General features: G+C 35.3%; 5 protein-coding genes across 6 annotated transcripts; all 5 read left to right on the top strand.

Moving 5' to 3' along the window:
* Positions 1-1056: 1056 nt before the first annotated feature.
* On the top strand, positions 1057-2524 carry LOC132722355 (uncharacterized). The gene is made up of 3 exons (XM_060706852.1): positions 1057-1243; positions 1491-1668; positions 2000-2524. Exons 1-3 carry the CDS (start codon positions 1195-1197, stop codon positions 2076-2078), a joined length of 306 nt encoding a protein of 101 aa, XP_060562835.1. The 5' UTR covers positions 1057-1194; the 3' UTR covers positions 2079-2524.
* A 3612-nt stretch (positions 2525-6136) lies between these two features.
* Positions 6137-16350, top strand: LOC132722356 (NXPE family member 3-like). Its single transcript, XM_060706853.1, has 2 exons — positions 6137-6266; positions 14367-16350. Exon 2 carries the CDS (start codon positions 14397-14399, stop codon positions 16053-16055), a length of 1659 nt encoding a protein of 552 aa, XP_060562836.1. The 5' UTR covers positions 6137-6266; positions 14367-14396; the 3' UTR covers positions 16056-16350.
* Positions 16351-24654: 8304 nt separating this feature from the next.
* On the top strand, positions 24655-26317 carry LOC132722357 (NXPE family member 3-like). The gene has a single exon (XM_060706854.1). It carries the CDS (start codon positions 24762-24764, stop codon positions 26034-26036), a length of 1275 nt encoding a protein of 424 aa, XP_060562837.1. The 5' UTR covers positions 24655-24761; the 3' UTR covers positions 26037-26317.
* A 14286-nt stretch (positions 26318-40603) lies between these two features.
* Positions 40604-42509, top strand: LOC132722358 (tomoregulin-2-like). The gene is made up of 3 exons (XM_060706855.1): positions 40604-40827; positions 41466-41622; positions 41786-42509. The coding sequence occupies exons 1-3, from the start codon at positions 40776-40778 to the stop codon at positions 41907-41909; spliced, it is 333 nt and encodes a 110-aa protein (XP_060562838.1). The 5' UTR covers positions 40604-40775; the 3' UTR covers positions 41910-42509.
* Positions 42510-46367: 3858 nt separating this feature from the next.
* LOC132722363 (uncharacterized) lies at positions 46368-49290 on the top strand. 2 transcript variants are annotated; one of them, XM_060706859.1, is made up of 3 exons: positions 46368-46558; positions 47699-47870; positions 48970-49290. In XM_060706859.1, the coding sequence occupies exons 1-3, from the start codon at positions 46510-46512 to the stop codon at positions 49058-49060; spliced, it is 312 nt and encodes a 103-aa protein (XP_060562842.1). In that variant the 5' UTR covers positions 46368-46509; the 3' UTR covers positions 49061-49290. The 2 variants fall into 2 exon arrangements, 1 of the variants encoding a protein (XP_060562842.1); XR_009624601.1 differs by lacking the exon at positions 46368-46558 and adding an exon at positions 47415-47432.
* The last annotated feature ends 22799 nt before the right edge of the window (positions 49291-72089 follow it).

Genomic DNA, 72089 nt, shown 5'->3' on the forward strand with positions numbered 1-72089 from the left:
ATTTGTGCTCTTGCGACGGTAAGTGATGTCGTAATATATTATTTCATTAACCATAAATGTATATAATGAAATAGATAATATAATTATACAGTCTTTTAGAAGATCTAGTTTCAACAAGATAAGAACAGTTATAAATGCACTGGCCTTGCATTGACGTCATTCAGGTCAACAGCTTGAACCTTGCGATATCAACTAGTCGCCACTTTAACAGGTTCCCACATACAAGGCTGCACACATCGTTGAGTCAACTGTAACTATCAATATTCAACACGATATAAATTGACAATGCATGGTGCAAGGCTGTAATTTTCAGTATCCATAAATAACAACACCATATAATCTAACAATATGTATCAATAGATGTCCAATTTCAATCTCTTATTTTAGACAAATTAGAGACACTTCTGAATCAAAATAATAAATAATATTTGACTGTTGTATTAACAATGAAAATATACCAAACGGGGTTTATTTGTTCTTTTGTCTAATTGTATAATGCTTGTTCCAGTTTAGTATAATTTACTTCCAATGGGATGAAGCATGTAAAATTGATTAATCATGCTTTCTTATTTTGACTAGAATTAAAGGAGACATCGGATTATTCAGGTGAGTCCCAATATTTTCCAATAACATATGCATTTATCTCTTGTGTTACGTGGTCATACAGAATTAAATGTTATCAAATCAAGGAATATAACTGTACCTAAGAATGAAAGACAATCTGCTTTGGAAATAAAAACATCGTTTCAGTACAGAGTTCCTTTAAAAAGGCCTACAAGCTATTTTCATCTTGTTGGTCTTATTTATCTACAGTGGCTCGGCTGTTTGCAATTTTACAAATGGCCTTTTCTATATATGAAAATAAACTTAAAAAGGTGACCAATTTTCAAAGGGTCTCAGGCTTCCAACATATAAGTAGGTTATGATCGTCATAGTAAGGTAACCTTTGGGGTCATTGACGGTTATACACTGGCATTGACGTCATCGTGACGTCAATGGGATAACGCCGTGGATCTTTTTGGACTCTGTCTTGTAGATAAAAAGCGCTGTCAATTTAAATTGAAGACATATCTAAAACTGTAACTGAAGTGTTCTCAACTACTATCATATCTAATATAATTATTTAGACACATTCCTATAAAGAACCAAGTCAATTAAGTTTCGCATCAGTTTGTATAAAAGAGATATATAAAAATGGAAAAAACAATGATTCATTATGGAGTCGTGCTTATTTTTATCGCAGGTAAATTTCTTTCCTTTAATATAGATGGACCATTATGATAAAACCATATTTGACAAGAGTTTTTATGTTATCATGCATTAAATATATCTTTATTCTCAATTCTAAAATCATGCAAATCACGCTGCAAATTTAGAAATGCTCAATCTTTTTTAATGTCAATCAATTCTACCGATGCTGACTGTGATAAATTCTTACAGTTCAACTCATATTTTTCTTATCTACAATGTTGGTCTATTGTATTTTTCAGGATGTTTTTGTCTACCGAGCAAGAGAATGTTTCTTGATGTAAACTGTGATAAAGTATTTGATTGTGACTCTAAGAACAACGAGACGGACTCAGCTGATAAACTTATTTGTGCAACAGACGGACACACATACGATAGTAAATGTCATCTTGATCAAGAAAACCAGCATCGATACTGTATGTAAGTTGATTTTTTTACCTCTGGTTTTTTCCTTTCTCTTTATGATTGAAGTATTGAGTAATATTACATATCTCTAAATCAAGATTATTTTTGTTTGTTGTTATTCCTAAATTGCAACAAATAGTGTTACTTTTTAATGAAATCAAACAGAATTTTTTTTGTTTAAAGAAAAATTTATAGCATCTAAACTCATTGCAAGCTTCGCATGAATCGTAATATTGATAAATTTCACAGATTGAACGCATTATGTTTTATAATTTTTTAAACATATGCATGTGTATACATGCTTAAATCTGAAATAAAGCTATATCTCCTTCATGTTTTGTTTCAGACTTGGTGACTTTAACCCAGTAGCAGTAGTTCATAAAGGGAACTGTACAGATCTAGAGGAAAGTGACATGCTGTGGTAGAATGAAACAAACTAACTTTTGAGCGTTGAACAAACTTGAAAATATATTGAACAAAAAGAATGTCTGAGTGAGCGTTAAATTGTGAAAGAGGCTGAAAATGACTGAATTAATCGACTATGACATTGAAAGAGACTTGTTTGTGTAATGTACATCGTGCACGACAAAAATCAAAGACAAATAAAAACCTGATATATACATTTAAATCTTTTTATGATCTTTGGGTGGACATTCAAATTGCAATTGAGTTCTGTGATTTGAATGATTTAAATGATAACTAAATAAATTGTTTGAAAAAATGAATTATGTATATTAAATAAGATCCAGTAAGTTTTAAGATAAACAAATAAGACAAAATGTTATTAAAATTGTCTCTGCCAAATTACTGAAACTATGCTTAATTATGATAATTGTAAATATGAAGGTATAATAAAATAATACAAAATGTACAGGCGTGATTTTTTTATTTTCCTTATTGTTACATATATATCTTGACATTTGTATTTGCTGATGAGGCTGTGCGGATTTACCACCCCTTCCGGTTAAGGAGTTGCCTTTAAGGGTTGGGTCATAAAAAATGCAGCCACCGTTTTTCCTTGCGTGGTTACAAGACGTCTAAGACAAGACGTTTTTACATTTTGTATATGTGCCATTTCATTCTGGTAAATAACGGTCAGTTTTAGTTTTATAGGACATTGGAATTAATATCTGGATTATTTATTTGATCCTGATTATTTTTGACAGTAAACAAGATACCTGGTGTTGCTTTGAAGATCGCAACACTCCAGGTTAGACAGAATCATGTTTACCGTCTCTGCTCCTTTTGACCTAAATGCTGGTAGTGCAACATAAAACCAAAGAAATAAACAAATCTTTTTATATCAAAAGTCGCCCTTCACGGTTGATATTAATATTAAGAGGTATCACATGAAATATGTCTCGACAATTTTGACCATAGATTATGCTAGTTTGTTTTACAGATCCTATCCATACGTTTAAAATAGAAATATCTCCTGATATCTCCTTTAGAAGTATTTAGAAGAATTCTTGAACCCCTTTGAGATTTGCTGATTTTCCCTAGATAGTGACAAAGTATTCAAATTATGTATGAAGATTCAGAGGGACAAAGCTTCATGTATGTCAACATAATGTGTGCTTTTAAAAAGATAGCTTTAGTTCTTTAAATCGAGTTAGAGATTTACTTACAAACCCACGTGTAATACGATCGTTCCAGAAATACTTTGATGTCGGAACTCTGATGTCAATCTTAGAAAATATTTGTAACTGACTTTGTGTTCAGACATCGTCAATCGTATACGTATAAACAAGTGAATAGTTAATGAAACGCTTTGTATGATATTGTCAATTGTGTAGCAGTTGATATGATTGGGTAGAAGTAGCTTTCAGCACCATCACAAGCAAAAGCAACACAGACTTTGAGAATTTCTTTGGTAATGAGGCACATGATATTATTATCACTATTATTATTATTATTATTATTATTATTATTATTATTATTATTATTATTATTATTATTATTATTATTATCATCATTATTATTATTGTTATTATTATTATTATTATTATTATTATTATTATTATTATTATTATTATTATTGATGTTTTCTTTTTCTTTTCGACAAATCTCCTTAGTAAATATGGTTAAATCTTCTACATAAACATTGATCAATCTCCAACATGAAGACTGATCAATCTCTTACAAATACATTGATCAATCTTCTACATGAACATTGTCCAACTTCTACATAAACATTGATCAATCTACTACACAAATATTGATTAAAATCCTTCATGAACATTGATTAATCTTCAGCATGAACATGTGTCCAACTTAAACATAAATATTGATCAATCTCCTACATAAACATTGGTCAATCTTCTACACAAATGTTGATTTATCTCCAACGTGAGCATTAATTAATCTTCCGAATGGACATTTTTCAATCGAATACATCAATATTGGTCAATCTTTTACATTTATCTCCTATATAAACATTGGTCAGTATTCTACATAAATATTGATTTATCAACTTTGATTAATCTTCTACATGGACATTGGTTAATTCTACATAACTATTGGTCAACCTTCTACATAAACATTGATAAGTCTCCTATATAAATACTGATTTATCTCTAACATGAACATTGATCAATCGCCTAATTGAATATTGGTAAATCCTCTACATAAACATTGATTTATCTACAATATGGACATGATTCCAAATCTAAATAAGGAACAGCAGAATTAGTATTTATATATAATAACATTATGTTTGGTCAGAAAACTAGAACGATTATTTCTTTTATAAATCTGCTTGAAAATTGCACAAATCAATCATCAAAATCAAAGAAGAAAGCATACGCATCGACATATTTCTATTTTTATTGGTGTACTCAAAAAATTAAATTCAAATCTTTTCTGATTGCTTTACATGACTCGTTTTGTTCAAAATACCGGTTGAAAAAGTTTTCGCGGTATCAGAATTTTGAGGATGCGCGCGCATGGTATGACCCCCTTGTATATATGGCATGTATGTTAGCTGTTAGGGCGATATTGTTATTCCTGTAAAACAGCCTTTTCAAGCGTTACCTTTCCTTGGTCTCTTTCGTCGCGGATCAGTTAGTGCAATAAGTTGACGACAATTTATGGTCTGATGTATTGGTTCGGACAATTGTGCATTCAAAGACACAAGAGTGAGTATGTTTACAATCAAACGGAGGTAAATGCAGTGTTTGTTAATGTGTAAAGTAGTTAATACTTATTTCCCCTTTTAGATAAAAATAAAGAAAAATATTATACAGGATAGCTACAATGTTTATAAAACTAAAATTGAACATTAAGAATAGTATTTTCAAGTTTAAATTTATAACATATACCACTCTTTTAACATGTTTAATTCACATGGAAGTAAATGCGTTATGAGACAGCATCGACACACGCGGCTATAAATCAGATTTCTAAATTTTTTGATGTTCTTTCTCTTCAGTACTAAAGGAAAAACAAATTTTTACTTTATAGAGTTACATATACAATACAGTTCTTACAAAAAGTACAGAAATCATTACATGTACATCAATGTATGGCTGACAAACATATGAATACATGTATAATTATATTAATGTAACAAATATTGAATAAACACATAATTGATGAACAATATAAATAAGATAAATAATTATTTAACATAAACTTAAGTTCACTACTGTTTACATGTTCCAGTTTCTATTATTTACATAATCAAGCTCACTATTGTTTACATGTATTAGTTCACTATTGTTTACATGTTTCAATTCACTTTTGTTTATGCTTAAGGTCACTATTGTTTACATGTTTTCAGTTAATTATTGTTTGCATGTTTCAGTTCACTATTTTTTTTTTACATATTTTAGCTCACTTTTGATTACATGTTACATGTCACGTGTTTTTCATGTGTCAGTTAACTGTTTAAGTTCTCTCTTGTATACGTGTTTCAATTGCTTTACTGCTTCCGATCAACATATTGTTTCCAATAACTGCTACCAAAGGGTGGCTGAAAGCACGCCCTGAAATGAATGATGCTTCATTCGTGTCACTCTTTAAAAAAAGTGAACTTTTATTTAATCTTATACCAATAAAAACAACCCTTCAACTAAAATTCAGAAAATTTGAAGTGGCTTCTTTTTTCTCAGTATAACGCTTTGAATAATTTATAAAATTCAATGATTTATAGTAAATTCTCGTTCTATAAAAATGCATGTACATAGTATTTATATAAGCGTTTTCATGTACATTGTCAAAATTTACATCTCAGATTCATTGTCCTTTTTAAATATATTTTTCTTCTGACTGGAACAATAGAATATTTTATTACAAGGCTATAGTTTTTTTTAATTCACAATTTGTCAACCCACTAACACATCTTCCTTGACAACTGACAACCATTGGATTGACAACCTAAAAATAGAAATTATAAAGGTAAAACGCATCAGGTTTAATACTAACATATAATACACGTACACGGCTGTCGTAAATCTTTCGTATATGAAATAAAAAAACACATTTTCTGCTTTGCGTCCGTGCAATTGTCATAAAGCGTGCAAAGCAAAGTCAAGAGTGTAACGGTAACTTATAATACTACTTTATAAATGCATGTGCGTGCCTGTCTTATGGATACAAGTTTTAGATGCTAAGTAAGTATTTATTATTTTTATTTTTATGTTTTATTACGGAATTACTAACACAGTATTGGTTTTATTAGCATAGGCACGTGGTTCAGGGTAAGTCGAACCTTTGGACTTTTTCGTATTACCAAGTCAAATTATGTCCCCAGAGTATACATATCTATTTTTCCACAACAATTATTGATAGCAATTAATTTTTTTTTAAATAAACATAATAATTGAAAGAGCGATATATTTGCTATTTAATTCAGGCGTTTATACATGTTTGCCCTAAAATACTTTTTTCTCATCAACTTGAAAAAAAGCGGAAGACTCAAAATTATCTGATTATATGCTGCCGACAAATATCTCGTTTAAAAAGCATCATAACTTGGTAAAAAAAAATTGTTAAATTGCATATACAAACAAAAATGTTGAACAGAAATTGATTTAAATAATTTTACCATCAAAAATGTTCCTTGAGAACCATACAGAAGTTTAAAATAGTATGTCTTAAAGAAATTCACTGAGGTCCAAAAGCCTAAAAAATTAAATTTGAATTTCTTTCATATAGATGAACTGGAACACTTAGAACAGACATATATGCAATAGATCGGTCGTATTTGTTTTGCAAACCCGAGTGTAGAGTTTAGGCATCCTGAGCATGCGTAGTATTGTCGCACTAGCTGTTCAAAACTATCAGCATGAACAGCGTTCTTGTTTCAGCGTTCCACAAAATGGACGCCGCACTTCTTTTTTGCAGTATTTTGAAGAATCATCTGATAGTCCAGTCATTCTAGCTCAAAATACAGCCAAACCTCAAACAAATTGCAACAGAAAATTTTCTGAGTGTTTTGAAACCCCAGACCTATATTGTATAACATATCAAAAGTCTTTCACATTGATTTCCGCCATTTTCTGACGTCACGTTCTTGCTCACTCCTCGACAAATGGAGAGTAGGTTCTTGACACGCGAGAGTTACGTTCCCGGTGTTAGTTTTGCCCTAGTGTTGCGACTCGACACTGGGGTTTGCAAAACAAATACGACTGATAAGTAAAAAATATACTCAGAATTAAATTAAAAATCGAGTTGTTGTAATATTCCTAGCCCTATTTACGTGAAGAAGCTTTGCAAGTTTGTGTCGCTTTTCACAATTAGAATAGTCATTCTTGAACAAAGAATGAAGAATAATGTCAAATTTAAAACACGAGTTATTAAAATGAAGTATTTAAGATAGCTCGTTACTTTCCTACTGAAATTTGACAACATCTCAGATCTTGATGATTTTTGGTTACAAACATGTAAATATGTAGGCTTTACTTCAGCTGCATTATTCTGTGAAATTAGGGCAAAATGTTAACATTTAGTAAGATAGGATAAAAAGGATGTTGAAAAACAGCCCCTTAGTTGTAGCATGTTCGAATCCCAAATTACTCAGAAAATGATAATAGACTTAAAACTTCATAAAAACGGAGTTTCTATCATTACTCGTGAAGAAAAAATATCTTTTATCACCGTAAGCACAAAATATAGATCAGGCTTAAGGGTGCTCGGTAATATACTTAAGGACAATGAAAACGCACGGTCGGGATAATTGCATTTTAACAAGGAAAATATATTTCTTTTAAATATTTTTTCACAGTTTCATAAAACCGAATGCATTTCGGTCATTTAGATACCAAAGTTATGAAAAATGATTGCATTTTAATGAAGTTATTGCATGATAAAGACAGTACCCGAAAAATCAAAAGTAACACTTTGGGCTAATTGTGATAAGATCACAACAAAAAACAGATTTAATCAATTCATGGTTACTTTATGAAATGAAATCATTTATTTTTTTAAACTGATAATTATTAACTTGTTTTTCACACCTTTCTAGAAATGTTAGACACAAATGAGCAAATAATTTTTTTTTTTTTTATGAAAATGAATATTAAACTTTGCCAATGTTCAGTTTCAGAAATCGTAAAAGCTCACATTGAAATTGCATAAACACTTTTCCTCTATTAAAGGTGCTTAATTTCAAACAATACTGAAGATTTGCTAGCAAATTGTATGCAATGGTTATACAAAGAATTAACCGCTGGGTAGATTTAGGACGGATTCAGTCTGGTCTATCTTTCAATCAAATTTTGTATTATCAAAGCGCCAACCATTTTGGTGTCCATCGCTCTACAATATCTCGGCTTCACCAGCGTTTTCGCACTAAACTACAGGCCGAATGGCGTCAGATTCCACAGGCGACTATCCGCACCGTAAGGTCTATGAGGCGACGATGTACATCTGTAAGAGACGCTGATGGAGGACATTGTCGTTTATAAAGATCCCGACGGTGACATTACGAATAGACATTTATGAGTGACTTTGTTTTGGATTTTCATTTCGGTTTTTGCCTTTGTTAAGTTTGCATTACTGTGATGAAAAAGTGTGATTTTGGGATTTTCACCTAAGGTTCTTCGATTTACTGGTGTACATTTGATTTTAAACATTTTGAATTATTTTCAGTTGTTAAGTTTGCTTTTTGTATTGAAGTTATGATATATATCTAATTGAGTCGTTAGTGTTTTGTTTTCATGTAATAAAATGCATATAGTGCGGGCGTGCGTTTTCATTGTCCTTAAGTATACAATTCATTCCAAGATGTGGTAATTTCCCAAATCACGGGGGTGATGTTTTGGACACACCAGAACCCACGACGGAAAGAATATCTAAATGAAGACTGCATAGAAATCCAAAACAAAATAAATAATATAGAGGAGAGTCAGGAGGGTAGAATCACATTTCGATTTTCTTAAAAAAAGGATTGAATTTTAAATAAATGTTTAAAAAAATGAAAACTTACCCTGCGATTGACCTATTTTTACAGTCACATCTGGTGTTATGCTTCACATCTGGTGCAGCGGAAATTCTCATATAATTTTTACCGATGCTCATTTTTGAGATAAATATGGGGTTCCACCCCCGTGTAAATGCTCTCTCCATGCTATCCCCATCCGTATCTTTTTGGTTTACCTCTTAATCAATCTTCTTAATTGGTCAATACCAACAGTTATAACATTTACACATATTCCAGTGAAAACAGTGTGTAAATATTGCAAGGGATCCATTCGGATGGAATTGTTTTGGAGGGAAATCTGATGTTTCATGCATTATAAATGCAGGTGTGATATTGCTTTGAAAATTGTACATCATATCTTTAATAAGTGTCGTGGTGTCAAATACATGCATCTTTTGCATTTTTGTTGAAAGCTATTTTATATAATTGTTTACATGTAACCGTCATATAGTTCAAAATTTTACCGTCAACTAACTCAACATTCGTTCTACTATACTTCTGTATATGGCTATGATATTTTGACCAACGCAGATTTTTTATAGCAACGGACCGCGAATATATGGAGGAAACTTATAAATAGAACAATACATGTATACTTTATTGTAATTCAAGATGAAAAAAAAACAAATTGGTGCATACGACTGCCAGGATAATATAGTTTTACCCTCATTACATGTAATTTTAACGTCATTAAACACACACCCGAACACGCGCACACACACACACACGCGCGCACACATACACACATTTTCAGGAAGTCATTAAAAAGCAAGATCACTCGAGCGAAATTTAAGACGGCCTGGAAACCATATGGACGGCGATTCTTGAGATTTGTCGACGTACGCGTATGTAATACTAAGTATTTTTGCTTTTCGGTATACCTTATATAAATATACATTTGAACTATAAATTTAATATTTTACTGAACTGAAGTATAAAATGTGATTGCAAAATTTAATTGTAAAATGTGATTCAGGTACTTTTTATGTGGTAACCAGCGTTCCCTCAGAGACGCATTGTGCCCAAATTACAGTCGTTGTTATGTGAACTCGGCACAATAGCCAGGTCGTCGCTCACAAATATTTGTAATGAGAGTAAAAGTATAATATCTTCGCAGCCGTATGAGCTATTAACTTGTTTCGTCTACTGACCGTGTTGTACTTCCTCACTCGTCTCCTTTCCTCATTTGTTGTATTTTGTTCCAAGTTCAAAGAAAGGTATACAAAGTCGTTGCACAAACGCAGCTGGTGAAGGGTTAAGCCATAAAGCATAACAGAATTGTTTTTGTTACTTAATGCCTTTCATAATCTAAGCTGATGAGTATTGTTTAATGGGAATGACTAAACATTATTCTACAGCTGTTATTAAGCCTGTCGTTATAGCTAACCCTTTAATCGTTATGTTCGTTGGGTAATTATATTGATGTTTTAATGTCTGTGAATAAAACGGTGCGGGTTTTAAATGCATGGATAAGATATACAAACGGTAACTAGATATTTTCGTTTTTAATTGTAATATTTGGGATGTAACTAATTAAGAAATACTTACTAGACGTTCAATATGAACTGATCTTGTGTATATCGCTAATTAAGGAAGTTTATTGTTTTAACATTAACCGCGCTAAATTGATGTAAATAGACATGTCCGATTTTCAAAGTAGACAAATCCATTAATCGTTTCAGGAAAAATTTCAAACCGTACTGATCGCATAGCATGATCAGTGGACAAGTATGTGCTGGCTGTATTTGGTATGTACTTGTCACATGGTCATAATAAGTTACCGCCAGTAGGCAAGGTGTTAATAGAAAAAACAACAACAAATAACGCTTGTATCATAATTTAGAGACTTTACTAGAGTTAAAGCATATACCAATACATGCACAGTGCGTTAACTGGAGGCGCACTCACTGTCTGTCTAGAGCATGCTCGTTGATTGGCTCATTTTTTCTGGGGTTTACTTATTTGACGACAGGGAAAGAGATAACGGTCGAGAGATGCTAGCACATTGGTTACTTATTTCTGGGGTTTAAAATATTTTGACGTCAGAGAACGTAATTTCATTTTGCGTATAATACAAAACACTCGGCAATCTGATTTGTAGTCAGGGGCTTTCTATAACAGTGTTTCATTTGATTTTGGTGATATGTCCCACGACATAATTATTTCGTTCCCACGAGTGAAATAGCCAATCAATTTTAAGACCAAATGCTCGTTGATAACATCTACTTAAAACTTATAATGCTAATCATTTATGTCAATATTGAACTCGGCCTGTTTGCCTTATATTTCAAACTTTAGGTTTACGTGGTTTTTAAGACAATTAATACTATTGCAATTGATGGACAATAATGTATTTATATAATATAGATAACTATATTTGAAGCTTAAACAGAATATATAGCTGGGTTACACGGGTTTTTCTGAAACATCAATTTCTCTTTTTTGTTCACTGGGAATGTAGTAGTTGCTCGCTCCAATGACGAACTGTCAGTTCAGATTTCTAAAATCAACAATAAAATCTAGAATCATAGTCAAACCTGAAAAATTGCAAAAATGTACGTGTCTGTGTTCCCTTGGGCTGTGCAAATTTTGATCCCAATACTTAAATTCAAAGACCAGTCAATGTTTTATGCAATAAAAAACTAACTAAGCTCTAGCTTTCTCCTTAAAAAAACACATTTTTTAAAGTTTTTGTTTATGTATGTATAAACACAGTACTCGTGACCCCTGGAACGGAGATAATTGTGTCCCTAGGGACATAAATTTAACAATATTTGTATAGATCCACATTTTTTACGCCAAAATTGTAAGCTCTGACTTTTGAAGCTTCAGAGGATTTCCTATAAAAATTATTTTTATTGTCCACGTCATATCATCTTCCTCTAGGGTTTTTTCATTTCAGAGAATATATTTAACTTTTTTACTATAGATCTATATATATAAGGAAAACCAATGACCCCCGGGGCTCGGCCAATTTTGACACTAAAGGCAAATATTAAATATCTTTGGTAGAGGACCTAGATGATATGATATACCATAATCTGGGCTTTTTACTTTCAGACAAAAATTCTTGAAACTTCATTTCTGACCCTGTGACCTAGTTATGCAACAGACCGGAACGATTTGAACAACTTTGAAAGGGAACTACCCAATGATCATTCCTGTAAAGTTTTATTAATGTGTAGTCATTGGTTTCAGAGACGACTCACGACAACGCACGGCAAACGGAGGGGGACTATGAGCACGTCGTCAGGTGAACTAAAAAAAGGCTTTGCATGTCCCACCTGTGCCAGGCTGCCAGCGTCCATAACTGTTTAGTTCCAAGAAGCTTAAATAGAAATGTTTATATTATTATGTTTTGGCGCTATAAATAGTGAATACTTTGATAAAAATTAAAGTAAAACAACGTTTGTCTTATGACTTACCTTGCATTTTTAATCTATATTTTGTGAATACAAAGGTTTTCTAGACTACACCAAAATAGTGATATTATTCAATCAACAAAGTATGGTTCCGCCTGGTGAAATCATTTGTCATCGCTGGTGATTAGATACACATTTTTATTGGTTCAGTTTAATTTTTTATTCAGAATTACTCTATACTTACTGTGCTAAAGTATGTTAATTTAAACGAGAAGCATGTTTAATTATACAAGAAATTTAATATAAATACCAGCTGTCAAATACTGTTGTGTTCGTTAATATATGTAATTTTAACGTTCACTACTACTAGTAATCTAGTAATGAAACAAAAGGTTAATTGTACTTATCATGAAAGTAGTGTCACATTTATGTCCCTTGTTTTTATTTGGCGTATTGGTAAGTATCTTATGTACATATCAATTGTATAGTGTATTAAGAAACATGGTTTTGTTTGAAAAAAATGTTTTTGGAAATTTGAATCTTGAATAAAACGGAACTGTGCTAGAATGGCGTATCTTAGACGGTAATACATGTATAACATTTGAGGGTACAGTCAAAAACTATAGAAGCAAAAAAGAATCCAGCGTAAAAACATTTTTTAAAATTCAAATATAACTAGATTAGTATTTATTTTGTACTAATTATTATAATTGATATTTTCAGTAAATTTCAAAGACAGTAAAGTTGTGTTTTTATACTTAACCCCAGCTCAGGTAGACTGGGTGCACATTTGAAATAATAGATTAAAACGTTGAAGAAGATAAGATATTTAAACTAATTTTGTCCGACCCATGGTATTATATAGTTATTAGTCCCCTACCGGTTTACCGGAGGGGACTTTAGGTTTACCCTCCGTCCGTCTGTCCGTCTGTCCGTCAGTCAGTCCGTCCATCCACAAAACTGGACCCCGCGATAACTTGAAAAGTACTGAAAATATTTTTATGAAACTTGGTATATGGATAGATGGCAGTATGGAGATTATGCACGTCTTTTTCTTTTCTTCCTATGTTGAAAATTCTGGTTGCTATGGCAACAAATAGGCTTAAAATATGGCAAATTTTACACATAAACTGGATCCAGTGATAACGCAAAAAGTACTGCAAATATTTTTATGAAACTTAAAACATTGGTAGATGGCAGTCTGGTTATTATGCACGTCTTTTTCTTTTCTTCCTATGTTGAAAATCTGGTTGCTATGGCAACAAATAGACTGAAAATATGGCAAATTTTACACATAAACTGAATCCAGTGATACGCAAAAAGTACTGGAAATATTTTTATGAAACTTGACATATGGGTAGGTAGCAGTCTTGAGATTATGCATGTCTTATCTGTTCTTCCTATTTTGAAAAAATATCAGTTGCCTTGGCAAAAATAGGCTTAAAACATGGCAAATATAACAATATTTGTGATTAGTCAAAAAGAGCTGAAAATTTTTATGAAATTGCATCTTTAATTTAAGAGTTATCTCCTCTTTAAGAATTTTGCTTTTAAAATGTTATATTTTGGTAACAGGGATGTTTCAAATATTAACTTTAGAGTGTCCTTTGTCCGTCTGTCTGTCTGTTCATAAAAACTGTTTCCTGTGATCACTTTTAAAGAAATTTTCCAACAAATTTACTTAAAATAGAGAAAAATTGAAACATTAGTGAATGGCCAATGGCCCTTCAGAATGTTGATGCGGTTCTAACCGGTAGGGGACTTATGGATTGCTTGCAATACTATGATAATTGCTTGTTTTTATAGTCATCAGCTTATGTTTAATTCCAGTCACCCCTAGCCTAGACACTGGGCAGTGCGATACCCAATAGTAAAATGTCCCGCTATTGCTTAGCGATGGCAATTAACGATTGTTACTTTCATTACAGATTGCTGAAACATTATTGATGCGATGAACAATGGGTATTTCGAAACTTGAGATATCTTCTGCAAGAACTAATTTACTCAAAACTGTGCGGAGTAAAAGGGCAACTCTAGGACTTTTATTTGTTCTAAATGCGGGTTTTATTTTTACATATATCATAAATCCCCTTCCAGAAAAAGACTGTAATTCTACCGATTTTGTTAAACATAATACTCCCCCGCCATTTGCTAATCTCCCAGATTTTTGTAATGGCGTCGAAACAGCTAACAAATATAGTATGACAAGCACAAAGTTTACGAGGGCAAGATCAAAATTCTTACCAAAAGACAGAGTTATACTGGTTCGTCTTAGAACATACAATAAGAGAAACATCCCGAAACTAAATGGTGGAGATATTATTTTTGCGTGGGCAAGACAGATGTATGGTGACGGTATGGTTCCGGGAAATGTTATCGATCATCGGAACGGTTCGTATACGGGTTTAATCCGAGTTTTCTGGACGGGAAGAACTAATGTTCATCTGAGGCTGGTATCAGCGGTTGAGAATACGTGTCTTCGCTATAAAGCTCTGTATAAGTACGGTGACATTGTATTTACTCTCAGACAACCCTATGGATTGAGGGCCGTTTATTCGTATAACAATTCGAAAGTTTTTGCGCCGTGTAATACTAACAGCTTCATATATGGAAGCTCTCGAGTATGTAATTTTACGACTTTGAACGGAGGGATGTCATGGTATTGCGGACTGCCTGCTGGAGGTCAATTTCAGTGTAAAGACCTTCAATCATTCTCACTTGGTTCATTTAAGAGGCGTGCTCGTAGTGTTGAAGATAAAATCCGATCTCCGGGACACGGTATATTCAGGATACCAATGTCAGTAGACGTAACGTTTAAGTCAGATACAAACTCATCTGTAACTTGTAATGAAAGAACGCCATTAGAGTCTTGGACAGAGAAATCTCCGATTGGATTCTTTTTGAAACGTCTCTGGATTCCGACGAACTGCAAAACCAATTTCAAACACACTATTGCAAATTATAGAACATGCCTTCAAAACAGAACGTTGATTTTTCTTGGAGATTCAACAGTAAGGCAGTACATTAACTTCTTTATTAAGGATATATTAGGATTAGATGAAACAATAGAGAAAGGATTAACTTTTGGACCTAACTTTCAAACCTACCATGGTCACCACACGTTTACAAACCATGGAATAACACTTATTTATAGAAAACAAGCTATGCCTTTGCATTTCGCAGGTGGTGAAATACCTATAAATAATATTCAATCCTTTCCCCAAATACTTGACTCATTAACTAATAGTGATATACCAGGTATTTCTTTAGTTGTGCTGTTAAACTACCACGCCCATTTTACTTCATATCCCCCCGAAAAATATCGTGAACGTCTGAAATATTTAGTCGCTTCGTTAAAACGCCTCTTCTATTCAAAACCGGAAGCTAAAGTATTTTTCAAGGGACCATCTCCATGTATTTCAGATTCAAAATGGTGGGATCCATACATTTCACTTGTTTATAAGAAGATTCTAACTGAGGAATTTACTGACATTCTGGATAAAGTAACTTACCTGAACATATGGGAAATAAGTGTTGCCCATAATGTGTTAGACGTCCATCCACAGGGTCAAGCCTTGAAAAGTCAGTTACATCAGTTCATGACATTTCTTTGTTAATTATTTCCTTTACACTTGCAAGAGCAAACGTGACGTTCTTTAAGATTCATTTCTGAAGGGCACTCCTTGTAATAACGCTGGATTGTGAAAGAAGTAAAGCAGAACGATGCAAAATGGAGTATACTAATAAAAACTACAACACGGTAAAAAAATAACAATATATATTAATTATGCCCCCACTTCGAAGAAGAGGGGGTATATTGCTTTGCACTTGTCGGTCCGTCCCGTCCGTCGGTCCGTAGACCAAATGGTTTCCGAGTGATAACTAAAGAATCCTTAGGCCTAGAAACTTCAAACTTGGTATGGTGATTGGCCATGACCAGCAGATGACCCCTATTTATTTTGGGGTCAAGGGATCAAAGGTCAAGGTCATATTGACCTTGTAAGCAAAAACGGTTTCCGATCAATAACTAAAGAATGCTTAGGCCTAGGAACTTCAAACTTAGTATGGTGATTTGTCATGACCTGCAGATGACCCCTATTGATTTTGGGATCAAGGGGTCAAAGGTCAAGGTCACATTGACTTTGTAAGTAAAAACAGTTTCTGATCAATAACTAAAGAACACTTAGGCCTAGGAACTTCAAACTTTGTATGATGATTGGTCATGACCAGTAGATGACCCCTATTGATTTTGGGGTCAAAGGGTCAATGTCATATTGACCTTGTACTTTATGACGGTTTTTGATCAATCACTCGACAACTCAAGTTGCCTTGGCTGATATTTTTATATTAAACTTTAAATGCTTTAGGTATACACATTTGAAGGTCTTATGTAATATAACAACTTGGCTGTCATTAATGAGGCCTACATGATTCATAAAATTTATGCATATATTATTTGGTAAGATTTGTAATAACTTAAATTGCTGCACACAACCTATGGGGTCACAATAATTATTACCTTGTAACTAGTGATGACCAGTAGATATTTGATAACCCTTATTAATTGTTTGTTTACTGGGTCAGAAGTCATGCATAATAACCTGATCACATGACTAATTGGCTGCCGATAGGGGGCATACATGTTTTACAAACATATCTTGTTTAAATCAAATTGAACGCAACAAATTATTGCATCGTCTGCCAAGACAAGATAATTTTACCCTCGTTACACACATTTACGGGAATGTCTTTGGAAATCAAGATCATTCGTGAGAAAGGCGGCCTGGAAAACAAATTGACGGCGATTTTTTTATTCTTCGTCGTGCGCGCATGTAATACTGAGGTATTCTTGCTTTTCGGTACACTTTAGACGTTTGCCAAACTATTTTTTTAATATTTTACTTAACTAAATGATAAAATGTAAAAGCAAAATTTAATCAGACAATTTTTAGGTGGTAACCAGCGTTCCCTCAGAGACTAATAATATAATTGTGTCTAAATCACAGCCGTTCTCTACTTTCAGTATTATGTGTACATTCGGTATTTTAGCCAGTTCCTCTCTGACGAATGATCTAAATAGTAAACACTTCCCGGAAATGTGGGTAATGGTATAATAAATTAGCAGCCATATGAGCCATTCACTCCTTTTATTTTGGATCTGTTTACAGACCATGCTGTATGTTATCGCTAATTTAGTGTATTCTGATTTTGAACAGACTATATACAGTCTAACTTGCCCATGCGACCACGTGTATTAAGCGACTTTTGTCTTAAACGACCACTTTAAATTCCCCCCGATCATTTTCTCTCTATATCTTTAATGTATTCAGCGACTTTTGCTCAACGCGACCAGCGACCGCTAATTAGTCACCTAATTGACATTAATCTTTTCATTAAACGACCATTTTTATCTGTCAAGTAATTGTGTTTTTAGAGAACGCCACCTCGTTATGTCACAAGTGTCAGCAATCAAAACACAACAATAAACGTGTGAAAAACTCTATTTCCCATACCGTTTTAGCGTATGCAAATGAAGTTAAGTATACGCGTGACGTGTATTATCCAATAATATCGGATAAACAATGCAACGCTCCGCCCATACTGAGATTGTGTATACGCTTCGCTTGTTGACATTTAGACTGGATTGAATTGACCTTGAACTTGATCAGCCATTAAATTAATCGTAACAAATAGATGTAGTTTGTTTATTTCTAATGAAAAAATGCACAAACGAAAACATCCTCACTAATAGGGTTTTCGTGTTGGAGACAAGGAAAAACAAAGGAGAAGTTAAAAAATTCTGGAAAAAATATCAAACATGTACGTAATGGATCAAAACTGTTTTGTCAATAAATATCAGAACGTTATTTTTACATTTGCATCCGTTTAGATTATCGGAGCGTACTTATTATTCAACATTTATATAGAAATAAAGTTGAAAAACAATCCCAACGAATAAAAAAGATGTCATTTATAAATTTTGACTTATATATCATGCTGACTGTCTTAAGAGACCGTTTCATTAAGCGACCGTTTTTGGTGTTTCCCTTGCCCGGTCGCTTAATACACGTTTGACTGTATATATAGTTCAAAGCAAGGAAAACGTAGCTGGCGAAGGATTAAGAGATTAAGCAAGACGCATTCCGCTTGAAATAATTGTGTTTGTTACTTAAGACTTTCGATAATGTTAGCCGATGGGTATATATAATACCACTGATTGTCTTTGATAATAAAGTTTAATTCAATATATTTCTTGCATAAAACATATAACATGTTTATAGCATTTGTTTGTTTTGGGTTGTACGTCACATCGACACAGTATAGGTCATATCGCGTCGTTCCAGCTTAACTGGTGGAGAAAGACCCCAGGTGCCCTTCCGTGCATTATTTCAGGCACGAACGGGCACCTGAGTAGAACCACCGACGCTCCGTAAGCTAGCGGATAGCTTCCTCAAATGACAGAATCCAAAATCCCGGTCGGAATTTGAACCCACAGCGGTGAGGCAAGTGGTTTGAAATCAACGACCTTATCAACTCGGCCACGGACGCCCTATGTATATAGCAAACAATACATGAAATATAATTGAAATGTATGGGTTTTACTTATTTTGCCCCCGCCATGTAATGGCCGGGGCATATAGTGTTACCCTGTTCCGTCCTTCCGTCCTTCCGTCATTCCGTCCTTCCGTCATTCTGTCATTCCGTCATCATCAGTTTCCGTTCATTATCTTAGTAACGGTTGCACACATTCAACTCATATTTGACATATGGATATGTCATGAGAAAATACAGGTCAAGTTCCAATTTGGTCATGGTTCGATGATTTTTGGCAGAGTTATGCCCCTTTTACTTTGAAAATAATATGAAATTTTCAGTTTCCGTTCATTATCTCCCGAACGGTACAACACATTCAACTCAAACTTGACATATGGATATGTCATGAGAAAATACAGGTCAAGTTCAAATTTGGTCATGGTTCGATGATTTTTGCAAGAGTAATGCCCCTTTTACTTTGAAAATAATATGAAATTTTCAGTTTCCGTTCATTATCTCCCCAAAGGTAGAACACATTCAACTCAAATTTGACACATGGATATGTCTTGAGAAAATACAGGTCAAGTTTGAATTTGGTCATGGTTCGATGATTTTTGGCAGAGTTATGCCCCTTTCACTTTGAAAATAATATGAAATTTTCAGTTTCGATTCATTATCTCCCCAAAGGTACAACACATTCAACTCAAACTTGACATATGTATACATCAAAGGAATGCGCAGGTCAAATTCAAATTTGGTTGTGGTTCAATGATTTTTGGCAGAGTTATGCCCCTTTCACTTTGAAAATAATATGAAATTTTCAGTTTCTGTTTATTATCTCCCCAACAGTACAACATATTCAACTCAAATTAGACATATGGATATGTTTTTGAAATGCCCAGGCCAAGTTCGAATTTGGTCATGGTTCAATGATTTTTGGCAGAGTAATGCCCCTTTTACTTTGAAAATAATATGAAATTTACAGTTTCTGTTCATTATCTACCCAACAGTGTTACATATTCAACTCAAATTTGACATATGGATATGTCAAAGGAATGGGCAGGTCAAGTTGGAATTTGGTCATGGTTCGATGATTTTTTTGTCAGAGTTATGTCCCTTTCACTTAGAAAATAATATAGATACATCTTAGGAATAAGCAGTTAAAGTTTGAATTAAGTCGTGGTTCAATGATTTTGGACAAACTTATCTTTCTTGAATGTTGGAAAAATTTTGAACTTTCAGTTTCAGCACTCATACTTTTGTGGAAATGTATGTAGCCATTATTTTTGCTACAAATAGGAAATATGCTATTTTCAAAAGGTTAAGACTGAATAATTTCAGTGCTTTGAACATTGTATGAAAATGGTTTGTGTTAACATTGAAAAGTTTTAAGGGCTTTGAACTGCAAATGAAAAAAATAATTTGTGCAAACAAATTTGGAACTAAATATTATAACATCTGAAATTTTGGCTGCATGCGGGGGCATCCGTGGCATGATGACACATTTCTAGTGTTTATATAATAATACAATAATAATAATACAAAGGTTTTCTGAAGAGTTTAAACATTGAAGAATGTTTGTTAGTTTCTAGGTAGATTAGCATATGATACATAATTTTACATAGATTCTGAACAGTTTTCTGGTTAGTTTCCATTTAACAAGTTTCTGAATTTTTGTAAGTTAGGCCAGGTATAATAATAATGTTTTAAAAAGTCTACATTTTGGACATATAAGTAAACAACAATATTCATTTTCGATCATATTAGAATAACAATTCCGTCCCAGGAATATTTATGTAGCGCTCGCGTTCTATTGCCAAATCATATGAATGAATATGTACGGAATTTAGTTAAAGATATTCTGAATTTTGCTTCCTGTATAATGTCGAGGTAACTTTCAAATTTACAGTCATATTCAATTCGATGTTTCGTTTAAGTGATATTAATAAATAATGAAATATAAACTGATGTTTGGATCGAAAAACAAAAGGGTATGAAGGTAAGATAGTTACCGCACTCGGAATATGTCAGCATAGTTTTAACAGACCAGGTAGGCCTTTTAAAAACCTCGATCGCTACACAATCGGTCTTCATATCGCCACCCGTGTCTGTAAATACTATGCAGACCTGGTAACTATAACTTTTTATTACCCCTCACTTTTTTGTAATGTTAATTTCCCATAGGCCACCGTGAGTTATTCTTACTGTTAAAGCTGCATAACATCTTCACCATCTGCGTTATGGTGACAGTTGGTACAATAGTCGATATTAGTAAAAAAAAATCACAAGCCTGGTTGTTGACTGACTGGTGATAATTTAACATTAAACAGCTGGAAATTTTTATTGCGGATTTAATATCTACAAATAAAATATAGTGCTCGGATAAGACAAACTGTAAAAAAAGGTATTTTCTATGTTAAATTTCATACCTATATTTTGGGGTATCACTAATTAAGAAATACTTTCTGGACGTTCAATGATATAATCTAGTGTTTACCACTAATATATTATTGAGGAAGTTTACTCTTTATATAGTGGGTGATTTGGAACGCTTTTGTGCGTTGTGTTGTCGCTAGCGACAGCACGACTAAGCGCTAAACGGCGCGTTGTACTACTTTCGTCATTTCAGCCTGTCGCTAACAAAGAACGCCAAACGGCGCTTTGTCGTGCGGCATGTTGTCACAATGTCAAATTTTCACTCGGCTCAAATGGGAGGATTGCTTATAATCCAAGCGACAGGGCGACAACAGAACAAAGCACCGCACACGAAAACGCGCCGTTTTGGCGTGCATCGCTAGTGACGATAAGACGACAAGTGCTGTCGCTTGGCTTATATATATATATATATATATATATATATATATATATATATATATATATATATATATATATATATATACAAAAAGCCAATTCTTCGATTTGACAAAAGTGTCAATGTGACATCGCGACAACACTCAGCACGACAACGCACCGTTTGTCGTGCATCGTTAGCGACAGGATGACAAAACGAAAATCCGACAACGCGCCCTTTGGCGCTTTGTCGTACCATCGCTAGCGACAATTCGGAGTGATCGTAGTTACGGAATGATCGTAGCGACGGAGTGATCGTAGTAAAAAACACTTTTCCTTTTTGATCCTAATGGACGGACACAGACGTGTTTGGTCGGCAATGTTGCTCTAGCACTTACTCAAAAATGTTTGGTTGGCCATCCCGTTCTCCGTTTTGAAGGACTGCCAACAATCTTAAACTGATTTTAAACTGACTTTTAAGGAGGTAAAAGAGCAGTGGATTTTTTTTTTTAAATAGTTGAGCATATTACCACTGTGCCACCGTACACAACATGTAAGTAAGAAAGATGAAAAATATATAGATATTATTCATATGTTCACTCAACAACAAAATATGGAAAACCCACGTGCCATTTGGACAAAGTGTCTGCAGGAAATATATAAAAACCCCGATTTGCATAGTTTTTGTTTTAAAAAAATGATTTTTATACTGAAAAAATTATACAACCCAATACAGAAGGCACTTTCAAAGTTCGTCGACCAGTAAAGTCTACTTTTGGAGTATCTCTGTTGCCTTTTTCTACCTTGCTCAAGGTGAGCTTTTAAGATCGTTGAATGTCCGTCGTCTGTCGCCCATCCACAATTGTTCGTTAACACTATAGTGGTCACATTTTTGACTCAGTCATCATCAAATTTGGTCAGGACGCTTGTCTAGGTAATTGCTCGGATTAGTTTGAAGATAGAAAAATCTTGTTAACACTCTAGTAGCTACTGTTTTGATCCAAATATCCTGGAAATTGGTCTGAAATTTTTGCTTTGATGATTTCTATGTAAAGTTAGAATTTTGGTCACCTGTGGTCAAAAATAGGTAACACCGTATAATATAGAAACACTCTTGTGGTCACATTTTTTGTCATAAGGTTTGATCATGATGCTTGTCTAGGAAATACTCGGATGAGTTCGAACATGGGCCATCTCGGATGAAAAACTAGGTCACAAGAGCTATAAATAGAAAAATCTTGTTAACACTATAGTGGCTACTGTTTTGATCCAAATATCATGGAAATTGGTATCTGAAATTTTGTTTTGATCATTTCTAGGCCAAATTCGAATATGGGTCACCTTGGGTCAAAAACTAGGTCACACTTCTAAAATATGGAAAAAACTTTGTTAACACTTGTGTGGTCACTCAACTGTAATGAAACTTGGTAAGGATGCTTGACTAGGTAATTTCTCGGATGAGTTCGATGGGTCAAGTGAGAGATCAAGGGCCATCTTTATAAAACTATGATTTATCCTTAGCTTATTGTCCAGAAAATATCATTGACTAAATCACTAAGGGGAAAGATCATGTGACTGTTGTTAACGGGAGATGTGACGGTTCTATCTCTTAATTTAGGGGTCGTGAATTCAAGGCTTACTGGGGTCACGATAATAATTTCGCATTTGACACTAGAGGAGGTTGGACACGAAAGTGCATGAACTTCTTTCGCAAAAATAAAAACGTTTAAATTAAGCTACCGTAACTGTTTTGACATTCTTTTGTATAAAAAATATTAAATATGTGAGGTAAATTTTTCTTTCTTTGCATTTAGAATAATGTATTGTTAGTACACAGCTCTCCTAGATTAGACCAAAATAGTGATTTTATCCAACAAACAGAAAAAGACAGATATGGCTGCATTGTAAAATCATTTTCACCGCTGGTGGTTTTTTTTTTTTTTTTTTGTTTGTTTGTTTTTTGTTTTTTTTTGTGTTTTTTTAATATATCAGTTTATTTAGATTATCATTCTGCGTCAAAGTGCTTTAAGTGCGTAAAAGTATACGAGGAACATTTGTATTTAGGCAAGAAAGCAAATATAATATCAACTGTTTTGTTTTAAAAAAAATATTTGTTAAAAAAAATGTTTTGAGGATTATCTAAGAAGGGCAAATAACATAATTATGAGGGTACTGTCAAAAGCCATAAAACCAAAACGGAGATGTAGTGATAAAACAATTTTATATTCAAATACATTTGTTTAATAAAAATTGTATGTATTTATATATCCCTATCGATATTTCAGCAGATTTTAAATGAAGTGAGCTTGTGTTTCATATCTTTTCTCACGCAGTCTCTGTGAAGTCAACCCTAGCCTATCCACTGGACAGAACAAGGACAAGTGGGCAAAAAAGTTCTCTGCATTGCCAGGTCAATGTGTATTTTGTATTGGCATGCACCCAAAAGTATAGGGTGTTTCTAAACGATCTGAATTACCCTCAAGTCGACGCTTTTACCGGGAATTTCAAATCCCTATAGTAAATGTCCCGCCATTGCTGTCGATGGGATTTCGGCGTTACAATGAATTATTATTATTTTCATTACAGATTGCTGAAACATTATTGATCGGTGTACAATGGGAATTTCGAAACTTCAGGTATCATCTGCAAGAACTAATTTACTCAAACCTGTGCGGAGTAAAAAGGCAACTCTAAGACTTGTATTAGTCCTGAATGCGGGCTTTATTTTTACATATATCATGAATAACATGACAGAAAAAGAAAGTAGATATACCGATTTTGTAATAAATAATGCTCTCCCTCCAGTCGTCAATCTCCCAGACTTTTGTAATGGCGTCGTACCAGCTAACAAACATAGTATGACGAGCACAAAGTTTACAAGGGCAAGGTCATTATTTTCACCAAAAGACAGAGTTATTATCGTTCGTATTAGAACATACAATGAAAGAAACATCCCGAAATTAAATGGTGGAGATATTATTTTTGTGCGGGCAAGAGAGATGTATGGTGACGGTATGGTTCTGGGAAATGTTATCGATCATCGGAACGGTTCATACACGGGTTTTATTCGAGTTTTCTGGACAGGAAGAACAAATATTCATCTGAGGCTAGTATCAGCAGCCGAGAATACGTGTCTTCGCTATAAAGCTCTAAATAAGTACGGTGACATTGTTTTTACTCTCAGACAACCCTATGGATTGAGGGCCATTTATTCGTATAACAATTCGAAAGTTTTGGCGCCGTGTAATACTAACAGCTTCATATATGGAAGCTCTCGGGTGTGTAATTTTACGACTTTGAACGGAGGGATGTCATGGTACTGTGGACTGCCTGTTGGAGGCCAATTCCAGTGTAAAGACCTTCAATCATTCTCACTTGGTTCATTTAAAAGCCATGCTCGTAGTGTTAAAGATAAAATCCGATCTCCGGGACACGGTATATTCAGGATACCAATGTCAGTAGACGTAACGTTTAAGTCGAATACCAACTCATCTGTAACTTGTAATGAAAGAACGCCATTAGAGTCTTGGACAGAGAAATCTCCGATTGGATTATTTTTGAAAAGCCATTGGATTCCGACGAACTGCAAAACCAATTTCACACACACTATTGAAAACTACAGAACATGCCTTCGAAACAGAACGTTGATTTTTCTTGGAGATTCAACAGTAAGGCAGTACATGAACTTCTTTATCAAGGACATATTAGGATTAAATGAGACACTCAAGATAGCATTAACTTTTGGACCTAACTTTAAATCGTACCATGGTCGCAACACGTTTACAAACCACGGAATAACACTTATTTACAGAAAACAAGCTATGCCTGTGATTTTTGGAGGTGGTGAAATACCTATAAATAATATTCAATCTTTTCCGCAAATACTTGACTCAGTAACTTATAGTAATATACCAGGTATTTCTTTAGTTGTGCTGTTAAACTACCACACACATTTTAGTTCATATCCCGCCGAAAATTACCGGGAACGTCTAAAATATTTAGTTGCCTCGTTAAAACGCCTTTTCAATTCAAAACCGGAAGCTAAAGTATTTTTCAAGGGTCCATCTCCATGTATTTCAGATTCAAAATGGTTTGATCCATACATTTCACTTGTTTATAAGAAGATTCTAACTGAGGAATTTACTGACATTCTGGATAAAGTAACTTTCCTGAACATATGGGAAATAAGTGTTGCCCATAATGTGTCTGATGTTCATCCACAGGGTCAAGCTTTAAAAAGTCAGTTACATCAGTTTATGACATTTCTTTGTTAATTATTTCCTTACACTTGCGAGAAGAGGCATTATGTTCTTTGAAAGCTACAGTCATTATGTTCTTTGAAAGCTACAGTCATTATGTTCTTTGAAAGCTACAGTCAATATGTTCTTTGAAAGCTACAGTCATTATGTTCTTTGAAAGCCACAGTCATTGTGTTCTTTGAAAGCTACAGACATTATGTTCTTTGAAAGCTACAGACATTGTGTTCTTTGAAAGCTACAGTCATTATATTCTTGGAAAGCTACAGCCATCTTTGAAAGCTACAGTCAATATGTTCTTTGAAAGCTACAGTTAATATGTTCTTTGGATGATAAAGTCATAATTTCACTAATGAATTTAGAAAGAATCAGTGCAAAAACAAAGTTATGCGTCTATGTTGATACTTATCTTAAATAAACACATCTGTATGTATATTTATGCCCCCTGTTGCTTAACGCATATGGAATAAGAAAGCATAAGAAAGCAAGATAAAGTACTATTTGTAATCGCGCATTCACGGCTGAATATCAAGATATCTAGAAACGGACAAATATTCAACTGAATACATTTTGAAAATTATCCTTTCCATTTTGCAGTAAAGGTGGCAAATATCTAGGATATATTAATAAGATTTAAGTACATTTGCTGTAAAAAAGTAATACCCTCGTATATTGTAAATGGTATGTTTTTATCGCATGGCTTCTGGTCAGAACTAATCACATCCATTAAATTTAGATGAAAATCTTCATTAGCAAGGCTAGTTACCAAACAGCGAAGAGTTCAAGCAAACGAAATAAAACCATTCCTTACACATTGCAGTAAAAACCTGCCTGCCAGTGTCATGTCTGCAGACCACAAGCAATGTGTTCGAATCTTTGGTACGGTGTATATATTTCTTATCATTACGACAGCTTTTACAGATACAGCTAAAATTAAATGTGCACGGGTGATAATGGCAGGACATGTGCGTTTTAATTTATATGTATTGTATAACAAAATTAAGTATACTTTGCTCCTCTTAGTTCGACGTACTTAACACTTTGAAACAAGAAAGAAAACAACAGATGGGACTTACAGTACAGAAATTGTCATAAGCTGTAACGTTTAGGTATTTTATGCTGTAAGACACAATGAAACAACACTATATTCAGTCAAAATCAGTTTTAATGAGCCAGACGTAGACCATCCATATTGTCAGGAAAGGGCCGGGTCAAGAAGCAGGAAATCGCTAAACTTTAGTATACGATATATAGACGGAATAAGATATGTACGGAAGAACATGGTTTTAAACTTAAACTGGTGTTTGTTTTTGATAAACAAATATAATTAAATGCGATGGAACAAACTTTATGTATATGCTTCAATTAATCGTTAATGTATGTTCGTAAGACTTTATCTGTATATGATACAAGGTGGGTTTTGTGTGTCCAAGAATCTGTAAAACTCAGTTCATTTCAGTTCAACGGTACAACTCAATTCATTTCAGCGGATTTAAGTTCAACGGAATTCAAGTTCAACGGAATTCGCTCCAGCGGAATTACAAAGTAATAAAATATCAGCGGATTTATATTTGTAACAATCAAAGATTCATTTCATCAGCGGAATATAACTCAATATAATGTTTTACCAAAGCAATATAATTATTTCAGCGGATTCTACTTGTTTACAACATAACGAAAGGTTTTCCGCTCAGCGGTTGGGAAGCTGACATTGAATGTTCGCGCCTGTATTTATATACTTTGGCGCCTTGATAACAGCGGGTAAAAAGTACCAGTCCAAAACATTTGAATAAGGCGTCGACCAATGAAAACGCATAGCGGATTCCGCTAGCCAATCACAAGTATTCAGTCTCCAAATAACTCACTGTCTGTGTACGCCGCTTAAATAAAATAGATCCGCTGTAATCCGTTGTTTAGAGTTTACAAAAGTTTCACAATGAATAGAAATATAAGGGACATTGTTATAAATACAGCAGATAAATGTTGTTTATTGGTACTTTTCTGTAGTTAAAAACTTTCCGTTTATAATTTATCGTTTGGTTTTTGAACGGAACTCATTTCCGCTGGAGACTTCTTCATAAAAGTAAACAAAACATGTTTCGTCAAGGAATTCCAATTATGTGTGAGAAACTGTTGTTTAGAGGTTATAAATAACGTATAACTTCTTCGACAGTATAACTTGAATGAGTTAAACCAGCTCGTACTTCTAGCTGGATTCAGATATTGCCGTCAACGTAATTATTGTCACTAGTTTCCGCGAATCAATAGTTTGGGTAAGACGAAATTGTTAGAGTTATTTTTGATTTTATAGTACAATCTTATTCATATTTGATGATTTAACGGTGATAATTGTTCAAACACTTCAGTTTCATATAAGTGGACGACTTGATATATGATATATAACACTTCCCCCACCTTTGTATCAACTTATCCTCCTGGATAATGTTCAGTTAATGATTTAATTAATTTAGAATTTTATAAGAGAAGCATTTTCTTTGAAAAATCCTTAAACAATATAAAGAAACATTTGTTCCAATTAACTAGAATTAAATAACAACAATTATCACAACATGTGGTAAACATAGAACTCTTTATATAATAAACTATATAATCTTTTAACTTTAAATAAAGTGTTTAATTTATACATCTTTCCTCATCACCAGTAGGTCAAGGTCACTTTTCAAAGTAATTATAAGTCAATATGATAAATATTTCACAAATTCAACAGAAACACTTTAAACAGGAACAGTCTACAATAGTCAACTAAATGAAGTCTATTTCTTCAATATTATTAAATAATGTTCAATTTTCACAATGAACTCTAAAAGCGCCTCGACTTATTTACTCATATTAATAGCTCTGACGACAATCCATTTAAAATATCAACATTATTCAGTTATTTTTTAAATATAATAAACTTCAAACTGAATAAATTTTCTCAAGCTAAATTCACTAAGTTCAAAACAGTCAAATCATAACTTAAAAACAAACGTATTTACACCTGTCATTTTCACTTAATACTTGTCACAATAACACATATATTTTATTAATTAAACTACAAGTCTTAGTGGAATTTCCAGTAAAGCTAATTGCCTCTGCAGCTCTCCTGTATTTTTTACTACCTCTAAAGTAATGATTTGTGATTTCTCTGCTTCAGAGGGATTCTTGCCGTTTGCTATTTCGCTCAGCATTTGATACAAATAAAATCTCGCCCTGGCAGCCCCTTTTTCATTTTCTTCACGTTTAACTTTACCGGATCCAGGCAGCGCAAGAAAGTTATATTTGTCTAACAGAAAGCTTCTAGACATTGTTGGACTAAGGACTCCATTCTGCAAATATTCGAGTTGGAAAGCGGTGTGTTCCCAGGCCATAAGTCGACGGTCAGGGGTCATTTGTTGCCATTGTTGTGGAGGCCAAGTAAAATCGCAGCCATTTAGATGTATATGAAATTCATTATCCCCTTTCCAATCTCTTCTGCCCGGTGGCACCAGTGGCATCACTCCTACTTTCAACAACTCTGATGCTTTCTTACAAAAGTCATTTCCATCTGATTCACTGTCATTCTCTTTACTTTCTAGATCTACCTCCGTATTATTTTCTTCAAAATTAGATTCAGTTCTACCTATTTCCTTTTTAAACACCCTTCGCAACACTCCATCTTTTGACCTTTTCCATACCATCTCTCTCTTTGGCTTTCTTACTATTTCATCTAACTCTGTCAACTTCTGATCTTCTCTACTCATTTCATCTAGAATTAATTTCGTAGCGCGATATATTTCTTCATCTTTTTCCTTTTCTTCACCTAACATCTTTATTTTGTCATCAATTTCTTTTTCAACTTCATTCATCTTAACATCCTTTTTAACTTCATTATTCATCTCAACTTTTTCTTCTATCTTCTCTTCATTTATCTCATTTCCATCATCATTTTCATCTCTTATTTTACACACTTTCATTCTATTACCCATTACTTCATTCAATATACCATTGTCACATTTTCCTTCTCCACTAACACTTGAACACCTCTTATTTTCATTATCTTCACCTTCATTACTCATATCACTGACACTATTAACATCATCTTCAACTTTAAAATCATCATCATCATATTTCTTCTCATCACTTTCTTTTAAACACTTCTTTTCTTTATCACTTTCTTTTACACTATTATCATCACATTTCTTCTTCTCATTGACACTTAAACACTTCTTTTCTTTATCACTTTCATTTACACTATTATCATCACATTTCTTCTTCTCATTGACACTTAAACACTTCTTTTCTGCATTACTTTCGTTTACACTTTTATCATCACATTTCTTCTTCTCATTGACATTTAAACACTTCTTTTCTTTATTACATTTAACATCATTTAAACAAACATGGCCATCTTTCCCCTTATCACTATTTTTCGAACACTTTTTCTTCTCATCACTACTTTCGTGCGAAACCTTTCTAACTTTTACCACCTCTTTCTCACATAGCGCTTCAGCTTTTCTTTTCTCTTTATTCTTTTGATTCAATTCTGATTTATTCGACAGATCAAGTGGAACATTTTGTTCTTGTTCAACATTTGTTTCTTTCAATTTTTCTTGATTTGATTTTTGTTCTTTTGTTTCTTTCTTTCCTTTATTACATTTGTCAGTTTCTTTATACACTGATTGCACATTTTTCTTTGGACTTCGGTTTTCTTTATCTTCAGTATCTTGCTTTAAAGCTACTCTCCAGCCTCTTCTCCAATTGTCTCTTTTTACCTGACTATCTGACTGACTCTCCAACATTCTTAAAATTAATCGTCTTGCCTCATAGGCATTTGAGGAATTCCATTTTTCGGGCTGATGTATCTTGGCATAATCCTGCGGATGTATTGCGAAATAAAAGCAAGTTCTTGCTGTTAGAAATGACTTCGGCAGAGAATTACATTCAACAAAATGCCTGTTGGAACAATGCACTGAAAGATCAGACACTCTTGTGAAAGTCTTCCCATCACCACACCATGGACAAATAACACTTTGCCGTCTATGATCTCTTGATACAAGATGTGCGTTCAAATCAGATTTACTTGTAAAGGTTTTTGGGCAAAGCCAGCACTTCTCCATTTTCTGTAATTAAAGATTGATTGATTTATTCTATGAGTAAATATATTATTTTGCCTGGACACACAAACCCGATTTGAAGATTTGGCTTTGTATTGTGAATGATGAGCTGTTAAAGTTATTGTTAAAGCTATTTATTGTTATTTATATTATATATTTATGTTGTTGTTATTGTCTTTGTTAGTTTTACTAATGTTTGTTGTTATATATTTTATATATAATTGTTGTTTTGATATTCAGTTTATATATTAGCTGTTATGTTTTTAGACTCGCGTTTGATCCAAGCTGGTATATTTGTACCCGAATACGGCCATAACCTATCTATATGATAAGCTTTCGGTTTCTGTTTGGCAGATGTTTTGACAATACAAATTAGATCGTCTAATACTTTTGTCACAAGGAATGGACCCTTCCATTTATGAACAAGCTTCGAACATATACCCTTTTTCTTTGTTGGATTGTGTAACCAAACTAGTTGACCTTTATTGTATTTCTTTAGCTTTGAATTCGAATCGTAATGTTTCTTTTGGTAAACCGCTGCTTTTCCAATATTTAGTCGCGCGACTTCATGAGCTTGTTCTATTTTATCTCTTAGTAGATCAGTATATTCTTCGTATGATTCGTAATTTCTTTCAGCTTTCGGATGACCGACAACAGCATTCATTGGTAAAATTACTTCTTTGCCAAAAACCATTTTATTAGGCGAAACATTAGTTGTACTTTGAGGAGTACTACGGTATGCAAGCATTACAAGCGGAAGAAAAGAATCCCAATCAGATTGATTATTTTGGCAATAAGCGGAAAGCATAGAGGTGAGAGTCTTTATGAATCGCTCAACGAATCCGTTGGCCTGCGGTCTCATACTTGTCGTGTGAGTTTTCTCAATACCGAGAATAGCGCAAATTTCAGCTAGTAAACGCGATTCGAAATTACTACCTTGGTCGGTAAACAACTGTAGCGGAACACCAAATTTACATACAAAGTTGTTAACGAATGCTTCTGCCACTGTTTTAGCCTCTTGATTAGGTAAAGCTACTGATTCAGTCCACTTTGTAAAGAGATCACTTATTACTAAGACATATTTATTGCCTTTCTTGGAAAGAGGAAGTGGCCCTAAAATATCCATTGCGACACGCTCCATAGGTTCACCCACAATATATTTTCCAAGAGGAGCTTTATTTCTGGACCTATTTAAATTCTTTGCCGTACAAATGTCACAATGTTTACAATAAGCTTTAACACTGTCAGTCATTCCTGGCCAATAAAATGATGTCTGAATTCGTTCTAAGGTCTTGTCGTATCCGAGATGTCCCGAAGTCGGTATGTCATGGTGATAGTACAAAACGTCATTTTGCTTTTTCTTTGGTACAATCAACTGTAGTTTAATATCATTTAGGCCATCATGAAACTGACGATATAATACGCCAGCTTTGACTTCTAGGCGATCCCACTGCCTCCAAAGTGTTTTTAAATGAGCATTTTCTTGAGATACCATTGGCCAATTTGGTCTCTCCAAATTAGCTAATTTTGCTGACAATAAGGGACCAATTACTGGATCTCCAAGTTGATTTTGTTGAATATCTGTATTGTTCCAGTCATCTAATAGGATGTCGTTATGTGTCAGTTCTTGTGTCTCTTCATCTCTTGTGTTACTTCGTGTAATAGCTCTTATTTCTTTGATTGTTTCAGTTTCATTGTTCTGTTCGTCGTCATATGTCATATCTATTTTTACCTCGGTATCTTTAACTTTATCATCATCTTTGATTTCAGTGTCATGTTCGGCTTTAATGTTGTCATTTTCTATTTGTTGCTGTCGTGAGCAGACACTGCATGGTCGTCTCGAAAGAGCATCTGCGTTATTATGGCTTTTTCCAGCTCTATGAATTACTTCAAGGTTATATGTGCTTACTTCTTGCAACCATCTAGCAACTTGTCCGGTTGGTGTTTTTAAACTTCTCAACCAACTAACCGCTGAGTTATCTGTTCTCAGAAGAACTTCTTGCCCATAAAGATATGAATGAAAATTCTTTAAAGCCACGACAACTGCCAACAACTCCTTTCTCGTGACACAATAGGATTGTTCATGTTTGTTCAATGCTTTACTCATATAAGCTATCACTCGTTCCTTGCCGTCTTGTTCTTGAGAAAGCACAGCTCCAGCTGCCATATCGCTACAGTCGGTATCCAAAATAAACTTACACTCAGGTAACGGATAAGCCAAAATTGGAGCAGATGTAAGAGACTCTTTCAGGTTTTCGAAGGCTGATTGACACTCTGGGCTCCAAATGAATTGCGCTTTCTTTTCGCACAATTTATGCAATGGCCTTGCTATATTTGCGAAACCCTTGACAAATTTCCTATAGTAAGAAGCAAGTCCTAGAAAGCTTCTGACTTGTTTACTTTTGGTAGGTACGGGCCAATTTTTGACTGCTTCAATCTTTGAATCATCGGTGCGAACGCCGTCTTCGGAAATAGTATGACCTAGAAAGGATGTCGACTTTTGGAAGAGGTAGCACTTAGAAGATTTTAATTTCAGGTTTGAATCTTGAAGCCGCTTAAAGACATTTTCAAGCCTAGTTAGACTTTCATCGACGGATCGACCAGGTGTAATAATATCGTCCATGTACAATAGGGACTCGACCCATTGTAAACCTCGGAGGACATCTTCCATAAGTCGCTGAAATGTCGAAGGTGCATTAACTAGTCCGAACGGCATTACTTTAAAGTGGTATAAACCGTTTACTGTAGAGAAAGCTGTTTTCAATTTATCTTCTGGATCCATGGCAACCTGCCAAAACCCAGAGCAGAGGTCCATTGTACTAAACCACTTAGCACCTGCAAGAGCATCCAAACAGTCATCTACCCTTGGTATTGGATAGGCATCTTTTACAGTTACCTCGTTTAATTTTCTATAGTCCACACAAAACCGAGTTGACCCGTCTTTCTTCGTAACCAATACTATCGGCGATGACCAAGGACTATTTGATGGCTCTATTACCCCTTTAGCAATCATTCTTTCGACCTCGTCCTTCTCACTCTGTCGTTTCGCGAATGGTTGTCGTCTTACGGGTTGCCTGATAGGTTGAGCATTGCCTGTGTTTATTTTGTGTGTTACGCGGTCTGTACAGCCTAACTCATCTGTCGAGGAAACAAATATATTTTTATACTTCTCCAACAGCATAGCAAGGTTTCAACTTTGATCAGGATTTAAATGTTCAGAACTTCTATGTAGTAATTCTTGTAAATGACCAGCTAAAGGTGAATCTTTATCAGAGGTATCAGACTTTTCTTGAACATGAGCACAATAATGCATTTCACAGTCAATTTCTTCATTAGATGATTTACACACCCCTATTTCTTTTCCTGGCTGTAAAACTATTGGAATATCTCTTGCATTTACAACACTTATTCCAACCTCTTCACTATTAAGATCCACAATGCCTTCAATGATATCAACTGTTACTTCATTTGAATCAGAATTTATTTTATTTTCAATGTAGCCAGAATTTGCCAGTTGATCAGCCTCTGGTATGAATACTTTAACAAATTTATAAGACTGTGGGGGTAGCTCAATTTTCTCCCTAACTGTTACTCTGCATACCCTAACTGCCTCACCCTGATTGAAACATTGTAAACATTCTCCACTACGCATTTTAAGCTTTAAAGTGTCCATATCCCAGGACCTTACATGTTTAAGAATAAAGTCTTGTCCAAGTATACCGTCAACGTCAACGTCACAAACAATAACTGGATGTTGTATTTCAACTTGACCTAGTGTAATTTCAAAATTTTCACGCCCAAACACATGAATATTTGACCCATTCACACTTTGTATTTTAAGATTCTTATCAGTTAAACATTTATTACTAATTTGATCAAAAGTATTCTTTGATATTAAAGAAGCTGTACTACCACTATCTATTAAGAATGATACTGATTTGTCATGAATTTTCCCCATAACATAAAGACCATTGTCAAACTTTGTTCCAGTATTTCCAACTTGACCTATTCTACTATAATCTGTTGGTTCAGTTTTATTATTCTTATCAGATGATTCTTTAATTTCATGAGCTGAGTCATTTAACATTTTTGTCTCAAGTGAATTAATAGGTCTAATTTTATCAACAAGCGCCCCCTCTCGACCTACAGAGAAGACGGATTTCCGTTTTCCGACTTGCTTTGCACCTGTGGCCTCTCTTCTCTTCTGTGCTTCTGTGGACAATTTCTATACAGATGGTCTGGCGACTGACAAATAAAGCAGGTTCTTACCCCATTCTGTGGTGTTCTTTTCTGAGACCTTTCGATTCTGTCTAGCCTAAATTGTATTGCTTTTAGTGTTTTCTGCATTTCATCTTCATTTCTCATGGGCCTATCTCTACCAAAGTTAGTATTTTGTCTGCCAAAATCACTAGTGTAATCAACAGCTTGTCTGACAACATCTCTACGCCTACTATTAATGTGTGAATCGCCTAGGAGCTCCTCGTATCTTTCCACTACCTCAACAGCATCACTTATGGTCTTACATTCTCTGTCCATTACTCTGCAGCGCATTTCTACAGATAGAGCTTTGTAAAATTGCTGTAAAGCTAGCATTTCTTGTGCTTCCGGTTCTAGATTTCGATATGCTTTTCTTGCTAGGAGACGGAGATCATCACCAAATGTGGCAATTGATTCGCCATACAACTTACTGCGTGACTGAAACTTAGATAACCATCTAGCTTGTTGACGGTGGCTACCAAATCTTTGTTCAAGAGAACCTACGAGAACATCATAATTGCACTTATCAGAGGCAGGTAGGCTAGTGTAGAAAACTCTAGCTTGACCTTTAAGGCTGGCAGCTAATGTCAGTAACATTTCTTTATCCGTCCATCTGCCTAACTCAGCACAGTCCTCAAAATGAGAGAAGTATTGCTCCCAATCTTCATCTCCCGTAAATGAATCGGGTTTAATTACTATTGACGGTCTTGGCGTTCCATAGCAACAATACATGTGTCCGTCTTTTGTACGTCGGTCATACTGTCTTTGATCTTGTTGACCCTGCATGTGTATTGGAGATTGATGCAACTCCTGGTGATCACCATTACCAGGGTTAAACTGAATTTCAGGATCTGAATTGTCATCCATGTCCGTTAATAAGCTTACTTTGATTATTATAAAATTAAAAGAAACAATGCCTAACCTGTCCTGCAGGGAGCTTCCCGTGGCTTAAAAGAATATTGAATAAATGTTCATATTTCTAACGGATAGGAAACAAAAAGTTCTCTAAACATGTAATATAATATAGTTAATTTATTTATTTTTACTCTGTTATATACAGAGAGATCTACGTTAAAAGAAAAGAAAATCCGTACACAGTTATTCTTCCAAGTTTGTTTATTTATTGTTCAATCGAAATTCCGTTATAAATTTCCGTCGGCGAGTTCGCAACAATAGAATGTTAAGATCCCACTTCTGACACCAAATTGTCAGGAAAGGGCCGGGTCAAGAAGCAGGAAATCGCTAAACTTTAGTATACGATATATAGACGGAATTAGATATATACGGAAGAACACGGTTTTTAACTTAAACTGGTGTTTATTTTTGATAAACAAATAAATAAATGCAATGGAACAAACTTAATGTATATGCTTCAATTAATTGTTAATGTATGTTCGTAAGACTTTATCTGTATATGATACAAGGTGGGTTTTGTGTGTCCAAGAATCTGTAAAACTCAGTTCATTTCAGTTCAACGGTACAACTCAGTTCATTTCAGTTCAGCGGATTTAAGTTCAACGGAATTCAAGTTCAACGGAATTCGCTCCAGCGGAATATTACAAAGTAATAACAAAATATCAGCGGATTTATATTTGTAACAATCAAAGATTCATTTCATCAGCGGAATATAACTCAATATAATGTTTTACCAAAGCAATATAATTATTTCAGCGGATTCTACTTGTTTACAACATAACGAAAGGTTTTCCGCTCAGCGGTTGGGAAGCTGACATTGAATGTTCGCGCCTGTATTTATATACTTTGGCGCCTTGATAACAGCGGGTAAAAAGTACCAGTCCAAAACATTTGAATAAGGCGTCGACCAATGAAAACGCATAGCGGATTCCGCTAGCCAATCACAAGTATTCAGTCTCCAAATAACTCACTGTCTGTCTACGCCGCTTAAATAAAATAGCTCCGCTGTAATCCGTTGTTTAGAGTTTACTATAGTTTCACAATGAATAGAAATATAAGAGACATTGTTTTAAATACAGAAGATAAATGTTGTTTATTGGTACTTTTCTGTAGTTAAAAACTTTCCGTTTATAATTTATCGTTTGGTTTTTGAACGGAACTCATTTCCGCTGGAGACTTCTTCATAAAAGTAAACAAAACATGTTTCGTCAAGGAATTCCAATTATGTGTGAGTAACTGTTGTTTAGAGGTTATAAATAGCGTATAACTTCTTCGACAGTATAACTTGAATGAGTTAAACCAGCTCGTACTTCTAGCTGGATTCAGATATTGCCGTCAACGTAATTATTGTCACTAGTTTCCGCGAATCAATAGTTTGGGTAAGACGAAATTGTTAGAGTTATTTTTGATTTTATAGTACAATCTTATTCATATTTGATGATTTAACGGTGATAATTGTTCAAACACTTCAGTTTCATATAAGTGGACGACTTGATATATGATATATAACAATATGTCGGCCAGTTTGAAAATAGTAAGTCATCATTTAAATCGAGGTAAATGGTGTTACACATCAGTTCTTTACATTTTTCAGTTACAACTTCAGCAAAAGAAGCTAACATGTTGCGATATTTGGAAGACACTTACTTAGGTCTGTCTACGATGTACTTCCCAGTCCTGTAAACCTAAAACCATGAGGCCTTTCTTACAACCCAGAGTGTAAATACTGCGGAAAACCAGCAAATCTGGAGCATATCCTTCATGCAAAACTTCCTGAAAGATGGGGGGTACACTTGGCGCCATGACAGAGTCATGACATCAATAGCAGGGCAATTGGACCGTGCAAGGCGTTTCCAGAAAAATAAGGAAAAGGGTGTTCTATGCATTCCTTTTGTGAGAGAAGGTCAAACTGGACGAGCGGGGAATCCTAGAAAGGGGATTCTTAGTACAGCTAAGGACTGGCAGATGGAGAAGAAACTGAAGTTCCCTGAAGAAGTAACTGTGACCAAACTATAAGCTAAGACCAGATATTGTTTTATGGTCTTCAGTTAGCAAACAAGTTGTTCTACTTAAACTCACAGTGCCATGGGAAGAAAGAATCGAAGACAGTTATGAGAGGAAACTGGAAAAATACCAGCCTCTTGTGGATACCTGTAAGGAAAGAGGTCAGAGGTCATGGTATTTTTCAGTGGAAGTTGGTCGCGATCACTATGGCGAGCCTTTAGTTGCCTTTGTATAACATGACAAGCGCGCAACAAAGCCATATCTATCATAGCACATGAAGCAGAGTCAGCCTCATTGTTGATCTGGCTAGAGAAAGAAGAGCTATGGATGGAGGATCGAAAGACCAAAAGTTAGGCAGTACCCGCTTCAAGACAGATGAAGGAGGGATAGCTGAAGCCTACAATCTCCTCGCTAGAGCTTGATATCGGCACACTATAGGTGGGCGTAGTGGGAAGCGCCGAAACGCCCAAATGAATATGGCACCCACCTAAGGAAAGAGATGGTAGCGGCAGTCGGTGCTGTATCTTCCTACCTCTGCTTAATTTAAAATACTAAAACTATCTTTACTTTGTAACCAAAAAATATGTTTTTCCAGCAAATAAGAACATTTAGAAAATGATGTTTGTTTCAGACGTATACACAATTTTAACGGACTATTGTTGTTTGTAAAATGTTGTTCTGTTTTACGTAAAAATATTTATTTCTTGCACAAAAGCTTTGTTCTTTAGGTTTATGAATAAAATCGATCAATTATGACCAAGTTGCACACTGGTCACATGAAAATATGCCAATACAGCGAAATAAGTGATGACGCGGAATTAGTTATGTTGAGTATACTATGTATAAATCTAATTATATTGACTTATAACAGGTTATGTTTTGTTAAATCGTGGAAATTTCTATTGTTTGGCAATATTGAACTGAGACATTTGAAAATTCAGTGACCTTTTGTCTTCCGAAGTATATTACACGGATTTTTTGGTACGGCAAAACGGTATATATGTAACAAATCACCTTTCATATCAGCCTCAGTGACAAGGTGTGGGCGTTTGGTTGCAAACTGAAGGATGTTGGCTTCTATATATGATAAAAACATTATTTTTCTATTTTCTTTTATTATTTTCTAATGACAGTTAGCGAAACTTTTTTTTGTACATGTGAATCACTAATTGTACGACTTTACATATTGGTATTAATGAAACTTGGCATATTATCAGATTTATGATATCTAAAAACAGACACCAAGAAATTTAACAAATAACTTTAATCCAACCATGCTCCATCAAAATAAAGTGTTCATTCTATAAAACATCTAGTAAAAAAAGAACTGAAAAAGACATAATCCATGAAGATATCTAAGAAAATGGTTTGCCTAGGACTCGAACTTGAACTTGTAGCTACACTATTTCTATTCTGTTGTGCTTGCTGCTAAGCAATGGTCTACTTTCATTTAAACTAATGCGTAAATCGTAAGACAAATGAGCCGTGTCACGACAAAACTAACATGATGGGTTTGCGACCAGCATGGATCCAAACCAGCCTGCGCATCCGTGCAGTCTTTTCAGGATCTTTGCTGTTCGCTTACCAACTCTTTTACAAGCGGAGAAACTGACAGCGAACAGCATGGATCCTGATCAGAATGCGCGGATGCGCAGGCCCGTCTAGTACCATGCTGGTCGCAAACGCACTATGTTGGTTTTGTCATGACACGGCTCAAATATGGAAACTACCGGATAAGCCTTTCAAAAACAAATCAGTCACGGGTCAATATTGCCAAATTTTACTCTAAGTCAAGTAAACTTCAAGCATACTTAAATTTAGTGGTTTATGACTCATCAACAACATATATTGTTTTTAAACAAGCACACCTTGAAAATTGTTACATGCGTTTTCGAAATATATATTGTTTTTAACTAAGTACTGGCATTAAAACATATAGAATATAAAAACAAAAACAATGAGTGAGCACCAGGACACCGCTCCCACGTATTGAAATAGCAACCAAAACAACTATGATGCATTGAATAAGATTTTACATATCAATTTAACCCCTTTTCCCATCGACAGGTCATCTAGCTGTAGATTTTAAAGTGGATCTCTTAAGATTTTAGATAAATAATTCTACATTTAAACATTTAAGTGGCAACAATGGGATGGCGCAGTGTATAACCACTTGTTTAAAGCCCTTGGCTTATCAGTTAGGGAGCTAATTACTGTAACCAAAAAAGGGCCATTGACGAAATAGTGACGTAAATCAACCCTGATTGACGTGGAACGAAATCGGTGACCAGGTGTTTAAAGAAAATCACCGGAAAGATAAAAGGCTCGTATCGACCTTCAGAGATCAAACAGTCGCTAATTTAGCACATGTAGTGTAATAATGCAGTTTGGCGGGGCACACTTAAATCTCACAAAATCGTTTTGGCCTCATAGTTGATAAAATTAATTTGAATTCTGATTTGAAAAGTTTTATATTTGAAGAAGTATGGCAAAGAAAAGATGTTTAATTGTAGGATTAGTGTTATTATTATCGGCAGGTAGGAATAAAAAACACTTTAATTTATTTCAAAATAATTATCTAAATCATTTTCTTTATGCTATAATATTGTTACTTTTAATATTATTTGTAATTAATGCATTAATATTTGCATTTTTTAAGAAAAAAGATAGCCATTGCTTTATTAAGAATTTTTCATTTTCGTTTATTTGAAATGTAAAAAGGTAAGCTAATGGTATTATATTTTATAACATTTATCTTTTGATTTCTATTGTTTTATATTTTGATATAGATTAATTCGTTTCAATTTAGCTGAATTAAGATAGGAAAGAACCTAAATCAGTATTAAAAATACTTTTCATTTATTTTGTCATTTATGTACTAAATCCGTAACTTAATTATTGAAATTGCAAAACTGAAACGTATTTGATTATTTATTTGTTCATTCTTTCTGTTTGTTCGTTCGTTAATTAATCAATTCACACATTCATTCATTCATTCATTCATTCATTCATTATTTATTTATTTATTTATTTATTTATTTATTTATTTATTTATTAAATTGATTATTTATTTATTTATCTTTTTATTCATTTATTATTTAATTCATTTTATTTATTTATTTATTTATTTAAAGTCAACAAAAATATAAACAAAAAATGCGTTGATTGTTTACAGGTTACCTGTGCCTGCCATCAAGGAGAGACTTGTTTGATTTGGACTGCGACAAAGATTTGAACTGTACGGACGATGTAAAGCCGGTCTGCGGATCCGATGGTGTATCATACACCAACCTATGCTACTTGAGAAGTGAGCACCAGTACCAAAATTGTGTGTGAGTAAAATATACTTTTGTTCCATATGTCCCTTGTTCTAATTCAGTCTAGTTAAGTATTTTTGCATAAATATTTTAGATTGTTGTTCATTTATATTTGAAGTAATACTAAGAATATATACATTGATATATGTTATATTTATTTATCGTTTTAATATTTCAGGGTCGGGAATTTCAACCCGATACTTGTTGTCAAGGACGGAAACTGTACGGACGATGATGGGAAGGGTGTAAATGACGGGGATAAAGTCCGTACCGACATCGTTGTCAACTACAAGGGAAATTAAGAGAGCAGACGATAGCAAGGTTGTGCAAACTACTTGACGCAATGCAAATGAAGACTTTACCTAGACTACCACATTTAAGCCAACCTTATCGCTTAGCTCACGGCTCTAAACATTGCTAAAAAACTTTCACGGCAGTGTTTGGATTCAAATCGTGAACTTTTGTTCCAGTGCTAACCTTGGATATTAAAGATCTCTGTTTCCTGTATTTGACTTTTCCTAAAGTTGCATTTGATATACATGTATACGTGTTGTTTTAACGTAAATATTGCGTTAAACTGAAATTAATCGTTAAGAAGAACCATTTAGTATTTGTTCTTATTTGATGTATACAATGTATGTTGTTTGAAAATTATCTTAAATCACTTCTCTTTCTTAAAGCGGCATTTGATATGCGAGAGCATTTTTTGCCTATATGTAACCTTTAATATTGTATTATTATTCTTAAATGGAACAAATACTGTACTGAATATTTTAATTACATTTTCAGTCATAAACTTTTACTTATTTTTTTTTACTTTCAACATTAATGTTTTTAAAACCAAATTGATATAAAAGTTATTATTATTCGTTTCAACACTTAAATAAATCTACCAAAAATCATTGTCTTTTTATGTTTTTTTCTCTTCTTCTTCATGAACGCTTTGAAAATACATGATGAGGAACTTTGGTTTTCTTTATCTGAAAGGTCATTTGATCTTATCATTCATTGTAGTCAAAAACGACAATTTCTTTAAAAAGTCAAAAAGCATTAAGACGACCAGGAGATACAAAATGTCATATCAACTCAACGCTTATTCTAACTGCCAGCTCGATAGCAGTTCAATCGTAAGAATCATTTGGGTTTTGTTTTTTTCTCAAAGAAATTAAAGTTCCAAAGTTCAGCCGATGTTCAAGTTATGAAAAAATGTCCGAGGATGGTATCCATTAACAATTACATTTTGGAATAAAGACATAAAGACACAGGTTTTAAAACCCTAAATATTCTATACAAAAAATGACAAATGAATTATAATCATTAAATGGCATCGAGAACCACATGTTCAGTTAACAAGACGCATGCCTTAAGAAACGAGCACCTTGCAAAGGGCCACCAAAAATTAACAACTCTGAGTTTGCCGAAGACTAGATTTTAAAGAGAAATAAAATCTTCGGAAGTGGTTGAGCTAAATTTTTTTATTTATATAAAACCGACTTCTCACCTCTTTCAAATATAGAAAAAAAGAATCCCTGAAGAAAGTCCAAAACGGCAAAATTGAAAATGTTGCAGGCTCGATTTGATTTTGCCTGTTCACGGAGGTACTTTAAAGTGCAAACTTCCGTTCACGCCCCTAGCACCGGCTTAAGCAGAATTCAACATTTTAACGTGAAATTGGTGAAATTTTGTATTTAGAAACATCTGCAGATGTGTTCATACGGCGGTTATCATGGAACCTTCCATGTAACACGTTAGTGCCATCCCATCAAAAGCGACATATTGTCCCAAGTAATAGAAAGCGCGTGCCCTAAATGAGAAAACAATGGGCGGAACTAAACAAAATGGAATTTTGAAAGGGGATCAGAATTCAAACTTGTTCTGTGACTTTACATCAAACAAAAATTAAGGAACATCTTGGATGGAAAATTCTGTATGCGAAAGCTCTGCAAAAAATTGCAGCCGCTGAAAAAATTTTGACGTTTTTGGGCGTTCTTTATAGTGATTTCATTTTTCTCCCTATTTACAAATCTAAAAATATTTAGCTTTCTTTTTGACTTTGTTGTTGCTTAATTATAATAAAGGAAAAGTCTTATTGAAGTTTGATTGGTGTACGTATGTATGAAGATACTCTTTATGCTTTAACTTGATAATATCTAAATAACATTTATTTTCAAAAGAAAATAAACATAAAAAATGATTTTTTTTCCAATCAAGGACATGAATGCGAACGCAAGTAAACTTGATAAAAAGTAAAAACAAATGGAGAAAAATATTCACTACCGGCAATTTTATTGATGAATATTTTACTTGATTTACTTGTAAATTAACATGACTGTAACATACGGCAAGATATTTATGTTATTAACATTATAAATATTCATAAAACTATCTCTTGCCATTAGGTCAACATTGATCAGAACGTATTCCAGAAATTACCAAAAATAGCGAAGTACAAAATTATTCAGTGATTCAATAAATTAATTAGTTAACTTGCAAAACGTCTATATACCTTTATACAAATGTTATAAATCAGCGACTGATTTCGTCGCAATTTTGATTAAAATAGGACTGTTATGGTAGAATTTATGTTTGTGGGTTTTATTCACGATAGTTTCGAGTATCTTGTAAATAAATAACGTTTACGACATATTTACGAAACTTACTGGTTGGGAAGATGAAAAAACGGAGGTGTATAGTAATTGCATTACGCTGAAATAAATTGGCTTTAAAGTAAATACAGAGACGGCTAATATTGATTGACCCCGTACCATGGTTTTATTTCGGTTAGGGCTTGGTCCAGTTTCGATGACTTAATAAAGGGAGGAGATAAGCCGTAGACTGTCTCATAGTATAACCGCTAATCCATTCACCTTTTGATTATCTAAGGATTTCTAATTTGATATGTCTATCAAAGCTGGTAATGCGTCGAACTTGAGTCTACTTTATAAAGTTTCCGTCATGAATATTTGGTAAAGGTGAATGTATTCAATGGTGAGTCACGTCTTAGAGTAAAGTCCGTCAATTTTATTCACATTTATTTTTTTTATCGTTTTACAAATTGTTTAGTATGAAAGAGATAAAAAGATAAAATGAGGTTTTTTTAGAACTCACTCTTAGATTGTTTTAAGCGATCGTAACGTGAATATGTCATAGTTACAAATGAATCAAATTTACGGCCGTCATCATCGTACCAATTTTTGACACCTCCTGTTTATTTAGCGAAATGGCTCCATAAATATTACAACTTACAATTACCAATATTTTTATTATGTAACGTATGTAATAATAGTATTAATATCTACATACGAAATTTTTTTACGAATAATGACATGAATATAAGCTTAGGAATCAAGCTGCGAATAATGTTAAGAATTATGGTACAGGCCACGCTAAATTATAGGTTTGTTTAGGATTTCCAATAATATCATAAACTGTGATTAAAATCATGTTTTCATAAATAAATTGTACGAAGTGCATTTGGAATAATAGTATGATTTTTTTTACAAAAAATACAAACATGCTTTGACAACAAATACAAACGCATTACGAATAATGGCATGATTTTTACTTTGAGTTGTACTATGAATATTAGTAAGTACAACGAATTATGACATTGACCATAATACTAAATATGCTATGAGTAATTGCACTAACTGCTTTACAAAAACATGACACAAAATCAGTGAAATTCTGTCATTTTTATTATTGTGCATTCTGTTTATATGTTATTAATTTCTTTTCTTATCTTGGTTGGATTTAATTAAACAAACATACGGCAAGGATTTAATTAAACAAACATACGGCAGTTCATTTTGAAAAACCACGTGAATCATTTATTTCTTCTTCAAAACACACCCTTACTTCTGTGATACGCATGACATGTCCTTAATATTGTTCCTGTTATGTGCAAATTAGTTGCGCAAAACTAAATATAGAAATCGTCATCACACCAACAAGAGTTAAACACATTTTTCGTGCATAAACATCTGACGCATGTAAAGCTCGAGTGCGCAGGACGAGGGCTTTGATAAACCCTAGGGCTTCTGCAGATTTTTAACAATAGCATTAACGCTATTCTTGCATGAGTATAAAAATATAATTTTAATTCCGTATTCTGCGTTTCGTTAATTTTTGCTCGTATAAAGAAACTGGTTTCCACGTGCTTTTCTCGTGCGAGTGCGATGTCATAAGACAGTTGTTGTACCAGGTTCGACATTGCACTTTTTTACATGTAAATAACGACTAGTATTATATTCTGAAATATGCATAATATATAATATTATATTAAAGACGAGGCGCGTGTATATAGTGTTGCGGTGCACCAAACCAATGTCTTAGAAAAAAACGAGAGCACTAGGATTATATCTGTGTTATTCGATACACAATTGTAAATAGACCGATTTTGGACGGCTTGACGTGAACGGCTATGAGGGCAGGCATACAAAATAAAGCTTAAATTTGCAGGCATATTGATTAAGAAAGGAGGTCTGAGATTTGGATTCTAACCTCCCATTGTCAATCTCGTGCTACGGTTTGATAGGAGAACTTCAAACCACTCCCTTGTCATTTTTTACAGTAGGCTGCAATTGTTGATATTACATTTATACCAGCCATTGCTTTAACACGGTAACCTCAAGCTTTATCTGTAGTCCCCTTATTCTGTCCGAATGCGTCATTAACCGAAACTCTGACGTAAATGTGATTTCAATTGACGTCGATCAAAAAAGGGTCAATTGTTTATAGAAACTAACTCGAAGATAAAAAAATCTCGTTCATTCAAATCGGCCTGGTTGTCATTTCACATTTACGATAATGAAGTCTTGTGCTTTACTTCTGTGTATTTTAAAAACATTTTCAACTTGATGCTTACGTAATAGTAATTTCAAAATTTTGAAAATTAAAAATATGGATACCATTAGCTTTGCTCTGAGTATATGTGCTTTTCTTCTTACAGGTATTGTACATTTAGAATTTCAATATTTTGCCTTTTCTTGATTTTGTGGGTCATTTTTGTACATTCAAATTCCTTATTTGTTTTCCTGTTTTTCATTGATCAATTAAAATATTACAGTGCTATGCATTTAAAATTTACTTTGTTGTTGTTTTTTTTATGGTGTACACCTAATAAATTTTGTTTTAACAATTATCATCTAAAGTCCATTTTTAAACAAGATATCTAAACATAGACTATAAGTATAATTCAATACTTTAAATATCATGTCAATTCTTATATACTAAACGTGATTAATTTGCAGTTTTATGTTAGCATACTTCTAAATCATTACGTAAATAGGATTCATACAATTTCTCGTTGTTGTTTTTTTTATACAATCCATTCTTTGTTTTCAAAATTTATTATTATATTATTATTATTATTATTATTATTATTATTATTATTATTATTATTATTATTATTATCATTATTATTATTATTATTATTATTATTATTATTTTTATCATTATTATTTTTTGCCCTGTGACCCCTGTCAATTTTTTTTTAGAAGAAAAGGTAATAAATAAAAAAAATTCATTAATGATTCTGTTGTATACAAACATAAGTTTTAGTATTTGACTGTTACAATTAAAAATGATCGGAAACCAGACCAGCATCGTTTAGTGCACATGAACCCAACCGTCCAATATGAAAGTAATATTTTTTATCAAATACGGGAATATTTTGGACGGTCGAGAGGTACAAATGCAGATTGCCGATTGGTTAGATTTATTAGTTACATAATAAATTTATTCATTTTTTTAAATTAACAATCTTAGGTTAAAGAGACTCCACTGAGGCGTTTTTACATGACGGGACTGGAAATTACTTTTCGGTATGAATGGTTCATTTGATGGAGGTCTAAACAGCGCTACAGCGCTTTTCTCTCAAATCGGGCGATGAAATGCAAATTACGATTTTCAATTTCTTTCTGAGTATATTTTTTAATTATCTTTTTGCATATATATAAACATACTTACAAATACTGCATTTAAAATATTTGTCAATGCGCCAATAGACATGTAAAATTTATATAGTACTATAATACTGTTGTTGTTATTGTTAAAATTATTTTATATATCATTATTTCACTAATTCCAGGCTACATGTGCCTGCCTAGGGAAGAAAGATTAATATTTAAATCAAACGATGATTTCAACTGTACCGAGACGCTGAACTGTACGGACATATACCAACCAGTGTGTGGTTCTGATGGTGTAACGTACGAGAGTATGTGCCACCTGAAGCAGGAATACCAACGAAATGTGTGCGAGTATGTCTTCATTTTATCTTGCTAGTGATACCAGCTTCGTACCTATAAGTAAAGAAAAGATAAACATACATTTTAAAGGAACTTCACTGAGGTCCGTAGCCTAAAACATAAAATTTGAATGTCATACATAGATCACCTGGGAGAAATAAAACAGAAAAAAATATTCAAAAGGTAATTAAGAAATATTTCCAGAAATAAATTGTTAATCGTTTTTTTATGCTATTCTCTCATTTTTCACAATTAGAATAATCATTCTGGAAAAATGGAGTGAGCGACGATCTAAAATTCTGCACACAAGTTACTGGTCCTGCATCAAATGGAGTATCTTGAAAAGTTATTTGAGCCGCGTCACGACAAAACCAGCATCCGCGCAGTCTGATCAGGATCCATGCTGTTCGCTATCAGTTTCTCTACTTGTAATAGAGTTGGTAAGCGAACAGCATGGATCCTGATCAGACTGCGCGGATGCGCAGGCTGGTCTGGATCCATGCTGGTCGCAAACCCATTATGTTGGTTTTGTCGTGACGCGGCTCATTTCAAGTTCCATTATGTCAAAGCAACCTCAGTGGAATACCTTTAAATGTAATTCTACAAATCTAAGTGTTTTACTCTTTCATGTAAGAAATTCGATTCATTTACATATATTTTTGCATGAAACCAGAGTCTGATGTAATGTATGAAATTCGCGTGCTATTTTATTATTCAAAGACAATGTAGAGAGTAACTTAAATCTGATTTTCCAAAAAAAATGTCTGTGGTTACTATATGTGAAGAGTTTAAACGATTTTTTTCTAATACATTGTAGTAAAAATTTGCTCTTTTGAATTTGAATGTTACGGTGTCTCAAATCAACTTTAAATTTTACACAATATATCAGATAACAACTTCAAAATGTAGGATTTACGATACTATGATTAATGTGCTAGAATTTAAAGCTGTTAAAAAGATAATTGTTCGTTCACAAATTCAAGACGTTGCAATAATTGTAATTCAATGCTGAGTGGATGAAGTGGTTCAGGGTGTATCAAATAAAGGACCATGGTAGATTGTTCATGTTAAGATGTTAGGTGATTTTTTTTACCAATTTATCTTGTTTCAGGCTAGGCAATTTCAACCCAATTGCTTTTGTTAGTAACGGAAATTGCACAGATGGTGAAAATGACGATCTACATGTTAAGAGCGATTACTGATACCGGAAATGACGCCAACGTCTTTACCAACCATTCATATAGTGTCATCTGCTAATATTTGAAAACAACAACTTAGTTCTTGAAAAAAAATGTTAAAATGAATCGCGAAATACTGGAATCATTATTAATAATAGAAAAGATGGGTGGAATCTTATGTCAACTTTATTTCGTCTGCTTTGAAATGGGCTAGGACTTTTAAAGCGAAAAAGATGTTCGAAACGGTGTGGACTTTTTTCATCACGTTGTCGGATTATAAATGTTGATAGCATACATGTGGTTTAAGTGTCCATTTTACCAACGATAATTTTGAGAAAACAAAAAAAATGAAAATAAGACCGGTTTAACCAGTTTAAATTGTACTTTACAAAATGAATGATTGATATAAAATAAATACATGTAATTAATGAACACCATTCCCAGTTCAGAGATAGGTAGTTTGTTTGCATAGGTCCAATGGGGATTTCTGGTTTTAAAAAGGGTGTGACTAAAACCGAAAACGGGCTTGACCAACATGCGCAATAGTGAGTAAGTGTTACGTGGGTAAAAAAATTACCGAAATGACTCAATTAAACGAACTGATAAAAATGTTTTGCCAAAACAAACAAGCCCATAAACAAATAGCTTACGATAACGTGACAACCATGCCAATTTTAGATTGTTTTGTTTTTTACTTGATAATATGTGTACATAATTTATTGCATGTGTATATAAAATTGACTGTATGTATACATGTATGAGTTGTTTAATAACATGTTTAACATATATTATCTAATATAAAGTATGCTTAATTATTTGTTAGCCTTAATCAAATGAGAGCTATTTTGTTTATATTAAGCTTTTTACGCGATTTTTATTATTAAAAAGTAGTTTTCATTCTTTTGGATTTTATATATGCAAATAACAGCCAGTAAATCCCGAGCGGTGTACAAGTATTTGTAAACAAAGAAACTTTACTAGTGAAAAATAACTGGAAGTTGCGTTTTCAATTATGTAAATATTTTACTGATATTAAATCAATATGAATTGAAACACATTGGACCGTTTTAAGTCTTAACATAAATTTGGCAACTAGGAGAACATAATCATTTTCTATTTGGTAATAGCAATTTAGGCTAGGATGCTTTTTGTCTGGAATCAAATTTAAATTTCTGTCATTTAAGGGCTATGTAGATTTGAATGATTGCGCATACTTGAAAAAGAATCCTTTTTCATTTTATCAATATTACTCATTGTCACTCTTTTAAGTTCACTAAACTTGTAAATAGATAAGTTGTTGGTTCAATCTTTCCTACGTTCTTTCTTTAGTTACGTTATAAGCTATTGTGTATTTACATGTGTACATCTTAAAATAAACAGATTTTTTTATTTCTCTATTGTTTATTATTATATGTTATGATTCTATTGGGTAAAATGTACAAAATACGACACAAATAAAACATGAATAAACACTAGATTGTTTTGTTATCTACTTATCATAATTATTTAAATGAGTTAATAAACAAACAAGTTACAAAGTCTAGGCACATTTTTGGTTGTGTGACTAAAGCTGTATTTTCAATTTGGTTTAAAGTCACATTGCCACCTGCTTTCAAAAAAGCGGAACCTTAGATTAAATAGACTAATAAATTAAACTTCATTTTATGATTAAGTACTGATTTCACACAACAGAATATTATATGTTATTTTGGTTTTGGAGTTATATATGTGGATATATTACCTGTTAAGATTTTATATCACCCGAGCCGTTAGGCGAGGGTGATATTTTATCTTGGCAGGTAATATATCCACACATATCACTCCAAAACCAAAATAATAATTTTATTACCCTTCCCCTGCCGAGTTTAGACGATTTTTTAAAAAATCATTGCTGTTTCAAATGAAACGTCGAAATAAGATTCCCTTTAGGATACCTCTTCGTCACAACATGACGTCACATAAATACATGACGTTTTTTTCCCGTACCTTACGAAAGTAAACAAGAGAAAAGGAGTAGTCTATTGAACGCACTTTTTTGTAATTAATATCAAGCTTTCACAAGGTCATATTTGTTTTCGATACTGATGGTAATATGTATCATTACTCTACTTTGGTAAATATTGATCATTTGACAGTTAAAAAGTGCTTTTAAATCGGAATTTACACCGCGTAAAATCGAACTGTACGCGCATCACCTCAGCGCATGTTGTTTACAACGTTCGGTACCAAACGGGGAAATTTAGTGTGTATATTACCCGTCTGGCTCGGTTATATCAATTTCTTTCGGGTGATCAATATCCAATCAAAAAGGCGGAAAAAATCTGGAAGGGTAATAAAAATGCATATTGTATGCACGACGTTACATCAATTCCAAGCTTGTCTGTCCTCGAACAGAAACAATGTACATATTGTACCGTTAATTCGACTTGCCAGTGACCAAACATATGGTTCGAGACACAAAAACAGACGTCCCACTGTGCACGGGGGAAAATGTATCAAAATAATCACTATGAAATAAATAAATCTATAAATAGGCCATATACATTAAAGGATCTTTGTTTTCCCTCCTGCGACCCAACAATGTTTTGTTTTAGGCCATAAGTAGATCTAGAATCATATTTACTGGTCCGGTCTGTACCGGGGGTTTTTAGGGTGTTGATCATATTTGTCACGAAATAAATAAAGATATTTACTTCAAAACCTGGAGAAACCGAGGCGACACGTGTCATATAGTCGCCCATTCTCAATAAAATAAAGCATTTGAGGTTGAAAAATATTAAAAATTTGATGTTGTCATTGTGTCATTTTTTATCGCTGAAGTAAAAGTTTAGGGTATTTTGCAAGTTTGCCAGAAATTTTTTGAACAAGAAACTATGATATAACAGGATGGCATTTATTTCGGTAATGACACTGTATTTCTTCGGTAACGTAGATTTCAGATCTAATAATGTAACATATTGGCTGCATATTAATAACAAATGTCTGTAAAATATATCAAAATCTGTAAATTCTCTATCTAGAGGGACTTTCTAACCCAGGAAAATTCAAGGAAATTGGGTACCTTGCTAATTTTCAGTTAATTCCTTCAAAGTTAAATATTCGTAGAAAGCAAAATTAGTCAATTTTGGAAATGATTATTTTATGTCTTCATTCAAAGGATATATATCATATATGATATATGAGAGGTCGAATGCATACACAAATGTTGTATTAGCAATTTTTTTTCAAAACATTCAACTTTCCACTTTCTTTATATTTGGAAAATTGATTGCTAAGCAGTTCTATATTTATCCCCATACAGGATGTCACGTATGTTTCATTTTATTCAAATGCAAGTAAAGGTTGAGAAAACAATTTTATTTTTTGTAAAATAATTTATATTTATGGATATTTTTTTAACATTATTATATATAGAATGAAATACGGCCAGTAAGCTCTTTGCAGAAACGAATTAGTTGTTGCTGAGAACATCAATATCTTGTAAAATATTTTTAACATTTCTGCTGGTACATCAACATATTATTAACATATCTTTCCTTTGTAAAAACAATTTTGTATCTTCTTACATCTAATACAAGGTAACCGTTACTAACAGGCATCCCAACTTTATCTTTAATTTTCAAAAAATGTTGAATTGTAAGTTGGAGTAACGTATGTTTCACACTCGCTTATTTATGAACTTTATCACGGAATTGAAACTTACATGTAAAATCGACTTTTTTATTCAGGAATCAAATGTACATCATTCTATTGTCATAAAAATGCGATTTTATGTTTTTATATATGCATGTGTAAACAATATAAAGTCTGTTTGATAAAAGTAACGTTTGTTTCACTGTGGTTACTTTAACAAGTTAAAACTCGACCAAAGTTCACAAAATTTACTTACTAATGTCAAATAGAAGTTAATGTTGCTGCTATACGTGCTTTCTGACTTTAAATTCCCTTTTGATAAACTTACTTTAAAAAGTTGATAACGTATGTTTCTGTAACGTATGTTTCATTTTTACATTGAAAGTGGGTTAAAAAATGAAGCAAGACCATTTAACCCGCCATAATTTGTGGTTAATATATCAGAGTTACACACATGTTAATTTTCTTTCTTGTTTGGATTCTTCTTTGAATGGATTGGCTCTTAAATAATGGTAACGTATGTTTCTTTTTAAAATGCTGTTGAAAAGATTTGAATAAAAAATGAAAATTTCCGAAAATAGAATGATATTTGAGAGGCTGCAAGCTTGTTTTTACTTATAATTATATATATGCTGTATTATTAAGCATGCATCGATTCAATTATGTAATTTCGGTTTCACTTCTTATTGTTTTAGGTTTGTCACTATTTATTTATATGCATTTGGCGACATTTGATCATCCATTATATCAATGAGATTTTAACAGTCAAATATAATTTTTACCAATAATCAAAGTTCATATACACACAGCAATGACTAATTGCACATGTTTCGTTTATTCCGGAACTTATTTTTCTGAAACACAATTTCAAAGTTGAAAATTCTAGGTGGCGACAGTAACGTATGTTACATTTTAGGGCATTAATGGTACTTGTAAAAGGAAAATAACAGATAGAAATGTAAAACTGAGAGTGCCCCTATTAGACAAAGTGGCAGCCACCTTTCTAACGACATTTTGACCTCAAGAAAAACCTTCGTAAAAGAGCTACCCAGTGGAACATCAAATGCTGTGTTTTATTGAGAATGAGCGAGTATTCGACGATCTCTAGATAGTATTTGTCGGTCAAAAATGACCAGGAGAGACCGGGAAACACCGAGAGAATACCGGCAAATAGTTATTTTATAGTTGGATTATTTTAATTTTTACATAATGCAGCCGTCTGTTAAATAATGTTATAGATCTAGCACATCTAGATAAGTCATGTACTATACACGTCCCACATTTGTTACAAGTATACATATTACAGGCTAGTGTAGATTTAATGCAATATTTCTACTGTTAAGTCCAATGAGTAGCTACACATATATTCTTAGATAAGAATAAGGGTGTCATCGTTCAATAACACTGTAATTATTTGTAATTTCCCGCCTAATCAAACTTGTACTTTTAGTGGTCCTCTAAAATCCGTAGATATACCGGATACCGATATTCAGTCTATAGATACTCGAAATCTCACGCGATATATCCTTACGCTAGAAACTCAATGTTTTTCAAATGAAAGATCTCTCGCAACGAATATAGTGTATTCATTTCAATGTATACCCTTTTATTTTGCTGGATCAAAAATTAAACTGATCCTACAGTGCTATTTTAACGCCCTATTTTAAACCGGAAGTAAAAAACCGGTAGCGTAGTCACTTCCTGTTTATGTGTTGACAGGTCACACATTGCTGTCAAACAAGTCAATTCGTTACAAATTGTAAAATTTACTGGTTTATGATCATTTTTACAACTTAAAATGGATGCAGGAGACGGCATAAAAGGAAAGGTTATGTGGAAACCAAATCGAAGTAAAGTGACAAAAATGGATTTGCTGAGGAAACGAATAAATGAGAAATACTCAGTGAAACTTGGTATTAAACAGTGTTAAAACACTAAATTACTGACTAAAGTAATTTGTAAAATTGTTAATTATAAATAAGCAGATGGTTGCTATGCACAGAAAATTATGCTATATTTACTTGATCATGTTAATGGATGTCAATTCACTGTTATTTAAATTTCTTTAACATGAGACAGGTTTTCGACCAAAACCCTCTAGAAGTGTACACTGGGGCCATCCTTAAAAAAATGTTTGTTTGCAGTGTATGTTTTATGTTAAATGTGTAGAAATATTTGATATGTTATTTTCTTTCAATTTTCTTCATTTATAAAATAATTGACACTGACGTTTAGGTATTTAACTTCTCACTAATTTTCCACAACTCCCAATTAACATTTATTCCCCAAATTTTAAAGTCTTTGTACCAAACTTTAGGGAATGGATTTCTCTGAAAAGGAAGTGGAACTGTCATTTCAGTTATTTCAAATTACATGTAGATGAAACATCTCAAAGAAAAAATCTGGGTTTAAGTTTTAGTACTTTTACATGCAACATACCAGTCATTAAAACTACTCGCAGTTTTTACTTGAAACTTAATAAGTATTCAGGATCATAATCATAAGTCACTTTCCGTGGCCTATTACTTTGTCATAAACTTTGACTGAATTATGGCCCTTCTTAAATTACAAAGAAATTCTTTAGTCAATATCCAAGATTCATATATGCCTTGTATTCTTTTAAAATGAAATCTTCCTCTTTGTTAATTCCTACATTATCAAGTCTCTTGTTTTCCTATTACGCAGGGGAAAATTCTAGTGATTCTGGTGATTGTCTGTACTCTGCTTTGAAATTTGATTAAAAGAAAGTATTATTTGAAATAACTGTTTAAATAAATCATCATACCAAAGAAAACAAACCAATTTTTAGCTTGACTTTTATAAGGATAGGGAGGGCTATTGGAATTGAAACCATTCGAAATGAAAGCCAATGGTAATGGAAACTATAAGTGCAGCAGATTGCTCTCCCTTGTATTTTTATGCAGACATTTTCATTGTGGTTACTACTTCTTTTTTATTTTTTAGAATCCTAGCAGGAGTTTCATAGAGTGGATCTTGCTGATATTATCCGCAGTTCTGCGGAAGACGTCTGGCATTTTTACTGACGTATATTCATTCTCAGCCTCTTACAAGTTTGTAAGGTATTAGAGTGAAAAACAAATCATAACAAATCTTTTTTATTGGTTTTTCAACAATAAATCTTTGTTACTGATTTAAAAACAATTTTATGTCTCAGTAAAATAGATTAATACATAAACTTCTAAATTTTGTAAGAACTGTTATTTTCTTGATGAAGGTTTAGGTCGGACACTGAGAGTTACACCTTAGATTTTTTGGATGAACCATTATGCATTTTAACGTAGGCTGGCACAGGAGCAGAACGATGCCCCACCTACCTGCTAGTTGGATAGCTTTCTTAGTAACTTTCTATATTCCATAATTTTCTTAACTTAAACTTTAAACTTTAAATTTTAGCCTGAGAAAGACCTTATTTTGATTTTAATGTATTTACTAGGTTATTGACAAGACCAAAAGTATCACAGAAATACCAGAGTGGTTTAATGGCTCCAGACTGAATTTTGCGAGACTACGTTGAACTATGATGATGAAGAGGTAGCATTTATAAAACACGGTAGTCAGCATTTTTGTAAAATTACATGTATTACCTCATAGTAGGGACATCAATTACCAGCATGAGGAGTGATAAAAAGCCATTTATAATTTCTTGTACACAATAGCAAGTATGCTAAGTTTTTCATTGACTTTCGACCTATCACACACAAAAGGTTATGTGGACTTAAACTATATCATATTTGACAGTGTAATAAATGATTCACAGTCTTATTCAATCTAACACGGGAATTAATCGATGGTCAATTCAGGCAGTATTCTAATGAGCTGTTTTGTCTGTTAATTGACATTCATGTCATTCCTGTGTATGAGTGAAGGTACGCGAGAGCAACTAGTGAACGCATCACCTTCAAGGAATTGAGGCATAAAGTAGCTGTCTACGCCTCAGCCAATGAGGAGACTTGTGTTCAGATTGGAGACAGGGTTCGTTGGTAAGTCGGTGTTCATAAATCTTTGTTGTGTGGGACATTGTGTGATCTATTCCATCTCATCGTGGACAAGTGTTTTTTTTTTTTGTTCTTTGGTATGTTTTTTGTATTACAATGATCATTGTTCAGTCATGTTTGTCTCTTAATATTTAAAAGATTTTGTTTAATGGTTGCTATTGTAAATATGTAAGTTACGCGATTGCGTTACCTACCTATTGAAATGATGTGAATTTATTTATAGGGTATATACCTAAACTGTCCTGAGGCAGTGATAGCTATGTTAGCTGCAGCTAGTATTGGTGGAATATGGAGCTTACATCTCCTGATTTTGTAGTGTTGTGGTAATATTTATAGCTGTAATTTATTATGGTATGTATATTTTAAGACAAAAATAGATAAACCAGGGATATCCTGTTATTTACTGCAATTTAAAGCCGTAAACTTTCAAAGACAGGCTGGCACTGCATTTTTCCTATCCACAGGTGGTCTTAGTTGCTAAGTGATCCAAACTATATGTGACTCATGATGAAAATCACACATTAGAGTCCATTTAAATATGTAAGCTGTCTATTATTCATTCTTGAGCCATTTTGACAGGTATATTTTTAGATTGTAAAGAATTTGATAATGTGACAAAAGTGAAAAGCATGGTCAAGTTGAGACCATCATGAAGAAATTTCTTGACCTATCTGTGATCTCTAAAAGCCATTGCATCAAGGAACACTAAACTTGTTTAGCATGTGCCCATTCAAACTTTTAGGCGTCAATTGAATCTCCGTTCGTTATCTGGCACATGTAATATAGTTTCATTTCTTATCTGCTATCTTAACAAACCTTTTTCAGGACTTAAACTGATAATTTTTTAGGGCGTGCTAGACAGAATTTTCACGATTCAGCACAAGTGATTATTTAGTATTTAACTGGCATCACAGTTACATGGAACAGTGCACGACCATCTTCGAAGGTTTGAAATGTTGTTAGTGGGTAACAGCAGGCTTTGCAGTTTCTATAGTAAGTTGATAATCTTTAATTTTCATTCAATAGATTTATTTATTATGTTCTATTACTTACCAGTTCTTAATTAAAATTTGAATTTTTATACAAAGGAAAAGGTGATGCGGATATTCAGCCATAAAGATATACAGTATTGATTGAGACACAGTGGGAACATATATTATCATTCTTAAGTACTTCTATAAGCACTGGATAATGATAAAAGTACAGCCATGGTAATAGACATTCTAGAATCTATATGCATTGAATATTTTAGGGTTACCCAGGCACTTTCGGAGACAAGTGTGTTGTGATCCCCCTTCGGTCCATTCAGCTTCATGCTAATTTAGACCTCAAACCATCAACAGGAGTATATGATTAACCACTGATATGCCAGACATATTGTTATAATTTCGATATCGAGTGAGTCACTTGGAGCGCGATATACTAGAGCACCCTCAGCTAAATCTTGTTTGAATGTAAAATGTCTTTATTTCGCCTCTTGATCACTCAGTGAAAGGCACTTTAAGCGTGCTTATTTCCTATCTCATCCATCAATTATATACGATCATGAAATGAAAATGAAGAGCGATCTGCGAAATGATATTTTTTTACTTAGTGCTGCATGATTTTTTGGAAGCGTTGAGAGGTACTCGCTCCACCTGTAGTGAGTTTCATGGACAACATCCTTGATTTTCTCAGTTGTTTCCCCGAATTTTAAGAATTATTTTTAAATACCCCTCTTCCATTTTTAGATATTAACGCGATTATCACTTTGATTTTTTTTTCAGCACCATCGTTAGAAGATTGTTACCAATCTGGGTATTGGTAGGATGGTTGGTTGTCCCCCTGTTATTGAACAAAGTTCCGTTAATCATCACCAGTGTCTACTGACTATATGTCATTCCTCTGGTACGCACAGGGCGCAAAATGTATGGTACATTTCTGCAGGGGTAATTTTTCACTGACCATTCTATTTTGTTACTTAACTTAAGTTTTAAAGACCTTTTGTTATTATAAAGTACTGATGTTATAACATTCAATATGTGCGGCAGTATGACCAATTGGTTGATATGTTGGACTAATTATCTAAGGATTGCTGGCCGCATAGGTACAACCCTGGTGATGGATAAGCTGTTGTTTCCGTCATTGCTTGGATTTGAGAGTGTTTATAGCATCCAACACAATGGATCTAAAACTAAACTAAAATTCAATATGATTGCAATATGAGTAAAGTTTAAAATATAACTAGTGCAAAAGAAAGACACTTCATCAAGCAAACCGCAGACCCTGATGATACTACTGGTTTTTTCACCTCATCTGTTTCAAAGAAAAAGTAGAGCTATTCTGATAGATGTCGTTGTTTTGTTCAATAACTTTAATGTGTCTAGGCCCAATTTACTTTCCAATAACAAAACTAAAGGATTATTTAGTGATACTTGAATAGTTTTGACTTATGTCATGGACAAGAGGGCAGTGTGTAGACAGAAGGAGGTAATGTCTGAAAACTATATATTTGAGCGGTAGTTCTCTGAACTTTCCAATAGAGCATCAGAGCAGAGCCCGAGTTCTTGCTTGAAAATTGTTGCAAGACCAACAAAATGCTTTATTTATTGGTGCTTGTTTAATTTTGTAGAGGGCACATTAATGTAACATTGGGAACATTTGATACACGCCAGTGACAGCCAGCGATGATGACTGATGTCTAGTCTGATACTAACAGTAGGTATCGTAGCTAAATCTTCACTAGAGGTCAATTGATACGATATGATTTGTGTAAACGTACGTATATTGCTTTAACATCTTTTTATACGGGTCGTTCAGGCGATCATATATGCTATTTGTAGCTACGCCTCATGTGACTGGTTCCTTGCTGTCACGTCTATACAATTTTTCACAAAGGGGGTCGCCTGCTGACTGACGTGGCTCATTAAAGGTCACCCAACACTTGCCCCCTCATGTTTCTTTATTCGCCATCTGGCAAGGGTGGGCTTTGGACGTCTTCTGCTGCCATGTGCGTAGCTAGCTCCAACCGCGTGTGTAGCGGCTTAGACACGTGTCTCCGCGCACCCTCGGCTGTCTGTTTGCGCTCGTGAATAGACAGCACAGGGTGATCCATAGGTCATTTCCCACAGCAGAAAGGTGGAAGATGCATATGAACTCTACTGAAACTAACGCCCCCCCTCGCCGCCCCCCCCAAAAAAAAAAGTCAGAATTTAACATAGAACCCATATATCACTCTCAGTCATCCTCGCTCTAGCGACAATCCCTTCTTATCCATAAGTTTTTTGGAGCCGCCCGCGCGGCTCCTATTGATACCGCCCGAAAAGTAATCTCCAGAGTGCTACATCAATACTTTCGTAATTGTCCCCTGCCCATCCACTTCACAACAGCCATTCTGTTGATGATCACAATTACTTCTATGCTTATTAGTAAATGTTTCGGCTATACGAATCTTTCAAACTCGTTATATATACAGCACCTTTCTCGCCGGTGCTTACTTACATATTTCCATTCTTTTAGGTTGGCTGGCTGTATGGTGCGCACGTGCGCCTGGGTTTCAGCTGGGTGCTTGCGTGCAGTCATACGTGTCCTATATGACGGCTTCCGCCCCACTCTTCCAATGGCTAATCTGTCTCTGGCGATATCAGTCGAGCAGATTTTATCCTCGGTAGTAGAATTTCAACTTGATAAGAACAGCTTTACGATGCTGCTCTGTGCTCCTGCTATATCATTCTATAGGCTCATTCTGTCGATGAATAATTTAGCGTTTCTGCATAAACACCACATATGCCACCCTGCACCCTTGATTGGGGATGAGCCTGCTGAGTTCGCAGGGTCTCTCGCTCCTCCTACTCGCTCACACCTCTACCCGCATGGCACTCTGCCCGGCCCTGACTTGATCAAGGATTGCACTCTCTCGTACACACCGTTCTTCTGTACAGTTTCGTGTCTTCTATTGGGACGCAATATCCGACCTCTAGAAATGTTGTTACTCCTGTCTGGCATTTGAAGCGGCCCACTGTATGCTAACTAGAGTTCTCTTTAAAGAACTATTCAAGTGTTAAATTGCGCACAACCCCGCCCTAATGTGCTCCTCCGCCGCGAGTTGGATCATTTCGGTCCTATGCTGCACAGCCCGCATGGCAGAAATTTCTGCTAATGCATCTTTTTGAACAAGATTCCTTGTCACTACGCACTACAGATAGACTGAAACTGCTGTCTCCTCGGCATGTGTGTTACGGCTCTTCTTATTTACTGCATAGAAAGTACCTTCTGCGTCTCTTACAGAGACAATCTGCGGTCTCGCCGCCCTGAGATGACCTATAGGCTTGGTGCAAAATGGAGACTAGAGATCTTAACTCTCCTTCCTAACATGCTCTTCCTCCAATCCCTTTGCCTGCTAGATCTACCAGGTTGCTCTGCGTGGGTTCAACCCTGCAGGGGTCACAGCTTGTGTTGTCTTTGACACAGAAATTTTCTCATAGCTCATCTGCCTACATGTAGAGTACTGGTTAGGTTCAGGAGAACTAACTCCAAGGAGTCCTCCCGCCTACGATCATACTAGGCGCCCAACGAGCGAGCTATTAATATCTCATCTTCCACCTATACACTCTATCTCCCTCCCGGCCAGTTTCTTATGAAAATCAGATGCCCAAGTCTCCACATCAACTTGTACAACATATTGTTTATCTACACTGTATCTCCTTAGGTATGTGCCGATTCATGAACGTTTGTTCTTTAAATTTTTTTTTAGTTTACACAGCGAATAACTTTCCGTGTAGACGATCTATTTCTATTGTCCTCTCAACTCTCCGCTGTCAGCTCATGCTCTGTGCGGGGGACAATCGTGCACATGCGATTTGCTGGATGGACAACAAGGATCTAAACAGGGGAAAGTGTGCTGTCACATCTCCTCTTCAATACTCTTAGATACTTTTGATCTTCAATTCCTACAGTGCTTGTTCCTTATTCGGAGATATTTGATTCGCATTATAAATAACTTTTTCGTCCAGCTTCGAGTTTTATTCTGTGATAAGGGGACATAACCCCAAATTGGAGCCGCCTTAACACTTTTTTCGGACTAGTATAGGTCGTGAATACACATTCTTCTAGTCTCCTTCATAATGATTAATTTCTGTATAGTCAATCATGTTTTCAATGAATTGATCTGCTATCTGTATTATATGCCAGTACAACTCATAATCCTGGAGTCATAAAGATGATATTATCTATGGTTCCCCCTCTTCATGCCACTAGACTATGATTAGTGTACAGGGAAATTAATACAAGACCTGTTGCTGGGCCATCACTGGTAAGTTTTATCCTGGGCTGACAGAAATAAAGATTTGTGCATCAATCCTACCATTGGTCTATGTTAGAGAAACTGAATTGTGCCCTGATGTTCACTAACGCTCTCGTACTTCTCAGCCGACGAATAATGCAAAAGCACTGTTTATTTCTTCATTTTGGTGTGTTGGCTTTAACAGTCATACCCAAACGCGTATATGACAGGTCAAATGGCTAAATTTTGTTGGTTTTATGGCTGTGAGAAAACCTGAAATGGCGCTGCCAATGCACGGGTATCTTCACGACACGCAAGACAAGCTTGCAGCGAGTTAGGAGCCACTGACTTCCTGTCAGTGCTGGATAGTTTTCACAGAATGGAATTCCTTTGTCCTCAGCTTTCAAATACGAGGCGTCAGCCCTGGCAGGGCATTGCTGACGTAATCGCCAGCTTCGTGCCCGTGGGTGTATTCTACAGAGTAGAACTTCAATGCAGGAGACTACAACATTTGTTGCTATGCTCTCCAGCGGGCGAGCAATAATCTGCCAAATGTAATAGGAAAGGCAAGAATTTCCAAAATCAGTTTGTTTACATTTAACGATGGAAAACTGGAAAACAAAGCTTGTGTGTTTATGTTATGAATAATTTGCTGCACTTTATAAAGCTCGTAAAAGCATGTTAATCAGGATACAGGTGTGACGATGTGCCTGACATATGCTCTATACAGTTGTGTGATTCTATTACATAACCTAAAAACACAAGCTTTGTTTCCAGTTTTGTTTTGTTAATTTGATGTAAACAATGATTTTAAACCAAGTTTTACGAGTCTCTTACATGCAAATTTATCTGGAAAATCAAGTCAAAAATGGCCAGTACTAGTGCAAGCATGCGGGCGCGTCAAGGTAGAAATTGAGTGCAGTCGTCCTGCAGGACGTTTGATGTTTGCATCACAGATTGTCTAAATTTCGTGCTATGTCCAAATGTGAGCGATGCTTCCTTTCATTGAAATTTAAAGATTGGCCAAGAAGTGTATGCATCTTCGCATATGCTAACCAAATGAAAGAAGATGCGTTTAGCCCGGGTTTGTTCTCAAAACATTGTTTAAGTCGCTATCGTCCTCTAGATACATTACAAAAATTGCCCCTCGTAACATGTGAACAGTTCATGAGTTGTATCATTCCGAAATCTTGCCTGGGGCTTGGTCACTACTACTTTGTCTATACCTCTTATAACCCTTGACACTTCAGACTGGACTGCGGCGGACAGCACTGTTTCGGGTTCCTACATAGCACCCCTGATTTTGATGTTACTGACCATATATCATTTTACATACCAGGAGCCGCCACGGGTATCTATTCCCCCTTGTTTTAGTGGGGCAGGACGGTGGACAGAGCCTCGTTATAGAGGAGAGATGACAGCAATGGTTCCTGTGGTCGGTGTAGATGAAAACATATGATTTTCGAGCGCGGGTGCGTCGAGTATTTCATCGTATAACTCTTTCTGATACTAGTTCTTTTACAATATCCTTTTGATCGCAAAAATGTATTGTAAATGGAACAATAAATATGTAGAAAAGTGGCTTTATGTGGAATCAGGTTCTGATTGTTTGTGTGTACCTTGCGCTTATGTTTAAATATACGTAAAACAAGGATCATCGTCATAGCTCGCATATGTGGTCCGGCCTGTTTTACTGTACAGGCACAAGCCAATTTAGACGACATATTTTAGCGTGCCCTCTAAGCATGGTCCTCTTCCACCTGTAGACGCTATCAAGAATTCAGTACTACAGGCACTGTAAGATGTGCCGGCCCGGACCACTTTCTCGTCTTCCCACGGCCGCTCCACATGCTACCACTTGTTTCTCTCCCCACGCAGGCTCGCCGCACGACCAGCACTACGCGCGCTTCTAATAAGCTAGCCCGCGCGTTTCCTCTCCCGTAGCGGCGGCCCGCGAGTCCACCCGGCGTAGCCTCTGAAGCAGATACACGCCTTCCTGCCTATCTCACTATTTAAGCATCGCTATGGTTACCACAATGCTGCTGTGACTGTGTTGAGTCTCTAGGCGATTTACCACTTGCTTCATTTAGCACACTGCACTTTTGGCCGCCCCTCTTCGGGTCACGATAGAATAAGTATATAAAATTATGTCCCCGTATCACGCTGTGGCTACAGCTCCGAAGCTCCTCGCCCCCGTCTCGGAGTCTGACGGGGCGGGTGCTCTGTTTAAAATGCCGGTCCGCGCCCCCGCTGCTTCACGATTTTGCGTTCCTGCTGCTGCTCTTTCAGGCCCCCGCTTCTATTGGCACGGAGTACTCGCTCTCTCGCATTCGTCTAGCCTCAGAAGAGTTCCAATGGGCGACCCCCAAGCATATAACCACCCGGCTATATTTTTTCAGCCTAGACCTTATACCTGCGCGTTATTTACGAACGGCCCCCCCCCGCGCCCGGGTACCCAGCTACATATGAACACCGGTCTTGCTGGGCTGTAGTTAATTTCTGTAGGCCTCCACTTTTCCGTCTACCTGCAGAAGAAATGGCCTCCTTTTCTTATTTTGAATTTAAGTTATTGAATCATTAAATTCACAGTCTGAGTCGAGGTTTTCGTCCTCCTTTCTTTCCTGATGTGGTCACTGCAACTCTGATAAAACAATAATGGTCTTCGGCCTCTAGACATAGGGACGTCTATTATGGTTTCTGGTAGGCGCGAAGAAGTGCGCTGCCGGGTGTCCAGTGCGATGGGGCGAGCTTGTGCGCTGAGGCTCCTCCCCGGTCGGCAGGCCGCCGCCCGCCGTCCCTGTGTTTAGACTCATTTGCCTTTCAAGCTGGCGCCCCACCAACAGTTCTGGACACGACCTCCACAAGACCTGATAAGTACCACGATAAGTGCACTATTCTTAATGTTTACTCCTGGGTGTGGTTGCCTCGTTCTTTTTGACTCGTTCAATCACTGAACTTGCCGCGTGAGATTTATCTTGCCCTGCTCTTGTAGTTTTGGGAAAGCTCCGTTTGAATTGTAACGGGCGTATCTCTCAATAACAAATGACACATACCGACATGCTTGAGCTACCAACAGTTTAAACGCGGAGGATCGGACTATGGAGCGCTTGCCTTGTTCTCATAGCTGTTGACAGAAGGGCTAATCGACTCGCAGGTCCCTTCACGCAAGTTCAAGGTTAATACAGTCTACCACTTAACAATACATTCTTGAAGTCATACTGACCATTTACTCACTCGTATAATGCCTATCTTTCATGCGTTCAATATTTATGACGTTACAATGTCCGACTGAAAAAGGATCTAAGTATTTTGTATCAAATATTTTTCTCTTTCATTCTGTGAGATATGTTGTTTTTTTGAGCTTTCAGCTCTATGGACAACCTCTAGCTGTATTTCCTGCTCATTTCATTATCCTATGCGCTTCCCCAAAACGTTGTAACAACATTCTCACGCCGTCCGCTCTCAGACCTATCCTAGTCGATACCATCTCATTAAAGGTATTCAATTTGTAAGTTTCTCAGGATGTCTTCTTGCGCCACCGGAATGGGTGAACTTCCTGTGACGGTATCCACAGCAAACAGGAGGCAGTGTATGCTTTGCGGGTGCCTCGCACCAGGTGGGAATCGTATTCTAGGGGTCTTTATGAAAAATATACGCTTGAGAATTTGAACGTTGTCTATTACTGTCCATAGTACGTTATTTGGCCTGCTTGCCGCGGCGATCTACTAATGTGTTACATACTCAATAAGCTAAAGAATTACCGTAACAGCACCTTTATTCATTTTCAGGTTCGGCTACAGGCGAATTTTATAAACAACGTGAAAGTAGTATATTGAAACAAGCAATTTACATAATCGAGAACAATTACAATGACATACATAATAATAAACCAAAGCTTTAACAGTAAAAACGCGCGTATATTTGCAGTGACTCCGTACCGTCTGACTCCAATGGCATTGTAATGGTTTGGACAGTTCAGTGAGATCCCTCACCCCATCAGCCCCTCCTAAGGACGATAGGCGTGTCTACCCCACTCGGTCGTATCCTAGCTTCGCCATCTATGGCAAGCTCTGCGTGGAGCTACGTTCGCGGCTTGCCCCTCTATGTCTGAAATAATGCCCAGTGCGGGCCTTGTGGGATTTCGCTTCGGAGAGAGACAGGTTCGGCATTCCCCTTATCGACCCTTTCATGGTGAAATGCACTTAACACACAACTCAAAGCGCAAGTCATTCTGTATTCGTTCAGGTATTCGCACCTTCTCCCTGGATACACATTGCCAATCTTTGTTCCTCGTACGATTCAACGCCTCATTGTCAAAATGTTGGTGTGGGTGTACGTTGTATAGTCGGCGATCATAGCAGAAGTAATTTGTGGCATAAACTGGTCATGAACCATACATACCTGGATTAAGCACTCTCTCTAACTTATTTGATTTCTACTATTCATATTTTGTATCTCGTGACAAGTGTAGGCCCACAAATATTTCCACACCATTCTGACTATGTTTAAGCTCGCGATGTAAACTCAACTTCGTATAGTCTCAGACCTGCCTGGCATCATCTGGACATAGAGACAACAACCCAAACACCGGCTCTCTCTACTCACTCGCCCGGCTCCGTATTAATCGTACTTACTATTTTCAGTGCGCACGTCATTCCTGAAGCTACGGATCGCGAGCAGTATTCTGGTCTTGGCCCACCAGCCGGAAAAGATCCATATCAGGGAGCCGTGTGATTTATGTTCCTTCAAGCATGGCGCAGGGAACGGAGTTCACGCGCGAGCTTCGTGCTCAATGTGAAACGTGACTCAGGAAATGTATCTTTGACAGCGACGACAGGGCTATGCCCAGCCTTTTATTCTTCCAGTGCACGTCCCCGAGAAAACCGGCCGCGCCCCGTCGCGTGTCCCTAGTGACTGCTCCGGCCCGCTCGGCCCTGGCCCGCGCCCCGCCCGCCTCCTACCAGTATGCTCAATCTACCTATCTGTTTATGGCTCGTAACCTATAGTCTTCTCATTATAAAGGAACCTGGCTTGCCATATCTGGCGCTAACACACATGTTTGCCCTGGAAAATAAAGACAGTTCATAATCACTTTTATGCATGTCATTATAATGGTAGACTAGCGCTTTACAGTCCTGGTGCTCAATTACAGCTTAAGCATAGACATACACAATGATTTCTCGTATGTCTTACTTACGCTCGCCTCATAACCGTATCTTCAGGTATCACGCAAACTCACCATATAATGTTTTCAGTGTGTAAGTCACCTCATATAGAATGTCTTCCATTAACAGTAATACAATCAGCCATGCGCCGCTAGCATTGTATTACTCAGACTGATATGCCATCAACGCCTAGGAATGTCATTTCCCTCTGTATGCAAAGCTCACTGCTAATCATAAATTTTAATATTCGGCTCAATCCTATTCATTGTATCTCCTACTAGTATACAATCAGCCGCCCCTAGAATGTACTATTTATCTGTGCTATGCAAAACCGTTAGATTGTGCAGTTAAAATCTCTTTGAGGTATCTGGTTCCCATCTACGATGTTATAAGTATACAATGTCAGCCGCCTACGCAATAGTATTACTTCTGTATCGCAAACACTTACATCATACTAGAATTCTAATATCTTGGTCAACTCCTATCACACTGGTTATCTACAGTCTGAATACAATCCAGCCGCGGCTGTACGAATGTATTCTTTGTATGGCATAACATCTTTCAAAGATTTCACCTTCTAACAAATCCCTTTAGCCCCATCTGCGGCGACTCAGACAGCCCAGCACGTATACATGGTCATTACATCTTATCACACTCGGCCTCCAGGCACCTTGCTACTCCTATTTTACGCTGGCGCGAACCTATCCTCTCCGAATCATTGCCAAACTCCGCCCGCTTTCAGCTCATCCTCACCGTCTTGCGTCACTTTCCGTGATACTCGTCGTCTGCGCCCTATACTCAATCAGCGCCCCCCCCCCTCCTCGAACGATCTTCCGTATCGCAACACTTAATCTCTATATAACTTTTCAGTATTCAGTCCAATCTATTCTCTGTATGCTCTTCCCGCTCACTGCAACAGGTGCACGTTATAACTGCTATCCTTTGCAGTATTCAGTCGCAAAACTATATTGATTTCCACGTATACAAGATCAGTGGGCAGCACGTCGACGTGGCTGTCAGCGCACTATGCTCTCTTATGGACAGAGACGCACGTGCTTCGTACACCGAACGGGCTGGCGCTGCTCGCGTCGCGAATCCTGAGCCTGTCTGTCCCCTTGCATCACGGAAACATCTCTCCACGTTCTACACGGAATACTAAAGAAACATAACTTCATGCCTCATGATAAGCATCTGAGGATATGTTTACCCTCCCTGTGAGACAAACATCTGGCTACGTCCCGCGCTCCTCTTACAGCCTTGATATCCCATATCTTTACCATCTCACTAACATCGTTCTTCAGCATCACACTCACGTACCTTATTTGAACTCGCAAGTGTTCTCCAATTAACGGACAGAATGCTAAATGAATGCCTTAAGAACATACTTCTTTAACAAACTTTAGTTTTAGTTTACTTTGCTACTTGATTTGTGCTTGTCGCTTTTTTGTTTATGGCTATTTCTGCCTATAGTCAAAGACATACTATATCCTAAGTGGTATACTCGTTACGTTATCGATTCATTCAGTTTCTCATATGCTGCTATCCTCTTACATCACGTACATCGTTTCGTCGAAGCTTGCTCGATCTCCGCGCTACACTCCTTCCAGCATTCTCTATTATCGGGCCTATATGCTACAGCCAAATCCTGGTTCTCTTTAGTCTGTCCTACTATCGTACACAGAGCGCCCGGTTCGTTCGCGGACAGAATTCTTGAACATTCTTCTGTATAGTGCAACTGTTGTGTCAGTCGGGTCTAGCGTGCCTAACACTCCATAATATATACGCATTTCACTTTCCACGTATATACTGTACAGGTCATCTGAAAATCATCAGTCACTTCATGCATCACAGAAACGTGCAAACATAATAAAATAGTATATCACAACCATCTACTAAGTACAGAGACACCCTCAGAGCACGGCGACTGGTCATTGCTCGTCGAACCTTCGGGTTGGACTGCGACGTTAAAGGTCCGCACTCTGCGATCGCCTCGCACCTTCCGTGTCACCACGTATGCTCACCCGCGCAGATTGCTCGAGTGGCCATCTCTCCTGTGGCAATTGTGCGGGCCTAGTCCAGTTATTCGAGCCGTATTCCGTCACGGCTGTGTGTACAGTTAGAAAACTGATACCCGCAAAGTTCTCTGCAATAGCCATGAACTGTCGTTCTTCTGTTCGCCATTTCATATGTCTGTTTACCGAGTCCTTATTGAATAGTGCAAACACAGAACTGGCCCGACCGCACTGTAGACTGCTCTGTCGCGATCGCAGTTTCTTCCTCTGCTTAAGACGGAGCATCGCCCCGCCATCCCTATACACTGAAGCCGGGCTGCATTTCTTGTATTTTCCTGTAGAATTGATCATTTTCATTGTTTCTGTGGAAGACTTTTCCAGCGCAACACAAAATTTCACGATGCTTCGCAATTCAACGTCACCTATCGACGTCATGTTGATTACTCAGTGGCTCTGGGGCAACAACTTTAAAACAATGTTGATCCGTTGAGAATTTAAATAACGTTATGATATTTTCAGAAATGACGTCATGACGTTCCGCTGCTGACCAGCGTTTTCGCGCATTTTTTACGCAAATTACGAAATATTATTAGTGTAGCGCGTTATACCTTTCTTTAGAGTCGGACTGCTCCGGTGCGGCGTTTATAGTGTTGCTATGGTTACTGCTTTTTCCAGCTATTGTTGTCTGATTTCTATTCAATTTTTATGGAATAGTTCCGTGATATGCTAATCTTAGTATGTGCAAAATATTACGTCTTAGAAACAAAAAATATAGGAGATATGACAAATTCTCAGAACTTCCGCGAACAACCCTCGTACATCCGGGGGTTTCTAAGTGTATATCTATACACATCCAGGTTTCTAAGTGTATATCAACACACACATCCCAGGTTTCTTAGTGTATATATACACATATCCAGGTTTCTAAGTGTATATCTACACACCTACATGTTTCTAAGTGTATATACTACACATCTCCAGGTTTTCTAAGTGTATATCTACACATGTCCAGGTTTCTAAGTGTATATCTACACACCTCCAGGTTTCTTAGTGTATATCAACACCCCTTCAGGTTTCTAAGTGTTTATCTACATACACATCCAGGTTTCTAAGTGAATATCTACACATCTCCAGGTTTCTTAGTGTATATCTACACACACCCCAGGTTTCTAAGTGTATATCTACACATCTCCAGGTTTCTTAGTGTATATCTTTTTAAGTGTATATCTACACATCTCCAGGTTTCTTAGTGTATATCTACACACATTCCAGGTTTCTAAGTGTGCCTATATCTACAAAACCTTCAGATTCTACACCCACACCCGGTTTCTAAGTGTATATCTACATGCATCCAGCGTTTATAAGCTCTGTATATTCTACACACCTTCAGGTTTCTGAAGTGTATATCTACACCAGTCCCCAGGTTTCTTAGACTTTGTGTATATCTCTATGCTTCAGGTTTCTAAGTGTATATCTGCACAGCCCCAGGGTTTCTTAGACTTTGTGTATATCTCTTTGCTTCAAGGTAGTGTATATCTACATGTTTCCAGGTTTCTAAGTGTTGATATGTTTACGATTGATTGACAAAATGGCACAAAAACTGGCTAGGAGAGATTTTGATGGCTCTTATGTTTCTTATTTACAAGAAAAGTTTTAATATTTTCTTTTTTTTTGTTAACATAATTGTGTAACTTTACATTTGCCTAATTCTCAACACCAGGGCATTGTTGTATTTATAGCCCTGTCAATACTCACAAAACATTTGAATTAAAAAATTTTACTGTTGTATAATTACAAACATTTTAATGTATGATGATCTTTTTGATTCTGAACAATATTAAGTTCAACTACGAGGGTTGTCCAAAAAATTCGTGCACTGCAGTTATTGTCGTGAGAGTTATTGATAGAGAAACATAAATTATATATCACTTGAAGGAGAGATCTGTCTCAAATAAGAAAACAAAAGAAAAAAACATGTTACCGGCATATCGTGAAAACGAATCGCCATACAGTTACCTTGGTAACGTAATACCGGCGCACGACAAAAAATTGGGTTATTTCATTACTTTGATGCATCACGGTATTCTTTAAACACTACATATTAACGTTAAACTTCAGGAAAAAGTGTGTGTACGTATTCCTAACGTCACTAGAAAAAATGACGTCATTTGCCTTATTGTAACGGTCATAAACAAACATTTGTGTATGGTCTTCAATACTGTAATTACGTGAAAATGGCAGTCGCTAAACGTCTGGAAATACGGACGATCATTGAATTTTGTGCAAATATTGGTAAAACACCAACAGATACATACAAAGAACTTAAAAGGGCAAGCGGGACAAGTTCAGTGTCACAAAGACTGTTTTTTTCTAATGGCACAAACTCTTTGTAGAAGGGAGAGAGTCGGTAAACGATGACAACTTGTCAGGCAGACGTCCGTCCGTAATGCCGGCGCATGTGCCGAGGGTTGTTCAATATATTCGTGCACTGGTGGAATATGTTACATGTACGTTGCATAAAAACAATAAAAACTACGCAACACTGCATCAATCATTCTTCTATTGACAATAAAACAAATTATGAAATAAAAAGCAAATGCCACTTTACAAGCAACAAACAATTAATACAATTACAGTAATGAACTAACCCAATTTTTGTCGTGCGCCGGTATTACATTACTAAGGTAACTTAATGGCCATTCTTTTACACAAAACGCCGGTTACTTGGCTTTTTCTTTTGTTTTCTTTTTTGAGACATATTGCCCCTTAAAATGATATATAATTCATTTGTTTTTATTAATAACTCTCACGACAATAACTGCAGTGCACGAATTTTTTGGACAACCCTCGTATTTGAAAAATAGGGAAGGTTAGTCATCCCAGCATTGCTGTCGCCTTCTCACTTTGGTTTTGGTTTAGTTTTTGCATGCAAGTTGGTATCTCAAAATTTATTGAATGATATAGGTT

This window comes from Ruditapes philippinarum, unplaced genomic scaffold, assembly GCF_026571515.1.
Source record: "Ruditapes philippinarum isolate M1 unplaced genomic scaffold, ASM2657151v2 ctg2596_1_1_1_1, whole genome shotgun sequence".
NCBI classification, from domain to species: Eukaryota; Metazoa; Mollusca; class Bivalvia; order Venerida; family Veneridae; genus Ruditapes; species Ruditapes philippinarum.

What these genes read in the sequence shown, in the direction of transcription:
- LOC132722355 (XM_060706852.1), top strand. Translation starts at nt 1,195, where the DNA reads ATGGAAAAAACAATGATTCATTATGGAGTCGTGCTTATTTTTATCGCA. An exon ending in CGTGCTTATTTTTATCGCAG is followed by an intron (nt 1,244 to 1,490) that starts GTAAATTTCTTT and finishes TGTATTTTTCAG; the next exon opens with GATGTTTTTGTCTACCGAGC. An exon ending in AACCAGCATCGATACTGTAT is followed by an intron (nt 1,669 to 1,999) that starts GTAAGTTGATTT and finishes GTTTTGTTTCAG; the next exon opens with ACTTGGTGACTTTAACCCAG.
- LOC132722356 (XM_060706853.1), top strand. Translation starts at nt 14,397, where the DNA reads ATGGGTATTTCGAAACTTGAGATATCTTCTGCAAGAACTAATTTACTC.
- LOC132722357 (XM_060706854.1), top strand. Translation starts at nt 24,762, where the DNA reads ATGTATGGTGACGGTATGGTTCTGGGAAATGTTATCGATCATCGGAAC.
- LOC132722358 (XM_060706855.1), top strand. Translation starts at nt 40,776, where the DNA reads ATGGCAAAGAAAAGATGTTTAATTGTAGGATTAGTGTTATTATTATCG. An exon ending in AGTGTTATTATTATCGGCAG is followed by an intron (nt 40,828 to 41,465) that starts GTAGGAATAAAA and finishes GATTGTTTACAG; the next exon opens with GTTACCTGTGCCTGCCATCA. An exon ending in CACCAGTACCAAAATTGTGT is followed by an intron (nt 41,623 to 41,785) that starts GTGAGTAAAATA and finishes TTAATATTTCAG; the next exon opens with GGTCGGGAATTTCAACCCGA.
- LOC132722363 (XM_060706859.1), top strand. Translation starts at nt 46,510, where the DNA reads ATGGATACCATTAGCTTTGCTCTGAGTATATGTGCTTTTCTTCTTACA. An exon ending in ATGTGCTTTTCTTCTTACAG is followed by an intron (nt 46,559 to 47,698) that starts GTATTGTACATT and finishes CACTAATTCCAG; the next exon opens with GCTACATGTGCCTGCCTAGG. An exon ending in TACCAACGAAATGTGTGCGA is followed by an intron (nt 47,871 to 48,969) that starts GTATGTCTTCAT and finishes ATCTTGTTTCAG; the next exon opens with GCTAGGCAATTTCAACCCAA.